This window comes from Rhododendron vialii, chromosome 4a, assembly GCF_030253575.1.
Source record: "Rhododendron vialii isolate Sample 1 chromosome 4a, ASM3025357v1".
NCBI lineage: Eukaryota > Viridiplantae > Streptophyta > Magnoliopsida > Ericales > Ericaceae > Rhododendron > Rhododendron vialii.
Window position 1 is genome coordinate 16,187,030 of NC_080560.1, and position 71,080 is coordinate 16,258,109.

Below are 71,080 nucleotides of genomic sequence, written 5' to 3' on the forward strand. Positions count from 1 at the left end.
ACCCCTTCTGAAAGTACTTCTTAATTATAAAAAAGAAATTGACGTTCTACCCTTCAAACAGAAAACTACAGTTTCAGAATGTCACTTGTTTTGAACTTGGTTGGGCCAAAGTAACCATTGGATTTGGTTACACAATGTCACTCTTTGCGACCCTTTTAAAAACAAACTTTCTTAATTGAACTAAAATATTCAAAATAGACGTGATTGCAGATGTGTCTTACGAGCCAATTCTGAGCTTCGTGGGTTCAATCAGCTTTCAAGTTTTCATAATTTAGAGCATCCGCAATGGGAATAATCAAAACCAATAACCAAAATGTGTCACTGTCCGCATTTGATTATCCATTTAATTCATAATCAAACTTAACAACCTCTACCTCCACATTGGTTATTTTTGCATCCCTAACCAAAAAAAATCCCCACAATACACAATGCATATATGTCCAATCGCAAACGAGTTCCAATCATGCCAAACCCCCACTATACCTCCATACCACCTGAGATTAGGCCGGCGGAAAGAAACACTCAGTAAGTGCAACTTTAACTACATACATACACACATCTGTATTTAACTGTGCTTCCTAATGAATCATTGCATAACGCAAACCAACTGCTCGACAGAATTACACAACTTCAACTGGTGTTGGATTAAAAAACATCCTGCCCTCCTTAGTACCAAAAAATGGGAGTTGTATTTACATGTGTGAATTCAGTTTAGGTATGCTTCTGTTCGCTCCGATGATAATAATAATGCGGAATAATATCCCAAGCGTAGGGTTTAACACGTCATTTGAAGCATAATAAACCGGAAATCCGGGATCGTACCCAAGGGAATAATTATATGGCTTGCTCGGATTTATAGATGGAAGTACGGGCTTTCGGCTTTTAGACAGCCAACTTTGTTTTACTTTAACGGTGGAAATAAAAGGGGCTAAATTAAAAAGGAATTAACTAGAGAAAAGATAGGCTAGGTCTAGGAATTATTAACACCCAAGACTCGAGCTAGATCACACTTTTCACCCAACTACACAATTTAAGATACTCGGTTAAAGTTCTCAAATCGGAAAATAAAATGATTTGAGAACCAAGCTAGCTCTAGAATTCATTTGGCAAATACCTCGTGCGAAAGAGCTCTAAGCATCATGTGTGGTGGGTAGGCGAAGCTCCCACCTACACATGATCAAAGAGGTTAACACCTCGGTGATTTGACAAACAAATCCGAACCCCACATCAATTTTCAAATCAAAGTTTAAAGCTTTATTGGGTGCAAAATGCAATTTTCGCCCGAGCCATGAGGTGCTAATCACACCATAACCTAACCCTTGAAACTACTCACTCATATCTAGAGAGATAAAAGCAAGCAAAAATCTACTTGACATAATTGAAATAACAAGACTAGAAGAAAATTAGAGATTAAGATAGATCGGGAGAAGATAAACAACTTTAATTAAGGCGACAATAACAAAAAGTAACAACTAAGGGCAGAAAATTAAAAGATAAGTGCTGGAAAAATGAAGAACAACAAGAACACTCAAGAACAATTTGAATCTAGATCTAGATCTAAAATTAGGTAAGCAAATCTAATTCTACCCTCTATCTATTCTACTTTTTTTTGTACAAAACAATGAAATAAGCTTTTATACTTCTAAGCTCCGCGCCTGGAATATTCCCTAGATGCTCCGAAAATCCCCTCCTAAGCCCCTCGGCATCGATGGCAACGGCCTTAGAGAGCTCTGCTATGGGGCTCGGCATCGATGTAAAGCATTTCATCCCATCGATGCCGAGCTGAATAAGAGACTGGACCACTAAGGGGCTCGGCATCGATGTAACAAATGGAATCCCATCGATGCCGAGCTCAATAGCTCAAAGTTCTGCCTTGGCTGCCTTCCTTTTGCTCGGGCAATGAGAGATCTGCTCGGGCAATGATGCTTCTGCTCGGGCAATGATGCTTCTGCTCGAGCAAATCAGCTTCTGCTCGGGCAATGATGCTTCTGCTCGAGCTGTTTCCACCTTGACATGCCTTAGGCCTCAAAGATTCCTTTATTTGGCGATTTATCTACAAAACATAACCAACGCACTATACGAGCAAACACGTTAATAATAACTAATAAGTAATTAAATTAGACTGAAAACTAGATACTAGCGCACCCTACATTACATTCTCGGGTGCTTATCACACCCCCCAACTTAAGGTTTGCTAGTCCCTAGCGAACGAAATGCAGAAACTTAGAATATTAGCAACTATGCAATCCTTCCGAATTCACAACTTTGAACATGCTCAATTCTGTAACCTAGCAAGAGTTCAACAATCCAGCTTTTTATTTCATTTCTACAACTCACATTTTCAGCATTCAATTAAACAGGCTAAGTATCAAGCAAGTCTAAGAGCAAGCTAAAAATGGTCTGTGTCCTCGAACAATGGTAGGATACGGGACACAGAACCTGCGAATTCAGGCTAAACCATATCCACCAAAGATGTGCTCAACAACAGGCAATAGCGAACAAGAAATACTACGCCTCAAATAACTAAAGCACTTTTATTCAACAGAATTGAAAACTAGCAGATGATATTTGGATAACGAAAGGAAAGCATGCCATTAACTAGTTATGCAACTATCAGACAGTCAATCAAAATGGAATTCAGGCGCACGAAAGATCAACTAAGGTCTTTTAAGCTTGTAATGACCTTGGTTACAAAGAACAGGTTAGCAAAAATGGGCGACGGTCTATTTCTAGCTTGGTTAACTACCCGAGTGACCGCCGCCAACATAAGAAATAAACCAAGTCAAGGCCAAACCGGCCAAACCAATAAACCAACTACTAACTAACAATGTGCAAAGCTATACTACGAAATGAAAATGCAACAAAACAAAACAAAAGGATAGGATAGTTGGCATGTCAACCAACCAAGACCCCGACCAAGTAAAGGGAATTTCTAGAGCCACCGACTCTCTATCAAAACATCACCATGACACCACCTCAACTAGTCATCCTCTCAATCTCCCAACTCCTCACTCTCATACCCAGCAAAGTCATCACTCACTTCTCCCTCCTCAACCGGCTCGGGGACATACTTTACCCCATGCTGCTGCTCCAGAATAGATGTCTGCCAGGCTATCTCTCTCCTTTGTGCTTCCTGTTCCCTCATCATCTTTCTTCTTTCAACCTTCTCCTTTCTTTGAGAGTTGATAATTGAAACCCCTTGACAAAATAGCTTCTTGAGCCAAGACCCTTGTTTCTCCTTTCTTGAGGGCATTGTGGTCAAATAATCCCCCTTTCTCGCTTGCTTACCCTTTGCAGTGTGAATCTGGGATGAGCTCTTCACCTCAAATGTGTCATCTATAGGCCCCGGAGAAAGTTCTTCCAATTGCTCATCGGCTGCCCCCCTAACTCCTTTGCTCTTGCACAAGCTAGTAATCATACATGGAAATGGCATATTGGCAGTAATCAAAGTATTGGCCCTAAAATCACGCAGCTGAGTAAATATGAACATGGCCCAGTCAACTATCAAATCATTAGCTGTAAAAGCAAACAAAATTTCTCCACTTTTCCTGGTTGGCCTACTCTCTGAACCTCGGGGATAAAGATTGTAATGTATCACTTTGTTCAGGAATCTAGAGCTGCCTTTGAAATTTTCGGGCACATGGGGCAATGAAGCCAAAACGGGATCATAATACAACGTCTCATTTACTACTTGCAAATCAATCAATTCATCCTTTCTAGGGTAATTTACAGATTCGGGAGGAGGCCTTTGAATTTTCAAATATGCAGCAATATCATCAGGAGTAATCACTATATCTATTCCCCCTACTTTCGAAAAAATTCTAACAGCCGGGTCACTTTCCCAATCACCTTCTGGAATAATCATAAACTTGTAAAATTCAATAACGGCATTCTTATTATAACCCAATAATGGCTCAGTCCAGAAATTCAAACCTTTCCTTAGGATGTATCGAAGTCCCGTGTGATCATCGGACAATGCCGTAGCATCCACTTGCCTCTCATTTTTGAACTTTCTGCCCACAAAACTATCCTCCCACACTCTCCTCTTATCCGCTGCAATTTGACCCGGAGTCCGTCTCCTCCGCTTACTCCTTGATCCCGAAGCCTCCGCGGGCTGAATTTCTTCCTCACTCTCAGCCATAAAATCATCCTCCTCTTCATTTTCTGCTTGAGAAGGCGGAGCACGATGTGCGGTTTGTTTGATTCTCGGTATTGTAGGTTGAAAAAGGCTAGGGTTTGATTTTTTTGGATTTTCGGATTTAGGCTAGGGTTTATGGGGTTTTTCAGTTTTTGAATGGAATGGGTGAATGTAGGGTCAGAATATGGTGGGGGTGGATATATGAGTGAAGAATAGGAAGAAATTTCGAATTTTTAGGGGTAAAAGATGAAAATTTCGGATTTGAGATGTGGGAAATGGGTTTACCTTGATTTTTGGTTTAGAACTTGAAATTGATGGAAGAAACCTTGAGTATTCTTGAGGGAGATGGAGGATTGGGGTGTTTTGTGGGTAAAGGTGGAAGATTTAGTGGGTGTTTGAAGGTTTGGGGCTAGGGTTTATGGGGTTTTTGGAGGAAAGAAGGGGGAAGAAAACGGGTTCAGAAGGTTGAGAAAAGGAGTTGCTGAGTTTCTGACGAGATCACACTGTTCTGTTGCCAATCGCCTGCTAATGACCTTCGGCAGCGATGTAAAGCCCTTTGTTCCATCGATGCCGAGATGGTTAACCGCCTAGTGAGATAAGCTTCTCGGCAGCGATGTAAAATATTCTCATCCATCGATGCCAAAGCTGCTATCGGCTTGCTTAGTTCCCTCGGCAGCGATGTAAAGGAATTTACTCCATCGATGCCGACCCCCTTAATCCAAAATGTTTTGCTTTGCTTCAATTTGGTCCCCAGAACTTCCAACAACTGATTCAACAGCCCCAAAAAGACCTTTGCATATTTGAACACCATACCAACAATCCTTCCAAACAACCGGTCGCCTAGGTTAAGCAAAGAATGGGAGAAAAATAGGATGCAAAATAGGACAAGGTAACTCATATGTGGTGTAATCATGCAAAGAATGCCTTGTATCCTTTCCTAAGTGTGCTTTGGATTCCAAAATGATTGAAAATCGACATTTAAACACAACTAGGCATGGACATGCGATTATTCACCTAACTACAAGTATGTTTATTGAAAGATGGGGATATGGGCCAAAACTTGCTCAAAAACTTGCTTCAACACTTAAACCATTCAATTGTCAACTAAGCATGCAAGTTAAGAAGCACAAAATTCTTAGGATTGCTACGAATTCTTGCTAGCTAACAACGATTGAGCATGTAACAAGTCATGAACAAAACTAAAAACTATGACAAAAGGAAGAAATTGCAAGTAAAAACCTTTTATTTATTTTTGAAATTTTCAATTTTTCTCTTTTTTTTTTTTTTTTTTTGGTCTTTTAATTTCTATTGTTTTTGAAATTTAAATTTTTTTTCACAAAATGCAAATAGCACATAAGCTAACCCCTCCCCCCAACTTAAAGCGATGCTATGTCCTCATAGCATTAAGAACAAGATGAAGAGAGAAAGAGTGTGCGAATGTACCGTCCAAGGGGAATGTCAACCCCTAAATACCTCGACCAAGTTGGAGGATTTTATGTCAATGTTTTGCTCCAGCCAGATTAAATGCTTCCAGGGTTTACTCCTTCGGTTCTACCAACTCGGAACCATAGCTAGTCACACAGGGCCATATCCAAAGCTTTATCGGACTAACAACCGCGGCGCTTAGCCGCACCCATGCTTAGGGCTCCTGAATGCCTCACTCACTCCGGCTTTAGACCCAATCCACCAAGGCTGGTGTGGTAGCAAATAAACCCTGCAGAAGACTTAGAAGAACGACCTTCCACAAAACAAATAACATTAGAACCACCGGCCCGGGTTATCCGGCTTCAAACCAAACAAAAACTAAAAGACAAAACATAAAGACAATGCAAAGAACAAATGAAAACATGCAAAACATAATTAAATGCACCACCCGATCATCACGCGATCACACGAGTCATACTTTTCTTCCCATTCCCTACCGGTGGGGTAAGAAATGGGTGGCTATACTAGACCGTTGAACATGTGTTATGCTAGCGCCCGTAATAAAATCTATCGCTTGACCTTGCCAAACAATGAAGTCCAGCGTCCCCTAAGATCAAAACAAAGCAAGATGCAATACAACCTAGCGTGCACTCTAGGCAATATCAAACCTCACTCACAGACCTAAGTTGCCTCCGATTAGGGGCAATCGCGGAGAGCATGGATCATTAACGATAAACTATTACCAAGAAGAACTAATAAAAGCCCTTTTTACACTAACACATTGGTGAAATCTTTTGCATGTGATGTATCTCCAAGATTTTATTCGATGCAAAACACAGAACAAAAACAAACAAAACATAACAAACAAAGCATGCATACTAAACTAAAAGAGAAACAAGGCAAGAAAGAAAGAAAAAGAGTGTTCAGCCACACGAGAACTACGAACATTTAGCATGCCATTAATAACTATTAGAAGAAACAGAGCACTCCAAGCTACACACTTTGCCAAAAATTGAACTCGACCATGCCACAAGATAAGGTACTTTGAGTAAAGCAATTGCCGAATTCGTTTTAAAAACTTAAGTTCCACCAAGTGCATAGCCCAAACAAAATCAATTTTCAATTTGTTGACCAAATCTACAATATAAAGATGATAAACCACAAGAAAATTGTCAACACCAAGAAAATCAATTGGTTCTATGATTGGTAACTTCTCAAGAATAGGCTCACATGCATCTTGCTTTTCTAACAAAGAGTGTGAAAAATCTACCTCGCCATCCATTTCTTTAGCGGTGAGAAGATCAAGGCACGGAGGATCCAAAAGGATAACTTTAAGTGTGAGGCATTTCTCCCCCGGATCATCACAAAGAGGGGAATCCACAAGAGAACTTTGGACCTCAGGTTCATCAATGGACTCATCACTCCATGCAGACTTTGAGGAGCTGTCACAATCTAAACTAATAGTTTCAACCAAGATATGCGGCTTAATTTCCTCTTTCATGGCATCCGAGTTAGAATCTTCAAAATTTTCATACAACTCATAAAATTGGAACTTTTGGGCTAATTTATCAAGGTAATCCCAACCATCTTCAGCGTTTTTATCTAAGAATTCATCATTGGACATAAAATCAACTTGACATGTTTTAGGATTTAAACCATGGCAAAAGATAGCCAAAAGACTGTCAAGCTCACAATTAAAACTTGACCAAGAGAATACAGAACATTTAAATCGCTCCCAATATTGCGAAAAAGACTCATTTTCTTGTTGATAGAAATGGGATAGTTCTTGTAAAAGCATATGAGTCTCATATGAGGGAGTGAAAGTTTTGAAAAATTGTTCTGTAATCTCTTGCCATGTCGATCCTGGACTCAAAGAATAAAACCAATCTTGAGCACTATCACGCAAAGACGCTGGGAATACTTGTAAAATAGCCCTTTCATTGTTAGCAAAAATTTTCTCAAGATCATCAACATGCGAAAATGGATTTTCTGAGGCCAAGCCATAAAATATAGGAATTGATACTGAACAATCAAATTGTTTTGCATACCCTCCATAGCACCTTGCAAAATAGGCCATAGCACCCCTTGCTACTTGAAGTAAACAGGCATACACAAAACTAATGCTACTACTAATTATCTACCAGACTAGAGGGGCTATCCCGCCACCTCAACTCAGCAAATAGAATATGCGAGGGGTTATGCCACCACCTCGGCTAAGCAATGCAATCAAATTTAAACTAACTAACTAAATTAATTACGCTAAACTAACTAAGAACAAACTCGATATTTAGCCTGGCTTCGTTACACCTCAAGTTTAGATGAACTAGGTTAGAGGTATCCACCAAACTAAATACGAACTACTAACACATAAACTACTAAATTACTACTACTAGACGAAAGCGGGATACTTACAGTGGTTTGTCGAACCTCCAAGAAAGCCATAATAAGAAATCCCCGGCAACGGCGCCAAAAATGCTTCTGTTCGCTCCGATGATAATAATAATGCGGAATAATACCCCAAGCGTAGGGTTTAACACGTCGTTTGAAGCATAATAAACCGGAAATCCGGGATCGTACCCAAGGGAATAATTATATGGCTTGCTCGGATTTATAGATGGAAGTACGGGCTTTCGGCTTTTAGACAGCCAACTTTGTTTTACTTTAACGGTGGAAATAAAAGGGGCTAAATTAAAAAGGAATTAACTAGAGAAAAGATAGGCTAGGTCTAGGAATTATTAACACCCAAGACTCGAGCTAGATCACACTTTTCACCCAACTACACAATTTAAGATACTCGGTTAAAGTTCTCAAATCGGAAAATAAAATGATTTGAGAACCAAGCTAGCTCTAGAATTCATTTGGCAAATACCTCGTGCGAAAGAGCTCTAAGCATCATGTGTGGTGGGTAGGCGAAGCTCCCACCTACACATGATCAAAGAGGTTAACACCTCGGTGATTTGACAAACAAATCCGAACCCCACATCAATTTTCAAATCAAAGTTTAAAGCTTTATTGGGTGCAAAATGCAATTTTCGCCCGAGCCATGAGGTGCTAATCACCCCATAACCTAACCCTTGAAACTACTCACTCATATCTAGAGAGATAAAAGCAAGCAAAAATCTACTTGACATAATTGAAATAACAAGACTAGAAGAAAATTAGAGATTAAGATAGATCGGGAGAAAATAAACAACTTTAATTAAGGCGACAATAACAAAAAGTAACAACTAAGGGCAGAAAATTAAAAGATAAGTGCTGGAAAAATGAAGAACAACAAGAACACTCAAGAACAATTTGAATCTAGATCTAGATCTAAAATTAGGTAAGCAAATCTAATTCTACCCTCTATCTATTCTACTTTTTTTTGTACAAAACAATGAAATAAGCTTTTATACTTCTAAGCTCCGCGCCTGGAATATTCCCTAGATGCTCCGAAAATCCCCTCCTAAGCCCCTCGGCATCGATGGCAACGGCCTTAGAGAGCTCTGCTATGGGGCTCGGCATCGATGTAAAGCATTTCATCCCATCGATGCCGAGCTGAATAAGAGACTGGACCACTAAGGGGCTCGGCATCGATGTAACAAATGGAATCCCATCGATGCCGAGCTCAATAGCTCAAAGTTCTGCCTTGGCTGCCTTCCTTTTGCTCGGGCAATGAGAGATCTGCTCGGGCAATGATGCTTCTGCTCGGGCAATGATGCTTCTGCTCGAGCAAATCAGCTTCTGCTCGGGCAATGATGCTTCTGCTCGAGCTGTTTCCACCTTGACATGCCTTAGGCCTCAAAGATTCCTTTATTTGGCGATTTATCTACAAAACATAACCAACGCACTATACGAGCAAACACGTTAATAATAACTAATAAGTAATTAAATTAGACTGAAAACTAGATACTAGCGCACCCTACATTACATTCTCGAGTGCTTATCAAGGTACGAAATCAGTTCCACTCAGTCCTGAAATTCGGCCGCCGGAAAAAATTAATTTTCTGGTATGACTATGGCCGTGAGAATGGTTTGGGGTAGTTTTCCGTGTGAATTTAATCTTCCGAACTCTGAATAATTTACTATAGCCTCTGTTTTGTGGTTTGTTATGTTTTGACCGGTCCTTTGATATGTGTTAGGATAACAAAAGGGTTTATTATTGTTGTATTCCCATGCTTACAAATGGATGTCAGCATAATGCACATCAAATGTGCAATACAATTATACAAGGAAAAATCATTTGAAGTGGCCCGGGGTTCTCATTTTGTTGTAAAGACAAACACTACAACTTACACAAAGGTAATTCCAATTGGTTCTTTGTTTCCAAATACTTGCCCTTTCAAAGTAAAACCACATGAAGTGAAGGCTGAATTCCCCAAAGAAAGACAACATGTCATACAGAAGGCTTTCCAAGCAAAGCTATATGATCTCAAACGAGAGATACACTCTGCAATTTTGATGAAAAGAATCAAAGTGGGTGAGTTCAAGAAAAAGAACTCCACAAAGCTGCATATACTACTTATCCCACATCCAATGCCAAAAAGGATAACGAAAGAGCATCACAGCAACCAACCGCCGTCAAACAAATGATACCTCATGCCCAGAATAATGCAGGACATGGTACGGTGAGTCATATGCAAGGTTCTTCAAAAAGTATCAAAATGCTTATGAAATATCTATATGGAGAACACAAAGGTATAATTTGTACTCACATTGTCAAATAGACTATTTATATTTGTAAAAAAAAGGATAAAAACCTATATTTATTTATTCATGCAAGTAACCTTGAACCAATGGACCATCAATAAAGAAGAAGAGAAAGGCAGACCCAAAAGGCAAAACCGGACTATATACAGTGGCAAAAATGTGTTCAACTTGTGGACCAATTCTACACATTTGTTTTTTTGGGTTTTTTACTCCGAGTGGTGCTATTTGCACCGACCGGAGCATACCGATGGCCGCGCACGGCCGTCTCCAGCCACCGGACGGCCGATCCGAGCCATCCAAAAATTTTATAAAAAAAATCCGAGGGGCCTCGCACGGGAATCAACGGCATCCGATGTATGTAGGGTGCTTGATCTAAACACCCTATACACGAAAAATAGGGTGTTTAGATCAAACACCCTACACACATCGGATGCCGTTGATTCCCGCATGGAGCCCCTCGGATTTTTTTTTTTAAATTTTTGGACGGCTCGGATCGGCCGTCGGTACGGTTTCCCTACATTTTTGGTCGGTACATATAGGATTTTCCTTTTACTCTTGTTCTCAAAAAATAACAATTCTACACTGATGTTTGTCCTTGTACATCAAACCATGTATTTTGATTTCATATGCTAATTAAGAATCGTTTTCTGAATGAAATATTTGTTTCACAATGTAAAAACACTAAAGATAATATGTATGCAAAAAATCACGTGCAACGCACGTGCCCAACAACTAGTTGGTAAAAGTTGTTAAATTTTGTTATGAAATGGGTGGAATTTAGTTATTTGGTAAAAGACTTGTAACTTTACTTATTACAATGTGGAGTGTTTTTTGAGTCTTCTTGTTAAATTTATTTATCTACACTTATTTGCTTATTACAATAGAGATGCTCTTAGCTTGGAAATCATCTCTACCAACACATTTCTCAAAGAGTTCGTTGTAGGATTTTTTTTTCCCTCTTTGATGGAGATTTATGGTTCATTGTTCTTTCCCCCCAGCAGATGCTTGTCCAAATGAAATATAGTCCCAACTTAAATAAGTTGTCTGTTCTACCCGTCCAATATAACCTACTCATTCTCTATCTCACTTTAAAAGGCCATGCCAAGGTAGAGAGAAAAAAATTTAAAAAAAAAAGACAATAATTTACAGGTTAATTATCAACTCTCTTGAAATAATATCAACTTAAAATGGAAAAAACTAAAAGTTAATAAACTGGATAGGAAATTGTATATATTACCACAACAAAAGGTCAGTATAATTTAAAGAAACATTCTCTTAAAGCGATCAACGGCCATAGAAATGCTTATGTTTATATGTGTAGATAAAAATCACTATGTTTTAAAATATAGATACTTCACGGTAAAATTAATTTATCAAAACTAGTGAAAATGCACGTAAGCATGATCTGAACGTACACATATGTAATAAAGAAAAATTATCAATAACAAAATTTAACTTAGGCAGACCCCTTTGGTTTTGACTTTTGACGAGAGAAAGTGAATGAATATTTTGATTCAAGTGCCAGCCAGGTGGATTACAATAGGGAAAATGACGGCCAATGACGTGTTTCAATAATTAATACCCGCTAAGAACATTTACAGCATTAACAATTGTTCTCAGCATGTCCTTGGTAGGTATTAATTATCAAAACACGTCATGGGCCGTCATTTTTCCTTTTTTTGGGAAAATTATGGCCAAGGACGTGTTTCAATAATTAATACCCGCTAAGGACATTTACAGTATTAACAATTGTTCTCAACATGTCCTTGGTATGTATTAATTATCAAAATACGTCATGGACCGTAATTTTCCCTTTTTGTTTCAAGTCTTTTGGACCCAAGAAAGAGAGATTGATGGGCTCTTCTGGTCTCGATTCAATTGCAACTTTTTTTTTTTGCCCCGCTACTTTGTATGTATTGTAATGGAAAATGACGGCTCAGGACGTGTTTTGATAATTAATACCTATCAAGGACATACTGAGAACAATTATTAATGCTGTAAATGTCCTTAGCGGATATTAAAAAAGGAAAATGACAGCCAAAATATGTTTTGATAATTAATACACCTATCAATGACATGTTGAAAATAATTGTTAATGTTGTAAAGTTGTTGAATTGAGAGCGGCCCATGAGGCGGGACGCGGGGCCTCTACTGCTGTGCCCCCTACCCAAACCCAAACGTACCGTTTTGTAGGAAAAAAAATTCTTGGACTTTTCAATTTGCAATCCTAGGAAGCAGAAACGTGATTATAAGAGTTTTAGAGATAAAATTTAATTATGTCTCTTTAGAATAATATGATCAAAATAATAAGATCTTCACACTGGTTCAAACGGATTAAAAATTGGAGCAATTAATTTTTTAACTATATTTTTAATATATAAACAGTTTAAAAAATTAAAAATTAGTTTAAAAAAATTAAAAATTAAGTGCTCTAATTTTTAATCCGAACCGTAATAATCATAAAGTGGTCTCCCACAGTTACATACTTTAGTACAGATTACACTCCAACCATAAAGTGGTCTCCCACAGTTTTGGGAGTCCCGACACTTTGGGAAGTTCCTTTCTCTAATTAATAAGAGTCCTGCTACGTACACAACAGATTGTGCACAGATTTCATTGTGGGGCTCATCACGGGTCTCACACAAATCATCCGAGCCGTTCATTAAATTTAAAACATTTTTTCAAAGGTCTCCGTAAAAAATAAGCTCAATCCAATACCAATAGATGTTTTATCCAACCATTTAACTTTTCATTCAGATTTTCGGATCATGAAAAGTTATATGGTTGGATCGAGCACCTATAGGTATCGGATTGAGCTTATTTTCTATGGGGACCTTTGAAAAAATGTTTTATATTTAATGAACGGCTCGGATGATTTGTATGGGACCCGTGGTGGGCCCCACAATAAAATTTGTGCACAATCTGTGCACAGATCTGCTGTGTGTGTAGACTTTCTGAATTAATAACCACCTTTGGAGGCAATTATTAGAATCAGTCCCGCTAATAGGTGCCGGGGCAATAGTTTAGATGCAATAAATGTACTTAGGTATATGAGTTGTGTTTATGGATACTCACAAATCATAAAGTTTCATCACTATTTTCTAAACTAGCCATAAATGTTTATATTACTTTTTTCTAATGACAGTCTTACCCTCATTAGTTGGATGAGACCTAATGAAATGTATTTCAATATCTATTCGTTCACTTCTAGTACTTCAAAGGTTTCTTAATTTATTTTCCTCTATGAAAACATGAAAATTTCAATTCTAGTGGGCAATCAATACCTCTACTAGCACTAGTCCATCCTTGTGTATCTTGAAAGAGAAAAAAAGAAACAGAACAATTTTTCATAATATATGTGGAAAATCAAACAATTGGATAGTACTACAACAAACAATAAAATTAACTCATGAGTCTCGACTTTCAAAGTCCAAAAGAGAGGGAAAAAAAATTACAGTAGCACAACAACTATACAAACATAATACCAAAAATGAAAATTGAAGGCCTCTTCTTCACTGAGAAAATATTGTCCTGGAAAAAGTTGAAAGCCATTTTTCACTAAATTGTTCCTCGTTTTGACACTGTCACCGGACTCAATATTATGGTCTTCTTGAGAAAGCTCATTCAAGTCAAAATTATTTCTTCCTTTAATTTGGTTTAACTCATGCTCTAGATATTCATCATCCATTCTTCTACCGTCCTATGTATTGAAAGATTGTTATCTATTAAACATAGTTATACAAATATATATATATATATATAATCTTCACAAATTAAACGATACTTGCCATCAAGGAAATAATCTTCATTTCCAAGATTGCTAGCAATTGACTTGGCTCTGTGATGCCTGATCTGTGCTCTGGTAGGCTTGGAACACGGCCAGGGGCATTCATCTTCAATGAGTTCAATAGGTGCGCAAATCCTACTGAATGGCCAATACCAGGAGAGATACATGACGTGTTGGCTCTGATACCATGAGGGAAGGAGGGATACAGTGAAGAACATGGGTTTATCAGAGTAACAGGTGTGTCGGTGAAGGAGAGGGAGTAAAAATACAGTTATAGCAATGATTATAAATAGTAAAAGTATGAACAGTACAAGTATGAACAATAGTTGAATAGTAAAATTCGTGAATGAATAGTAAATGAATAGTAACTTCGTGGATGAATAGTATTATGAATAGTAAATGCAGTTTACTGGTAAATTTAATACAAAAGTATTGAATAGTAAGCTGAACAAGCTCAGACTTACAGTGAATACAGAAGTAGTACTTCAACTTGACTAAGTATGGGTAAGCAATTTCTGAAAACCCAAACTTTTTTTACTCTCTCTCTCTAACTCTATTTTTACTATCTTGAATAGCCTATTTCAACCTATTTCTAACTGACTTCTCGGATCCTTTTATAGAATAAGGACCTGAGTTTTACAAGTGCTGAATGACTCAGCCATGTGACTAAAGTAGGTGACTGTTCCTGCTTTCGGTGTTGGTAGGGCCAAAAGCAGAAATGATTGCTGACTGTTTCCACTTTCGGTGCAGATGGGGCCGAAAGGTGAAATGATGGCTGACTGGGAGGTGATTTGCTTTTGGTGCTGGTGGGACCAAAAGCAGGAATGATTACCTCTTTTGACTAAATTTCCATCATGTTGTCCAGATTCTGCAACTCTTCATTTGTCAGTTTATCCCAATAAACTTGCCCATTGTCATCATTGTTGATCTCTGGGTTGGATTCTTGGTCTTCTTTGTCTTCAGTTTGATGACTCAAATTGTCCCAATAATTCTGGTATTATTTGACTAGGTTTTGGAATTTCGTATAGAAGATAAATGGAACTTCTTGAATAGGATCAGTGGATTTGATTTTTTGGATAGAATCTTCACAAATTAAACGATACTTGCCATCAAGGAAATGATGATAATCATCATTTCCAAGATTGCTAGCAATTGACTTGGCTCTATGATGCCTGATCTGTGCTCTGGTAGGCTTGGAACACGGCCAGGGGCATTCATCTTCAATGAGTTCAATAGGTGCACAAATCCTACTGAATGGCCAATACCAGGAGAGATACATGACGTGTTGTGCCAGGATCACATTTCCTGTGTTTGTCCATTCTGGCATTTTACTTGTAATTAGAACTTGACATTTCATTGATCTATGTTTAGCAAAGATATTGTTAACACACACTGCTAATTTTCTGGTGACTCGGTCGGTTTGTTCTGGGTCAGTAAAGATGATTTGCCTAAGAAATCCATGATCTAGTAGGGTCATTGGGCTGACTTGAATAATTTGTCCTTTGTATGAAAGAACAAGGTCTTGAAAGTGCTGCATATTGATGCAGGCTTTGGGAACACTAAATATTAATTGGCATGGGCAATCATATCTTTCTAATGGTGTTTCTAGACATAATGGATTAGTTTTTCAGCAGGTGACTCGGTCTTGGTCTTCATTATAGTGGGTTTCCCAAGTGATTGATAATCCTGGGGTTGGTTGACTGGCTAATTTAGCAAGAGTTTCAAATAGAAATTCCTGGAAATGGTGACCGTCTTGTCGGGTCAAATGTTGAATGTGGTTGACTATATCTAATGGTAGTGACTTAGGAATAAAGATTGTGGTAAAGTTAGGATTCTGAAAGCTTTTTCTCGGATTGTGGTAAAGCCCTTTTAAATTTTTAATACCCATTGAATCGGAATAATCTTATTATAGTGCCATTATCTTGGTACACGTGAGGCATCAAATAGTTTATCTATCCTAGGGGGGGGGGAATTCAATGTTCTCCTCACTTGGATGCAAGTATATTCAATTTCTCCTTTTCTCCATTTTATAAAAAATACAGTCAACGAATAGCACAAGTGAATTCTAGAAAAATAATCTAACCACAATGTTAAGGAAAATATAATCCCGCGTATTGCTTGGGAGTAGAGTGGGTGATGATCACTTAATAACATTTGAGACCTCTTCACTCATTGTCAATTGATTTTGAGTTGAAAATTAAGTTTTCATATGGTATGAGAGCGGGGCTCATTCCATTCCACATTTTAAAATTTCACAATTTACACTGGCACACCCATGATGACAGACAAGCAAAAAAGTTCTTTGCTCCTATTGGAGCTGCCCAGAGGAGCTATCTCTTCGATATATCAGGGCTCGCGCCCCTTCTAACCTTCATGATGCTCTCGCGAGGCTGCATCCTTTGCGAGTGCCACGTTGGCCTCCTACGTGGCATGGGTCTGCCTCGCTTTTACTGTCATGCCATGTGTCACGGCCTTAGTGTGCCATCTGTCGTGCGAATTGGCCTCCACGTGTCGGGTTCTAATTGGAGGGTCAACCGATCAGTTTGGTCAACTTCTTCTTAGACCCTGACCTCCCCCACACAAATCGTTTCGATCCCATCCTCCATAGGAAGTTAGGAACTGGTTCTTTCTCTTGGTGCGGCAGAGAACAACAGTGGGGCTCAGTGGCTAGCAACTCATTGTTTGCAATGGATCCAGCTGCATTCTTCTCCCACTGAAAGTTCTCTGATAAGTCTAGATCTTAGTCACATAATCCTTCAATAGAGTCTATTGATCTTGCAAAATTTAATACTTTGGGATTTTTGTTAAAAGAGGCTTTAACGTTTGTGCACGCTCCTACTCCTACTCACGCTCGCACGCACACACACAAATTAGGAGACTTTGGGGGTCTAGACACTCTTCTTAGCAGATAGAAGGTTTCCTAGGAGCCTTTCCCTTTTCTTGTTGTATTTATCCCCTTCAAATAAAAAAAGAAGAAGGGCTATGTTTGAGCTACGGATGAAAAGGAAAAGGTAAAAATCAGAAACCAGGACCGCAGGTGGAAAACTAAGGAGAAACTACACACGGTTCGAGCAACTCTTTTTTTTTTTTTTGAAATGGGTTCGAATAATTCATGATGATTAGATTTTGATTTCATCAATAAGTTGGCCCAGAAGTAATTGGGGGTTAATAGGATCCTATATCTTTTTCTCGAGCTTTTTATGCGCTTGGTCAATAAATATAGTGATTTCCTTATCTCCAAATTGGACGGAAAAAAAATTATAGTTTAGTTAGAAATTCCTTGTTTATAAAATAACATCTAGTCTTTTTTATCTCTTTCATCTGACTAAATTGCCAAAAGAGAGAGCCAAGGGACATGGGATCAACCCTTGATTTGGGGAAATTGATGCTTGGTAGAAATCCGAAACTGTTTTGGAGAAAATTTGGTATCTCACTTGGATCACTCCAGAAAACAATCATGAACTCTCCCGTCACAAAGCACTAAACAAAACACCAAAAACAGAATCTACTCACTCAAGTTGCTGTTATTTAAAAAGGCTTTCTTAATTTTATTCCCCGTAAATAGGCCTGTCAATTGGTCGGATTCAATCCGATAAGACTCGAATCCGATAGTGGTAATTCGGATTCGAAAATCCGGATCCGATCCGAAAACTTTTGTACTTCAAAAATTTTAGCAAAAAAATACAATTTTTCTTTAAAAAAAAATGTATTTTCCAAAAAAAATTTAAAATAAAAATACAACTTCTTACACATTTTTTTTTCAAAATAAAAAATTTGCTTTTTTTTAAAAAAAATTTAAAAAAATAAAGTTCGGAATCGGATTGATAACGGATTTAATCCGATCCGATCCATATTTGGATTACCGGATTTGAATTATCAGATTATCGGATCGGCGTTATTGGATTCGGATCGAATTTTTCGGATCGGACCCGGTCCATTGACAGGCCTACCCATAAATATACTCACCAAAGACTCTTCTCCCACATCGTCACCACACACAAGACATACATCTATATAGATGACGCAGCGGAATTCACAAAGAGACTAGTTGCGTACTAATCTAAACGAGATAAATGTTGGAGTCCACGAACAAGTTCTTGAATCCACAAGAAGAAAAACAAAAGTCTAAATATTATTGATGGAAAAACTAATAATTGAATAGGTTATAGTCTTTTTTATAAAACCCTAGCCCTAGAAATCCTACTGGAAAAAAAATTCTAAATAATGCCAAAACAAGTGACATTAAAGAAAAAGATATTTTCTAATTAATTAAAATAAAATCTTAATTCTTGTAGACCAAAAATCCTAATAAAGGTAGAAATCAAAATCAAACCGAATATGAAAAACTAATAATTCTTGCCTATACAGAAATATTTCTGGTAAAAATCTTATTCTAAAATAATAACAATAAAATATAAAAACTCCGTGTTTTTTCCTATCTCAACAGATCTCTTGGCATCACAGTAATCTCAGATGTTCTACTCTTGAAGCATTTCAGCTAAAACAAAGATCACACAAATCAAACAACTTTCTGGAATTAAGAAAGATGAGGAGATGGAAAAGAATGCAGCTGTATTTGGTATTTTATGATACGGCCAGATGGAATTCTAGCCTTTACCGGGAGAGGGGAAGACGGTGAAATATGTCTGAATAAAGCTCAAGAAAAGAACAACCACTGCGTAGAAGACAGCGATGGTGGTCCAGGGGTTCCTAAAATAGTCGTGCTTCACTTCACTAACCCAAGTTGCTATCTGGTTCCTCCTGACGCGTCTATGGTATTTTTCAATACCAGACTCAACTTGCAGATAAGCATGAGGGCTAGGAGCCAATTTAATACTTGTATCTTGGAAAAGATCCGCTACGTCCTTGTCACTCCCGAGGTAGTTCATGACTATACCCTTAGACCGCAACTCCTTCACGTCCTCATCTTGATCGATGATCGAATCCCTGAGGCATATGTAAGATGTCACCCCGAGGTCATTGGCATAATCGGGGCATGCCTCATAGGCCGCCAAGTTCGAGAGCATAGACTTTGTTGTGTCGTCGACGATTATTCTTGGAAGAGTCAGAATCCCTAAAGTGCATTTAGACTTGAACTCTATATCTGTGAACTGATAAGTCCTGCTAGGCTTGCTGTGGATCCCAACAGTCTTGAAGTCCTTTGCTGAGCGACGAGAGTACCAATTACTGCTTATGACACACCCAATTCCAAAATCTTTTGGAACTATGAATTGCCTTCGAACAAGTTCAAGAAGGTGAACGGGTTCATCATCATCTTTATCCTTCCCGTCTTGCGTTTGAACCTCGGGGTGGCTTTGCAATCCCCAAGTATGATGTCGAATGAAGTATTTTATTTATTCCATCAGCGCAACTGCTTTTGGTGGCTCTCCTCTTATGCGCTTAATGAAAGCGGTGATCATCTCTTCCCCTTGAGCAATTCCAAAACTCGCTCTCATTAAAACTCTGAGGGCTAGGAAAGGAAGTTGATTCTCTAGTAACAACAAGTCTCGACGCACCAAGGCTATTTGCTGGATTTTGTTCAAATCTTCTTCGTTCCCTTCCACAATGCTGCAAATATAGTTAAGGGTGAAGCAACCATCAAGGTACATCATACTAGTGAATTCCTCGTCATTCAACTTTTCTGTTAAGCCCTCAGCGTAGCACTTCCTCACATCACTGGCCACCTTGACCACCTTTTCATACAATTCATCAATATTCAATTTCCTTTTTGCAATATACTCTCGTACCATTGTCATTTTGGGCCTCTCAAGAGGTTGGAGCTTTGGTTTGCCATGGTGGTAGGGACCAATGGAAACCACCTCAGGAGCATATGATTCCTTGTTGGTTGAACGAGAAAACAAGGTAAAAGAAATGAAAGACCCCCGTTATGGGTACTCTATACATTAGTCTATATATAGTTGATTACATGAGCTAATTACAAGGAATGAATATCACTAATTGGTACAAATTGTGGAGCAAATCATGGGATTATGATTGGGGGAATCATGGGACTATGATTGAGGGAATCATAGGATTATGATTGACTTCCTTTACGCCCCCTCAAGCGAGATGGAACAGAGTGGAGGTTGAGCTTGCTGGCAAGGGACACAAAACGTTCGCAAGGGAGTCTTTTGGTAAAGATATCTGCTAGTTGCAATTCAGAAGGCACATACTGAATGCGTAAAGCCCCACGAGCACGTAATTCCCGTGTAAAGTGATAATCAATTTCAATATGACGGGTGCAAGCATGGAAGATGGGATTAGCAACCATGTGAACAGCGGAAATGCTATCACAAAAAACACAAGGTGGGGACCGCAGTGGGAGGCCAAGTTCACGGAAGAGATAACCAAGCCAGCGTAGTTCAGCAGTGGTGGCGGCTAGAGCTCGATACTCCGCTTCGGTACTTGATCGAGAGACAGTGGATTGTTTCTTTGCGGTCCATGTGAGTAGATTCGGACCAAGAAAAATACATGCACCTGTGGTAGAGCGTCGATCATCGAGAGACCCGGCCCAATCAGCGTCGGAAAAAGCTCGAAGGGTATTATCAGAAGAATAATGAAAGGAGAGGCCATGTTCAATGGTTCCTTTAATATAGCGATAGATCCGTTTGACGACTTGAAGGTGGGAGGTCGTAGGATGTTGCATAAACTGACATACCGCAAAGGCAATATCTGGTCGAGAAAGAGTAAAATATTGCAGACCACCGACCATACTACGATAAATAGTGGGATCATCCAGAAGGTCACCATCATGTTGCGATAACTTCGAGTTGGAGGGAAGCGGTGTAAAGCAAGGTTTGCAAGACACCATATTAAATTTAGATAGGAGGTCAGTGGCATATCGAGATTGTGAGAGATAGAGTATGTTATTGGTGCGATTGATTTCCATGCCAAGAAAGAAACCAAGTTCACTCAACCGGCGGCTATCAAAAACTGAACATAAGACTTCAATGAAGTCATTTACAGCAGTCTTATCGCTGCCAGTCACAATCAAATCATCAACATATACCAATACAAAAAGGGAATGAGTTGATGAGTGTCGAATGAAGAGAGAAGCATCTGATTGGCTATTAAAGAAGCCATTATCGAGCAAGAAGGAGTGCAGGCGATGAAACCATGCGCGAGGGGCTTGTTTAAGCCCATAAAGAGCCCGGTGAAGTTTACAAACAAAGTGAGGGCGAAAAGGATCAGTGAAACCTGGGGGTTGTTTCATGTAAACTTCTTCTTGGAGAATCCCATTGAGAAATGCATTACGAACATCAAGTTGTTGTAGAGTCCATCTACGCGAGACAGCCATGGCAAGAATAGTGCGAATCGTGGATGGTTTCACAACGGGGCTAAATGTCTCATCATAATCTAAACCTTCCTATTGATTATATCCTTTGGCCACCAGACGTGCTTTATGCCGTTCAATAGATCCATCAGCATTGCGCTTGATTTTAAAAACCCATCGACAACCCACTATATTCATTGAAGAAGTAGCAGGGACAAGAGACCATGTGTGGTTGCAGAGGAGAGCATTGTATTCTTCTTGCATGGCATGTCGCCAATGAGGAAATTTAGAGGCTTGAGTATAAGAGGTGGGTTCAAGAGTTAAAGGATTTTTAAGGTCAACGGTTAAAGCATGGGGCAAAGGATGTGGAGATGAGCCATAGACAAGTGTGTTAATACTTTTAAAATTCTTTAGTGGAGGAGAGGAGTTGGGAGTGATTGATTGGGATGGGGTAGATGGGCTAGACGACAAAGGAGTCGTTGGTATTTGAGGAGTGGGCGAGGTGGGATTTCCATTAGGAGAAGGGGTGGTATGAGGAGAGAGCGGCTGATTAGAAGTAGGAACCTGCTGTGGGGATGAGTCTAATGGTGGAGTATCAGGCGGAGGGTGTGGGAGGGTGGAGTCAAGAGACGAAAAGACTGGTTGTAAGAAGACTGGTCGGGGAGGTTTTGGTGGTGGAGACACTGAAAAACATCGAGTGTCCATGCACGGAAAATTAGATTCATCAAAAATAACATTCCGCGAGACATAGACACGTCCTGTTGCAAGGTCCATGCACCTGTATCCTTTGTGATTGCTTTCGTAGCCAAAAAAAACACATTTGGCAAACTTGGGTAATAATTTGTGTTTATTATAAGGTACCAAATGGGGAAAAAATGCACAACCAAATACTTTAAGAAAACGGTAGTCGGGTGGCCGTTGCAGCAACTTTTCATATGGCGAGAGATACTGAAGTTGTGCCATGGGTAGCCGATTTATAAGAAACACGGCAGTCGAGAATGCCTCCAACTAAAAACTAGACGGTAAATGAGACTGAGAAAGTAAACAAAGACCCATTTCGACAATGTGCCGATGCTTGCGTTCGACCACGCCATTTTGTTGTGGTGTGTGGGGGCAAGAAATCTGGTGGGCAATGCCATGTTGACAAAGATATAAGGTGAAGGGCTTGCTGGTGAATTCACCACCTCCGTCAGTTCGAACCCTTTTAATGCTGTGAACTGGAAAGAGCATCAGATTTTCCACCATTTTCTTGAACATGGTGAAAGTGGAAAGAGCATCAGATTTCCGTACAAGAGGATAAATCCATACATAGCGAGTACAATCATCCACAATAGAGAGATAATAACGATAACCAGAATGTGAAATGATCGGAGCAGGACCCCATAAATCCATATGTAAGAGATCAAGTGGGTTTTTAGCATTAAAATTCCGAGCCAAAAATGGTTGTCTACATGACTTGCCCAATGGGCAGATGTGACAAACTTTATTAGGATTAATCTTGCCAACAACAGGTAATTTAAATTTTTGATGTAGCACACGAAAAACTCCATGAGAGGTATGACCAAGACGAGCATGCCACACATCTTGATTCGTCTTTTCACCATAAAAGACTAAACGACCAGAAATAGATGGATTGGCATGGATATGATATAAGCCGGCGGAGCTACTGCCACGAAGAAGAATCTGCCCAGTCTTGTCCTTCACACGAAAACCATTACAATCCATCTCAAAATAACAGTTATTATCGTGAGAAAAACGTCGAATGGATAAGAGATTTTTTCTAATGGCAGGTACACACAAAACTCCATTTAGCGACAAAGATTTGGCAGGAGTACGTAGAACAGCTTGCCCAATATGAGAAATAGGCAATTGTGATCCATTACCAATTACAATAGAATCAGTACCTGAATATGGTTCAGCATTTGAGAGATTAGAAGTGGATGAGGTCATGTGATGTGTTGCTCCAGAATCCAAGCACCAATTTGGATTAGAAAGATCAGAAGCCGACAAGGTTCCACTTGTTGTAGACTCGGCCGCGTAAGCAAAGTTCCCACGGTCGGGGCAAACTTTTGCAATATGACCTTGCTGGTTACAGATTTGGCAAAGTGGAGAGAAATGGAATGGAGTAGGTAGAAGTGGAGGACGATTATCAGGTGCGAGAGGTGTAGAAGGTGGATGCCGATTATCTCCAGAGTGATACCTGTTGCCCCCTTTTCCACTACGCCCCCCACGACCTCAGTTATTATTATGGTGGAAATTTTGGTGCGGCTGGTTATTGTTGTGGTGGAAATTTTGGTGCAGCTGGTTATTGTTATGACGGGAATTTTGGACCAGCTTATGGGTAGAAGATGGTTGATTTTGGGGAAGGCGAGTAGCAGCAAGGGCGGCTCCAGTGGATAAAGATAGAGATGTCATCCTTTTAAGAAGGTGTTCCTCTTGAAGAAGAAGATCATAGAAGTCGTCAAAGGTATTTGTGGGGCGAAGATGGAGAGACGTGATGAACTCCTTGTATTCACCACCAAGAGCATCAATGATATAGTCAATAAGTTCAGAATCTGAGATGGGTGATCCTGCCGCAACAAGAGAGTCAGCGATAGATTTGGCTTGTAGTAGGAAATCTCCAATAGGTTTCTCCGCATCCATCTTTAAATTGCGGATTTGATCACGGAGAGTACGGATATGAATTTTGGATAGAGGAGAAAGCCTCTTTTCCAGAAGGGTCCATGCTTCATAAGCCGTTGAGCAAGAGAGGAGCAGCGTTTGAATCGAGGGTGAAGACGTGGCTTTGATCCAACTAAGAACGAGTTTGTCCTTAGAGTATGCTGGATTTACAGAACCATCTTCAAGTCTCTTGAGAGGAGCAGTTGTTTGGCTAGAAACAACATCCTTGAGATCGTGTAAATCCAATATATCCTCAAACTGTGAACGCCAGCACAAATAGTTATTTCGGTCCATTTGAGTGTTGAAGTGATGAGATATGTTGAAGGAGATAGGGAGAGAGAGGTTATTAGAGGAGGAGGCAGGAGATGATTTGGAAGCTGGAGTTAACTCGCTAGTCATGATTGATCGTCACGAGCTTTGATACCATGAACGAGAAAACAAGGTAAAAGAAATGAAAGACCCCCGTTATGGGTACTCTATACATTAGTCCATATATAGTTGATTACATGAGCTAATTACAAGGAATGAATATCACTAATTGGTACAAATTGTGGAGCAAATCATGGGATTATGATTGGGGGAATCATGGGACTATGATTGAGGGAATCATAGGATTATGATTGACTTCCTTTAGGTTTCAACCTCCCGAAGATATGGTTGAACTGGTTGTATCTTAGGCTTCAGCAAACCGGAGAGCGGATACTTGGTTCCCTCATCCATAATGGACTTTAGCCACTTCTTGGATCTGTGTTCTTCGATCTCAGTGGTTACTGATCCATCCATAGAAACAGCAACAGCAGGAAGTTGACTGCTGCTGCTCCCCTCCATAGCTTATTCTCTGGGCAGCTTTGTTGGTATAAACCAAACGACTGCAACTATCTGCCTATGTGCCTAATACGTACTATGCTATGGAAACTCTTTTGGATTAAAAGATAGCTTGGTGGTTGGAAAAAAAGTATCTTCTTTTCTTATTTTTCAATCCAAGTGTTGGATGCATTTTTCTAACAAATTCTGTGAGAATAATAGGTAGAATAAAGCATTTTGCAAGTTTCAAACGCATATACTTCAGTGCAGATTACACTCCAACCACATATTCTTGTTTGGACCTTTATAAGGTTGGTGATTTTTTCTCCAGTTTCCGTATTCCGGTGAAAGAATGTATTTTTTACATATTCAGTAACATGAGTTGCTGACGGGAATGCTTGAGGATTCTTTACTGCCTTCCTAAGCAAGGTCTAAAACAAAGACAGGATTCAGCTCCAATTTCCATTCCCAGCTATTACAAAACATACTAAGAAGGAGACGTTGGTTGCTAAAATGGTTCTCTCCCTTCTTATGTATGGAGATCCCTTCAGTTATTAATATATATAAGACAAGAATACATTGTGTTATGCTTTACAAGGAAAATAGCAAAAATCAAGAGAACTATACAAGGAAAATACAGTAGAGCAAATCACTAAGTTAATGCTAGAAATCAGCAATCTGTCAAGGCAAATCTTCGAGATCTTCTCTGAAATCTTTCCATGTTTAATACTCCCCCTCAAGGTGGAGCGTGTATGTGAGTCACGCCCAGCTTGCTAGTGAGACGACTGAAAGGGTCCTTTCCCAACGGTTTGGTAAATAAGTCAGCAATTTGGTCAGTTGATCGGATATAACAAGGAGAGATCAACTTTCATTGTACTTACAAAGTGGCAATCGAGCTCGATATGCTTCGTACGCTCATGAAATACGGGGTTCTCAGCAATGTGAATGGCGGCTCGATTGTCACAATAGAGATTGATAGGCGATGAGTGCGGAATCCCAAGATCATTCATGAGATAAGTTAACCATTGAAGTTCGGAGGTGAGGGTTGCCATGGCACGATATTCAGCTTCAGCGGAAGAGCGCGAAATAGTAGTTTGCTTCTTGGTTTTCCATGAGATTGGACTTGAGCCTAGAAGAATGCAAAAACCTGTCGTAGAGCGACGAGTTGTGGGACAACCAGCCCAATCAGAATCACAAAAACCGCTGATATTGAGTGAGCTAGTTGAAGATAATAGAATTCCTTTTCCGGGAGAACCTTTGAGGTAACGAAGAACACGAGTAGCAGCATCCATGTGTGAGGTGCGAGGGTCTTGCATAAATTGACTGAGATCATGGACTGAATATGCAATGTCTGGCCTAGTGACTGTAAGATAGATGAGACGTCCAACAAGGCGACGATAGGTGGACGGATCAGATAAGGGAACACCGTCAATTGGCGTTAAACGAAGATGTTGTTCCATAGGAAAATCAGAAGGTTTGGCACCTAGTAAACCTGCATCTTGGAGAATATCTAGCGTGTATTTGCGCTGAGATAAGAATAATCCTTTTTGTGATTGGGCTACCTCAATCCCAAGGAAGTACTTGAGTCGGCCAAGGTCTTTGATGAATAAATTCTTCGCTAAATAATCTTTGAGGTGCTGAATCGCTGTGAGATCATTGCCTATGACTATAATATCATCAACGTATACCAAAACAAAGGTGGAAGACTGTCCACTAATACGAGTAAACAAGGAATAATCTGCTCGTGATTGGGAAAAACCAGCTTGTTGAATAATTTGAGAGAACTTGGCGAACCACTGGCGAGAAGCCTGTTTCAAACCATATAAAGACCTATGTAACTTGCAAACTTAAGTCTCCCCCTGTTGAGCAAACCCAGGTGGAAGGGTCATATACACTTCTTCATTTAGATCACCATGAAGAAATGCATTGTTAACGTCAAGTTGATGAAGCAACCAATGTTTTATAGAAGCAATTGATAAGAGAGCACGAACAGTAACAAGTTTTGCTACAGGCGCAAAGGTATCGTGGTAATCAAGACCTTGAACTTGTGTAAATCCCTTCGCAACTAGGCGAGCTTTGTAGCGGTCAATGGTGCCATCAGATTGAAACTTGACCTTATAAACCCATTTACACCCGATAGGTTTTTTGTTGGGTGGTAAATGAGTCAGACTTCAGGTATGGTTCTTTTCGAGTGCATCGATTTCTGCAGCCATGGCTTCACGCCATTATGGAAGTTTAACTGCTTGGGAGAAGGACTTTGGCTCTTCAGTGGAGGTAAGGGAAGATAGAAAGGCTCGATGATTAGTAGAAAAATTGTGTGTAAGAAATGTATTGTTCAAGAGGATAGAGAATACCTGGCCGTTGCGAAGACGTAGGAGTTGGGAGTGTAACATTAGCAACTGTAGAACAATGGAAATCCTTGAGATAAGATGGTTTTCGTCGCTCACGAGGAGGACGATTGGTATGACTGGTGTCACGGGAATTGTCAATGCTCAAGGAATTATCAGCAACATGAGGCATGGTGGTAGGTTCAGTTGTGGCTGCTGGAACTGAGGGAGATGGATGAGTCTGGACCTCAATAGGTTCATTTTGGATAGGTTGGTGGCGGCGTTGGTAAATTTGGGTGATGGGTGGTCTGCCCGGGCGAATCAGATTTGGTTCTAGTAAAGAGATGGGCTGAGTTGGTGCATAATCAAATTGTGGATGATCCTCGATGGGTAAAGGAATGACCACTGGTGAAGTGTAGTCTGATGAAATATCTTTGAAGGGAAAAATTGTTTCATGAAATGCAACATCTCTTGACACATATATGCTTTTTGTTTTGATATCAAAAATCCGGTAACCTTTTTGGGCATAAGGATATCCAACAAAAACTCCGGGCTTTCCACGTTGGTCAAATTTGTGTTTTATGTGAGCATTGTGAGCAAAAACCAGACAACCAAATACACGAAGATGTGAATAGGAAGCGGGGGTGCAAAATAGTACTTCATAGGGTGATTTGTTCTGAAGTAAGGGTGTAGGGATTCTGTTGATTAAATAAGCTGCAGTGAGAATACATTCTCCCCAAAAATAAAGGGGCAAGTTGGCTTGAAATCATAATGCTCGAGCAACATCTAAGAGGTGACGATGTTTGCGTTCAACAACACCATTTTGTTGAGGTGTAGAGACACAACTACGCTGGTGAATAATCCCATTTTCAGAAAAAAAATGTTGCATTTCATTGGATAAAAACTCACTGCCATTGTCAGATCGAATTTGTTGAATCTCTGGGAGAAACTCCTCACCTTGACCAGAAAATATATGTTTAATTTGACAATGATATTGGGTTTTTACGGTGGAAAAAAAAGATTACAAATGATATTTCATATCAGACTTGAAACGCATAAGGTATATCCACGTGCAACGTGAAAAATCATCCACAATGGTAAGAAAGAATCGCGCACCACTCATGGATGGTTTGGAGAAACTACCCCAAATGTCAACATGGATTAATTGAAAAGGTTTATTTGTAGAAATGGAACTATGAGGAAAACATAATCTGGTTTGCTTTGCTTGTGGACAAATGTCACAAACATGCAGAGGGGAATAAGAAATAGAGGAAACATTCTTTGCTAGTTCAGACATTCGGTGATGGGAAGGGTGCCCAAGCCACCAATGCCAGATGTCAATGGTAGGTGTTCCAGTAACTAGGTTTGCGGAAGATGCTTGAAGATAGTAGAGATTGCCATGTACACTACCCAATCCAATCGTCCTCTTCGCGGACAGGTCCTGAAAAATACATCGATCACGCAAGAAAACAACTGAGTACTGATGGGAATTGGTGAGCTGACTCACAGATAATAGATTGAATTTAAAAGATGGAATATAGAAAACATTATCAAGTTGCAAATCTGGTGAAAGAACCACAGTTCCAATGTGGGTGATTTTTGCATCAGAGCCATCAGGCAATTGAACAAAAGATGGATTAGGGCAAGGTTTATAAGATGAGAATAGTGATAGGGAAGAACACATGTGGTTGCTAGCACCTGTATCGATAATCCAAGCAGAAAATGATGGAGCAGAAAGAGCTATACCTGCTAAGTTAGCATTGAAATCTGTGCTACCTGATGAGAGCATGGCCAAAATTTTGTTGTACTGTTCTTGTGTAACCATAGGAGCAGTGACCATTGCTCGATCATTAGCCCGAGAAGGTCCTGAAGAAAGAGAGTTCGAATGGCCCTGATTTCTGCGAGAATTCCTTGGTTTATCAGTTGGATAACCATGCAGTTTATAGCAGGTGTCTATATTATGATTGTCCAAATCACAGTAATCACAATGCATTCGTGATTTTCCTGTCCGATGATTGTCTGCACCGCTATTGCGCTGATTGGAATATGCATTTTGACGGTTCGATGGATGGTTTTGATGAGGAGCCCTGTTATTGCTGCTAAAATTAGCACGGTTTTGGATAGGCACATACTTATTTTCTGCACTATTTGTAACAGCTGAGTTCACTGCAAGAGCAGCAGCTTCTGGAGTAGTGATGGATGGTCTTGAAGAATGTATCTCTTGTTGCTTCTCCTCTTGTAGCACTAAGGCATATATCTTGGTGGCATTTGGAAATGGATCCATTAGTAGGATCTGACTTCGAAGACCGGAATAACGCCCATGAAGGCCTTGAAGAAATTCCATCCCACGATCTTGCTGTTGGAGGGCTGCATTAGCTTTCCCATGGCCACAAGTGCAAGGCATCAAAGTAGAAAGGGAATTGAGTTCATCCCATAACGCTTTCATCTTTGTAAAATATGTGGAGATTGACGAGTCTTCTTGTGTGGTGTTAGCAATAGATTGCTTCAGTTGATAGATTTTCGACGCGTTAGTCTGGGTGAATCGATCACGTAGATCGATCCATATTTCCCTTGCAGTTTGTGCGTATAGAATACTAACACGGATCTCACTTTCTGTGGAGTTGAGGATCCATGAACTGACAAGGTCATTACAGCACTCCCATTGACGTAGTTGGGTGGTTTCCTTGGGCTCTTCGATTGAACCGTCGACAAAGCCAAGTTTATTTTTAGCGCGAAGCGCCATGGTCATTGCACGAAGCCATGTTCCGTAGTTATCTCCAGAAAGAAGTGGAGAAACTAAAACGGCAGTAGGGTTGTCTGAATGGTGTATGAAGTATGGGTCATCAGATCCTAGTACATCAACCGAACTAGGATCCTTATCTTTCTCTTTGTCTGCCATGGCTATAGAGTCAAGATCTTTCACTGCTTTGATACCATATTACAAAACATACTAAGAAGGAGACATTGGTTGCTAAAATGGTTCTCTCCCTTCTTATGTATGGAGATCCCTTCAGTTATTAATATATATAAGACAATAATACATTGTGTTATGCTTTACAAGGAAAATAGCATAAATCAAGAGAACTATACAAGGAAAATACAGTAGAGCAAATCACTAAGTTAATGCTAGAAATCAGCAATCTGTCAAGGCAAATCTTCGAGATCTTCTCTGAGATCTTTCCATGTTTAATACCAGCTTACAATACAACAAAGCTTCTTCAATCCTCCCTCTTATAAATCCTGAAAAGGTACTCATTCCCCCGCACTTTGGGGAGTTCATAAACCAGGCTTAAATTACAAATCGTAGGGAAGCATCAAGAAATTTTAATTTGAATTCTCACACTCATTTCGATTCTGTCTGTATCATATTCCGAAGTAAATACCAATGTTGTTATCCTACTCTGTCCAATGCGTTGCTCAAGAGAATACTTGAGGATTCTTCACTGCCTTGTTAAGACAGGTCTAAAACAAAGATTACATTCAACTTAATTTGCCATACCTAACTTAAAGCACAACAAAGATAATTCAACAGAGCTGAAACATGGAAAGGAAATGGGTCTTCCACACTCTGGGGAGTTCTTTTGTTAAATTAACAGCCTTTGGAGGCAATATATTAGTAGTATAGATGAACAAATAAGAGAAGTATGCAAACTGTTAACTGTATTTTAAGAATGCTTTCAAGCGATAATCTATTACGAGTCCAAAAATTGCTCCATTAACTTTATAGGAGTAACTACTATCAATTAAAAAGGAAAACAAAACAACCCACTATACTAGGTTGACAAGAAAAAGAAAAGGCAATCCTTAGTTATATATTAATGGAACAATCTGGAGATATCGGCAACTTGGACAATCTGGTCTTTCTCTTGGTGCGGCAGAGAGTAACAGAGTGGCTCATCGGCTAGCAACTCGTTGGAAGCCGCATTCGTCTGCCATTGCAAGTTCTCTTGTGAGTCTAGATCTTAGTAATATAATCCTCCACTAGAGCCTGCCGATCTTGCGAATTTTATTACTTTGGTATATCTGCAATATTTAGAGAAAGTTAAAGCTGTCCCATCATTCTTTTCTTTTCTTTTCTTTTTTGTTGGAGTTTGTCTTGATTGTGAAGTATCTTTTCTCCTTTGTACGAAAGTGAGAAGCATGTTTCACACACCTAACTTGTAAACAACCAAAAATTGAACTGTAGACACATAAATCACATGAGAATCTTCTTTTTTGGTTAGGGGAGGAAGGGAAAAGAAATGGAAATAAAGATCAGTTTAAGACCCTTCATTTTCCCTGTAGAAGTTTTGCACTTTATTCTCGACTCTTACTATTGTTTGTAAGGTAAAGTGTCCCTGTGGAGGCTTCGGTAATCGTCTCGGTAATATAACCGGACCACCATCAACCGAGGCCTCATATTGACATGGGCCTGTGTATATCTTTCTATTTACTCGCTCGGAGTCAAGTCTCCTGTTTACACTTCGGCTAGTTACCGAGGTGTACATTCCGCTTGGGACTTTTGGCAGAATGCAGCATAGCAGGAGGGGACCATGAGCGATACGTGGCGAAAAGGATCATCTGCCCATGTGCTTCGTAACCGTCTTATCCCGTGGCGTCATCTATGATGTCACCAAGGGCGGTTACCTAAGCGTGACCTCCACGCACTGGCTTGGAGCCCAAGTTAACCTAGGTCTATAAATACAAAGGGATATTCATCTTTGAGAGGTATGCCATCTTTCCTAACCCTAGACCTAAAAGCAACTCTCCTTACATTTAACTTGATCGTCGGAGGGTCACTAGGCTATTCCAGCCTTAGTGACTTGTTGCAGGTTCAGCGGCGGAGGAACAGAGCAGCGGAAGAGAAGTACTAGTTCAGGCCAAGGTCCCTCCTCCTAAATCGAACCCCTACAGTCCCAACCATCATCCTTGGTTGGGGAGGCTATGACAATGTCGTAACAGAGAAAGAACCAAAGAAGGTGTCCTAAAAATTGCTAGTCGGGTGGCAAGGAGTGCCAAGCGCCTAGGCCTGCTAGAATCGCCACCTAGAGATTCGTCGGTTTTCCATATTTTCAAAGTATATTTCTTTTCTTCTCCCAAGTACTTAATTTAATTTGGTTTGAACTTTGCTCATTGAACTTTAAGACATATAATAAAAGTAAAACATAGACATAATCCCAATTCACATTTAAAGGAGCCTTATTTTTCATGACATTCATTCACAAATATTCCAAAAGAACTAGTAAAATACTTATCAAAAAAAAAAAAAGAACAAGTAAAATAAAACACACAGCATTTAAGGAAAAAAAAAATTTCTAGAAGCCAGTACATCATAAATCACATATGTCAATTCCACACAATAAAACACAACTCTTTATTTATCAAACTCACACAATTACAGTACAAAATTACAATTCACTCTCATCTCACTCTCTCTCTCTCTCTCTCTCTCTCTCTCTCTCTCCCCCCCCCCCCCCCCCCCCCCCCCCCCACACTTTGCATAAATCATACACCCATATATTTAAACACACCAAGAAACCCCACACACATGTACCAGCTAGCACTCTCACTTCGTCCCTTTCTCTTGCACACTCACGCATCACCAATAATAATTAAGTTTTTTATTCCAACAGTATCTCTAAGTCTAAATAACAAAGGATCAGTTGGACGACCCAGTGCCCGACGAGTGTTGTGTCGCCTTCTCAGAAGTGTCCTTGCTTCTTAGACCATATCTTTACCATTTGAGGGACCATCACCTAAAAAAACCACCCTTTAATCCTTTGGGGGATGGGCTGTTAGGTAAGTCTGATATGCAGCCAGAACAGTCTGAGCGACACCCAAGGTGATGGCCAAAGTTGCAGCAGCAACTGCAATACAAGTCCAAGGGCTCCTAAAGTAACTATGATGCCACTCTGCTATCCAACTTTTCCAACTGATCCGATGGTGCTTCTCAATACCACTCTTAACTTGCAGATAAGCATGAGGGCTAGGAGCCAATTCAGTAGCTATATCATTGAAAAGATCCGCCACTTGCGTGTCACTCCCGAGGAAGTTCATGACTATGCCCTTAGACCGCAACTCCTTCACGTCCTCATCTTGATCGATGATTGAATCCATGAAGCATATGTAAGAGGTCACCCCCAGGTCATTGGCATTATCGGGGCATACTTCATAGGCCGCTAAGTTCAAAAGCATAGACTTTGTTGTGTCATCGATGATTATCTTTGGAAGAGTCAGAATCCCATAACTGAATTTAGGGTTGAACTCTATATCTGTGAACAGATGAGTCCTGCTAGGCTTGCAGTGGATCCCAACATTCTTGAAGTCCTTTGCTGAGCGACGAGAGTACCAACTACTGCTTATGACACACCCAATTCCAAAAGCTTTTGGATCTATGAATTGCCTTCGAACAAGTTCAAGAAGGTGAACTGGTTCGTCATCATCTTTGTCCTTCCTGTCTTGTATTTGAACCTCGGAGTGGCTTTTCAATCCCAAACTATGCTGTCGAATGAAGTATTTTATTTGTTCCAGCAGCGCAACTGCTTTTGAGGGCTCTCCCCTTATGCGCTTAATGAAAGCGGTGATCATCTTTTCCCCTTCAGCAATTCCAAAACTCGGTCTCATTAAAACTCTGAGGACTAGGAATGGTAGTTGATTCTCTAGTAACAACAAGTCTCTACGCACCAAGGCTATTTGCGGGATTTTCTTCAATTCTTCATGGTTCCCTTCTACAATGCTGCAAATGTAGTGAAGGATGAAGCAACCATCAAGGAACATCATGTGAGTGAATTCCTCGTCATTGAACCTTTCTGTTAAGCCCTCAGCATAGCACTTCCTCGCATCACTGGCCACCTTGACCACCTCTTCATAGAGTTCATGAATCTTTACTTGCCTTTTTTCGACATACAGTAGTACCATTGGTTTTTTGAGCCTCTCAATAGGTTGGAGCTCTGGTTTTCCATGATGGCAGGGACCAATGGAAACCACCTTGGGATCATATGATTTCTTGTTGGTTTCAACCTCACGAAGAAACGGTTGAACCGCTTGTATCTTAGGCTTCTGCAAACCGGAGTGCAGATACTTGTTTCCCTCCTCCATAATGGACTCCAGCCACTTATTGGAGCTATGTGAACAGCATGAGCTCTCACCAACCTCTTTGATCTCAATGCTTACTGAATCACAGTTATTATCAACAGCAGGACGTTGATTGCTGTTGCTCCTCTCAATAGCTTCTCTCGGACACATTCTCTGAGCAGCCATTGTTGGTATGTACGGAAAGACTGTGATTATCTGCCAATGTACATAATACTATACTCTGGATACTCTTGTGGATTAAAATGTAGCTTGGTGGTTGGAACAAAGTATCTTCTTTTCTTATTTCTGAAACCAAGTATTGGAAGCATTTTTCCAACCAAGTTTGTAAGAATAATAGGTAGAATAAAGCACTTTGCATCTTCACCATGCATATACTTGAGTAAGATTACACTCCAACCACAAATTCCTGTCTGGACCTTTACAAGGTTTGTGATTGTTTCTCCAGTTTCCATTTTCCAGTGAAGGGATATATAGTGGTTCTGCGGATAACCAATTAAACACCTAAAAAAACACCCCAAATTTCAATCTCATAGTTCCTGATCAAATTTTTATGATCCGAATCGTTCAATGTGTGCAGAATGTGATTTTAAAGGTGCCCACGATAAATTAGCAAATAATATGACCGGAAAATGTTTGTTTTGAGCAGTTTTTAATTGAACCGTTCATCAAATCTAAGCTAAAAACTGCTCAAATCAAGCCTTTTCCGGTCTTTTTTTTTTCGCTCATTTCAAGCGAGTACCCTTAAAATCACGTTCTGATCACATTGAGCGGCTTGGATCATTAAAATTTGATCAGGAACTATGAGGTGTTTTTTTAAGTGTCTAATTAGTTGTCCCCGAAACCGCCCTGATATATATATATATATTACATTTACTCATGAGTTGCTGACGGCACTGCTTGAGGATTATTCTTTACTCCCATCCTACGCAAAGTCTAGAACAAAGATGGATTCAGCTCCAATTTCCATTCCCAGCTTACAATACAACAAAGCTTCTTCTACCTCTTCTTTCGCTCTATGCTTTCGCTCCAATACTAATTATGCGGTCGCGTTCTCAATCCTTACCCTTGCGAATTTTAGAAGTTGGAGATATTTTTCAAAGACGCTTTCACACTCGCGCACGCGAATTGCGCTACTTAGATAAGAACCACCTTCGGCTACAAAGTGTTTTTCGATAACCCAATGTGTTTGACCAGCTTATGTACCGCATCGTCCACTGCAATTTTCGCCCATATTTATAATGTATTTGTATACCCAATGCATTAAGTTTGGGAAAAAAAATGTGTGAAACAATGGATTGCAACTCATTTGACACAATTATCGGAAATGTAATATATATATATATTACATTTGAGGGCTTTGGGTATGAACAAAGAGGATTATTTATCACAATTTTGAGGGCTTTGGGTATGAAAGGGAAAAATATTCTCAAAAAAAGTGACGTCCCGAGAGATAAAAAAAGTGTTTGTGTCGAGGTTAAAAAGGCGGTATCCACTGTGGCGGGGAGGATATCCCAAAAACACACAAGGGACGCCGCGGGGTTGAAATTTGTCACGGTTGACACGGGATGTCTGGGCATAGCAAAGACATCCAAAAACACGCAAGAATTTATAATTGGGGGTGCGACGAAAAAGACATTCATACGGGGAGGCATTTTTCAATGTTTGTGAGGGAGTGCGATTAATGAGATAAACTGCTGTTAAAATGCACTCACCCCAAAATTTGATGGGAAGGTGGGCTTGGAAGCGTAAGCAACGGGCCACATTTAAGATGTGACGATGTTTACGTTCAGCAACCCCATTTTGTTGAGGGGTATCAACACATGTTAACTCTTGTAAAATGCCATGGTCATGAAATAATTTTTGAACAGGACGGGATAAAAATTCAGAACCATTATCTGAACGAAAAAATTTAACTTTTGTGTTGAATTGTGTTTGGACCATGTTGATAAAAAATTGAATTTTGGAAAGGGCATCCGATTTGTAACGCAATAAATACACCCAAGTAGTACGCGTGCAATCATCAACTATAGTTAGAAAATAACGAGCCCCACAAGTAGAAGGAGTATGATAGCCACCCCAAATGTCAACAAAAATACGAGAAAAAGGGACGACACTTTTATTGAAATTTAATTGAAAAGGTAGTCTAGTATGTTTGCCACGCAAACAAGCATCACAAGGGGAATTTTTATTAGGGGAACGACAATGTAAAAAGGAAGGTAAGCTAGCAGAGGCTGGATGGCCTAATCTTTGGTGCCATAGGGTAGGGTCATCGGTTGGGGATGTGAGGGCAGCAGAGGAAGAAGTGCGGAGGTAGTATAAGCCATTGCGTGCCTCACCCGCTCCAATCACAGTCTTCGATTTGAGGTCCTGAAAGAGACAGAATTTAGGAAAGAAAAAAACAACACACTTAAGATCATGGCATAACTTTTGTACAGATAACAAATTAAAACGAAAACTAGGAACATGCGAGACATCAAAGAGGGTGATAGACGGGGTGACTATTATTTTTCCGATATGAGAGATGGCATGAGTGGATCCAGAAGCAGAACGAACTGGCAAAATATTATTAGTAGCTGTATAAGAAGTAAAAAGTGATAAGTGAGGCGTCACGTGAGAGGACGCACCGCTATCAATAATCCAATCATTTGAAAATAAATGGGTGTTACCAGTGAAAAAAGCAGATGGATTATCGTAAAAGCCATAGGCTTGGGACGCCTCGGCGGGGCTCAAGCGTGGAGTGAAATCCATGTCCGGTGTTTGCGCTGCATAATTGGACTGGGCAGAGGATTGGTTGGGGAGGCGATTGAAGAACCATTCTGGATACCCAATAAGTTTAAAACAGCCCGACTTATAATGACCTGCACGGTTGCAATGAGTGCAGTGAGCGTTCGGGTCTTTGTTGGGTCGGGATGAAGTATCAGGCTGAGCATGGTGCAGTTGGCGTGGTGGATTGGCAGGCGAAGGGAATTGTTGTGGTTGCCGTCGGGATGGAGACTGCTGTGGTGGCGGAAAAAAACGTGGCCCTGGTGGATTTCGGTGTTGTCCACTGTTGATTTTGGGTTGATTGTGTTGAATTTGGAACCTGTGACTCACCATGGCCGAGTCTTCTTGAATGGGCTGAGTGGTGATGATAGGTTGTGGATTTTTGGTGTGTTCTTCCGCGATTAACAAGCCATGAACCTTTCCAAGGTCGGGAAGCGGATCCATGGCGAGAATCTGAGTACGAAGAACATGATACGGTTCGTTGACTCCCATCAAAAGCTGGTATACACGCTTATTCGACACCCTTTTTTGCCAAGCTGTGGCGGTACCACATGTGCATTCCGGAAGTGGATCAATCCCATCGAGTTGATTCCAAAGCGTTTTGAAGGCATTATAATAATTGGTAATATCAAGATTACCTTGTTGAAGATGAGTGGTCTCTCTTTGAATTTTAAAAACGGTAGCATTATTCCCTTGAGTGAATCTGGATTCAAGATCACGCCATAGTTCATACGGCGTGCGGCAACTGGTTAGGCTTGGAGTAATTGTGTTGCTGATGCTGTTCAACAACCATGAGAGAACCATCGTGGAAACTCGTTTCCACAGGGGTTGAATATCGGGATCTGTGGGGCAAGGTAGGGTGTTATCAATGAAACCCAGTTTATTTTTGGCACAAAGGGCCATTGTGATAGAACGGCTCTAGGACCCATAGTTGGTATGGGTTAGAGCAATATCAACAAGGGGGGTACGGGGGTGGTCGGCTGAATGAAGAAAATAAGGGGAAGAGAGATCAGAAATAAGTTTCTGAACCTTTTCTTGAGCCTCAACCATGTCTGTAAAGATGGATTGAAGGTTGAAACTGCTGTATTCTTCCAGTGTGTCGTCTTATGCGAAGGAGAAAGAGCAAGAACATGAACCCTGCTCTGATACCATGATAAGAGGTGCTTTGTGATAAATATGATTGATTCTCATTGATTAATTAGTGGAACACAGCCACACATATATAGGAAAAGAATACAACCAACTAGGAAACAATAATTATGGAAACAGAATAATAATCCTAGAATTATGGGAAGAGATTGCTCCTATAATTATTCTGACGGATCTCAATTGATTCGGTCCGCTAATAATAAATGCATTTTGATATCATATTAAACGATATCCGATCAACGAAATTTTTGGCGGAGTCAATGTTCTCGACGAGCTTTAAAACGTGAATGGTTCCGATCATTGTTGTGGGCCTGGAAAGGGCCCACAAATGATCCAAACTCGACCGAAGTGGTTGGAATGGGACTGGACAGGACCCTTGCCCGTACAGGCCTATACTTGTCGATACCAATCTTGTATCAGAATCTCGGCCATACAAAAAAAATTACCTATTTTTTTCCTTGAAAAATACTCGTAATTTTTAAGATAATCAACAAAACTTAGAATCTATAATATGCTAATCATCTTAATTTGTTATTAAGACCAATTTTAAGGTATATCAAAAGTGTTAGAATTTATTTTATTTCTCTACTTTGAGTGTTTTGGTTTTCAAAATTTAAAAAATTTAAAAAAAACAAAGAAGAAAGAAGAAAAGCGGTCAATCGAGAACGGTACCAAGATATAAAAGGATACCCGTGCCTACCGTCCCAATAAGGAAAAACAGTTTGCTCGCCAGGCCGGTCCAAGCCGTTGGCGGCAACCAAGTTTTTATGACACCTTCTTCAGCCACTCTCTCTCTCCGGTCACCTCCCGCCGGGAATCCTTCCTCCCCATTTGTACATAAACACAAGTCATTTCTTTGTCAAATTGGAGAGAATTTACATTCAAGAATTTTCCCATGTTTACATGTAGTCTACGACAGTCGATGACCATCGTACAGTTCAAAACTCTCGCTTCACTCCGTTGACGCTCTCTCTCAAAACCCAACTCAAAAATGGTAGCACGTTTCAGGCTCTCCATCGCTTTAAGACGACGCAGAGATTTTACCATAAACCCCCTTTTGAGATCTTTTCGAACCCCTGCACCCACGTCATGCAATCTCAATCTTCAATCCTGCCAATATCACTCAACGAATAAACCCACAAATGCCAAATCATCGATACCTCGAATAAGCGATGCAGGGTACCAAAACATGGCAATGTCGAATCGGATGATTGCAAAACTAAGCAGAGAGGGTCGAATCGCAGAAGCACGCCGGCTGCTCGATAAAATGCCCGACCCAGATGTGATCGCGTGGACGAGTGTCATCTCGGCGCATATAAATCGGGGAATGGTTAGGGAAGCAAGGGAGTTGTTTGATAGGGTGGATGCTAAGAAAAATGTGGTCACTTGGACTGCCATGATAAATGGGTACTTACGACGAACGAATGACGTTTCCGAAGCAGAGAAGCTGTTTAATGAGATGGCTTACAAGAATGAGGTTTCTTGGAACACCATGATTGATGGGTACGTGAGAAACGGTCTGATCGATTCTGCTTTGAGTCTATTTGAGAAAATGCCCGTTAAGAATGTGGTTTCTTGGAATACGATTATAAACACGTTGGGCCAATGTGGGAGGATTGAGGAGGCTAGGAAGCTTTTTGATTGTATGCCTAAAAGGGATGTGATTTCCTGGACCTCGATGATTTCGACTTTGTCGAAGAATGGGAGGATTGACGAAGCTCGGGTGGTTTTTGACTCGATGCCTGAAAGAAATGTGGTTTCGTGGAATGCTATGATTACGGGTTACGCCCAGAATTTAAGGTTGGCAGAGGGATTTGATTTGTTTGAGAGGATGCCAGAGAGAGATGTTCCTTCATGGAATGCGATAATCACAGGGTTTGTCCAAAACGGAGACTTAGAGCGGGCACAGAAGTTGTTCAACGACATGCCACAAAAGAATGTGATCTCTTGGACAAGCATGATTACAGGGTATGTCCAAGATGGTCAAAGTGAAGAGGCATTGAGAAAATTTTCAAGAATGCAGGCTGCCGATGGCGTAAAGCCTAATCAAGGAACTTTTGTGAGCGTTCTTGGTGCTTGCAGTGATTTGGCGGGTCTCAGCGAGGGACGTCAAATTCACCAAGTAATTTGCAAGACAGTACATCAAAACGATGCATTTGTGGTATCAGCACTTATAAATATGTACTCAAAGTGTGGGGAGTTGGGTACTGCTGGGAAAATGTTCAATGATGGGTTTTCAAGCCAGAGAGATTTGGTCTCCTGGAATGGAATGATTGCGGCCTATGCTCACCACGGATGTGGTGATGAGGCAATCGGTTTATTCAAAGAAATGCGCAACCTTGATATACAACCGAACGATGTTACATATGTTGGGTTACTTGCAGCATGCAGCCATGCTGGTTTGGTTGATGATGGGTTAAAGTACTTTGATGAGCTCACAAGAGACAATGCCATACAAATTAGACAAGAACACTATGCATGCTTGGTTGATCTCTGTGGTAGAGCAGGGAAGCTCAAGGAGGCTTTTGAATTCATTCAAAAGCTTCCAACTGAGCCTTCTGCAAATGTTTGGCGGGCTCTACTTGCCGGATGTAATGTTCATGGCAACACAGATATAGGGAAGCTTGCCTCTATGAAAATTTTGGACGTGGAGCCAGAAAACGCATGTACGTATATGTCACTGTCTAGCATATATGCTTCAACTGGGAGATGGAGAGAAGCTGCAAAACTTAGGATGGAAATGAAAGACAAGGGATTGAAGAAGCAACCGGGTTGTAGCTGGATTGATGTCGGAAATAAGGTTCATGTGTTTGTAGTTGGTGACGAATCCTATAGTGAGTCTAGTTTTATTTTTCCATTACTTAACGATCTTCATGCAAAAATGGAGGCTGGACATGTAATAAAAGTCGATCAGTTAATGGAAGAGGATTTTTCGGTAGGGTAATTATTTGACACACACGCTTGATTGTCTACAAACCGAGTGATACATGGAATTGACCATTTAGCATGACGGCTATGTGGTGATTCTTAGTATTTGTTCGTACACAATTCGAATTGTAATATACCCCTAACAGATGGGACAAGGTCTTCCAGTTATCTCCTTCGCTTTTCTTTGAGGCAAGGTGCAATACAACAATCTGGCAACTTGATAGCTTATCTCCATAATTGGAGTATCGGACACAATTCGTTTGGACGTTATACGTTATACTCCGTTTATTGCCGAGTGAATATGCGTGGGCTTTTCGGTCTAGAATTTCCGATGCAAATAAAGCGAAAAGAGAAAATCATTATGGAAAAGCTAAAGAGAATATCATTATCCCAGGAGGGAGAGTTGCACCAATCATCGCCTTTGCAACAAAGCTTATCCACAGCTAAATAACATGATTTGAAATGAAAATGGCTCATCTATATTTATTGACCGAGTACACCAAAATCTACAGAATCAGACCAACTGATAGGGAATTCCTACTCCTACGATTATTCAATCCAAAAAAAAAAAAAAAATTCACAAAAAAGGAAGGGAAAAGCAAAAAAGGATGTAACCGGAGGAAATTATGGCAGTACTATGTTACTCGTAATCAACCTTTTCGAGCCAAAGCTGCAGCAATCCCACCAACTATAAGTCCTACAGCAGTAGCAGTAATCCCAATTCCAATAACACCATCTGCAGAACAAAAAAAATTTGTATTCAGTTGCTTCTGTTTGGTATATTTAGGCTGTGTTTGGATTCGGATTGTGGAGGACAAGAAAATGGAAGGGTAAAACAAAGAGATTTTCTAGTTGTTTGAGCAGCTTTCTCGTACAATTCTTTCCCATTCCACAAATCTCAACATAAATTCAAGTAGTTACCTTTGGCAATTCGATCTTCAACAGTCTTCTTGAGCGTCAAAGCCTGCCTCCAATCAGGTGCAATCTGCAATGAATGATACGTAACTCGTAATTCAATTCAAGATGCATGCAAAACTTGCCACAATTATCGAATGGTAAACTAAAAGAGAAAACTATTTTCTGCACCACACTATTCAAGAAAGTCAAATTGTATGTATATTGCCCAAGTAATTGTAGTAAAAAAATCGAATTAAAGTCATTGGAGTTTTTTGTTTTATCGGAATTAAGTCATTAGAGTGGGAGAAGGGCATTTAAAATAACTGGGGGTGAGAAAATAAATATTACCTCACATCAGATGGAGTATCATGTACTGTGGCATGAATGAGAAGATGAGGAATTATGCTCGAATTGAAAAACAAAAGAATTTTGAGAGAGAGAGAGAGAGATAATGCAGTATCGCTGTATGAAAGTACCCGATTACAGGAAGATACTGATGGATGCATTCAGGGAATACCAACTATAGTAATTATCTGGAAGTACTAAAGAACTAGAAGGAAAAACAAACCTCCAAACATTGTTCTGCAAGCTGCCTGCTCCTTGGATATTCACTGCTTCGGTAATATCCAACAGCCAAAAGATAAAGTTTTTCCCTCTTTTGCAATGGACCGCTACTGTTGGCTAGTGAGGCTGCCAAAGACAAATTGTTGAGTTCTCCGTAATGGCTTAAATCCCCTTTAAACCGCAAGCGGAAACCAATAACTTTTTTCCGTGAAAGGCAACCAAAAATAACATGAAAAAAGCTGATCATGATAGATAATGATGGTGGTAACTTGAAGCCAAATGTTCTCGTATTTTTGGAGTATAAAAGCACAGTTTTCATTGACTAACTAGAGGCAATTTGAATTCAAGGTATCACAAACTTTATGAATTAACGGTACCACAGACTTTATGAATGACCAGAATTGCAGGGTTTTATGGAGCAGTATTGTTCGTAACAAGAAGCTCAATGATCAAATAACGAAGATTAGGCTACTGAAATGAATTTGTTTAAACTTCGAATACATTGAGGTCACAAAGATACGACATACTACAAATAAACGAGCAAGACAGTTGAAAGCACAAAAACTGGGCAAGGAAGACCAACAACTCCAACAGTAAAAGTGAGAGGGTAGGGAATACAAGGTTTTTATGCAGGTAAGACATTAAGTGCATGAATCCTAATATAATGGATCATGGATAACAGGCGATGTAAGCAACAAGGATGAACTCTTGCATCAAAAAGAAAATTTTAGTTGGTATTGACCAATTGGTTCTAACCTTCAAGCATAGCTATCCCACGCTGCACATCTTCTGGTTGTCTGGAATGAACGAGGGCCCAGGATAACCGCATAATGCATTCACTCTTGAGTTCATCTGAGACACCGTTCACAGCCTCTGCAACTTCCCTCTCACAGCCCTACATATACAATAGTCCTCAGAACATAGACAAATTGGTGGAAAAAGCAGGAAGAGAATCCCACGTATGTGAAAACAGCCATGTGAATGGAAGAAAAGTAAACAATGAAGCATTTTGATTTCTTCTTAAAAATTATTGAGCAAAACTCTACACGTAAAGCTATGCCGATACCATGAATTGTTACTTACCGGATAGAAATTTCCGTGGCCTATTTAGAACACTTCCAATATCTTCTACATGAAAGGCTCACATACGATGTAAACTACTAGATGCCAAAGAAGGGCTCACAGGTTCAGTGGTCAAAACGTGCATAATACCTTGAGGTTGTGGGTTCGAACGTGAGGGCAACGACTTCGTGCAAATAACGCCTAAGTTAATGTATTTTACCCAATCCACCACTCGACCTCAAAGCATCATCAATAGCAGTATTTTGTAGGATCATTTGTCCAGAGCATATATAATCAACTCCACCAAATCGTTGCATTCAAACGCCAGAAAAATGCGCCTCAACTGATTTTTTTAATAGCCATTCCTATCTAATCCGGCCAATAAAATTGGAATGCATCCCCTAAGTCCCAATGGTCGCTAACAAAGTTTTTTGTATTCTTTTTCATGCCCCACGTTTTTTTGCATTTTGATAACCAGGTGTTGGGCGCCTCGTCTAATCTGGGGACCATAAAATAAAGACAGAACATGCGGAAAAAAATACCACACACACTAAAAAGAGAAGTGGTGAAAAATGGAGAAGCTTACAGAGATGGTATCGCGATCGGACCAGGGGATGTGGTCTCCGCCGCCGAAGAAGGCAGTGACTGAGTCGAAGAAGTTGCCGATCTTGGCTTCCATTGCCTCTTCTCCTCTCTTCTCTTATGCTTCGTTACAGATTGTGATGGCGGGATGGCGGGGGGCGGTGGCGTTTGTGGTGGTGGAAACGACGGAGGAGAAGGCACAAATGAAATGCGAGGACACACTCAAAAGGGGTGAGATTTGAATTTGAACGGAAGTATATACTATTTTATTATTTTATAATGATTGTGTACGCGGCTGCCGTAAGTGGTTAGGAGGAAACTAGAAAGTTTGGAAGTTTAAATCAAATGAAACTTCATGGTTAAGCATTCCTGTGTCTTTCTGGCCAGGAATTTTTTTGGTAATTGTATTAAAAACATTAAAAAAACTCACAATTCAACGGCCGAAAAATCTCTCAATGAAAATAGGATTCACTGTGCCAAAAATATGTCTCTCTGCTCAGAGATTTTCTAGTAGTTGTATTTAAAACAATAAAAGAACTCACAATTCAACAGCCAAAAAATTCTCTAAATGGAGGCAAGATTCATTGAGCCGAAAATTCTTGTGCCTCTCTGCCCAAAAATTTTCTGGTTTAAAACATTAAAGAAACTCACAATTCACGGCCGAAAAATCTCTCAATGGAGGCAAGATCCATTGTGCCGAAAATTCATGTGCCTCGCTGCTCAGAAATTTTCTGGTAGTTGTATTTAAAACATTAAAGAAACTCACAATTCAACGGTCGAAACATCTCTCAACAAGTTAACACGGTAGGATAAATAAATTAAACTCAAATTATATGTACGAACCACACAACACTATATTGATACACTAAAGATATTTCTTCGGATTGAAAATGTAGCAGGTCTAATTAATTTTATAAACGAATAATAAAAAGTGATCGAGTTTAGCTTATATTTTATTTGAATGAATTTAAAGAAACTAAAAACCAAGCAAGCTTAACCGACCTCAAGTTCTTTGGTTCATAAGATTGGTCCTGTGTAGGCGGGTCCGGACACATAATAGTACATCAACAAAACAAAGGAATAAGGGTAAATTTCACTGACCTCCCCTAAGATTTCTGACAAATGCAGGTACCTCCCTTGAGGTTTTTGAAATATCACTAACCTCTCTAATTTTACCTGACAATGTTCAAATACCCCCTTCTGTTAAATCACCCCAAATGGTGTTAAATCTACAACTGAAATGGCAAATATACCCTCAAATTAAAAATAATATTCCTATTATAAAACTGTTGAGGACACCTTTTTAACCCTTTCTTTCCCTCACCAAGGCCACCATTGTCAACTTCACATAACCCAAAGCTCTTCTCTTCTCTCTACCTCATACGAAGTTAGAGAGAGAATTTGTAATCGTGCGGAATAGCGGCAACGTCGGCATCAGGAAAGAGGCAACGAGGGGAACAGTATCACCACCTCATCAACTCCGCCCTCAAACCTTCTTCTTCTTCTTCATCCGATCAGATTCTGTTTTGCTCAATTTTTGGCTCCATCAATTTGGGTGTTGAGTTAGGGGTAAAATTTTGTGTACGATTTGAGAGACATGAATTGGGGTTTGGGCTATTATGAACCCTCTTATATTGGTTCTGTAGAGTGTATTTACTGAATTTGACAAATACTAGCTTTCAAATAGGAATATTATGGTCATTGTTATACACTTGTGCTATTAATTGACTGTCTTTTTAAAAATTAAAAAAAGAGAGGAGAAATTGAAAGTACTTACATCCAAGTTAGAAGAACATAGAATCCCCTAACAATAGGTTTGGGTCTTCAAGCCCCACGCTCAGTCCTCGCAAGAGTATATAGTTGGTGCTCGAACTAAGGTGAACTCTCACGTGTAACTCTATAATGAGATTGTTGCAATCGAATGAGTATCAAAAGGGCTCCATTTTCTATCTACCAAAGCTTAGGATAAAAAGATTGCAATAGCTCGATATTGTTGGCCTGAATCATCAATTTAAAAAGAATTAATATAGCAAGCATTTCCAACCTTGGCTTCAAAAATAGTAGGGATGTCAAATTTTATTGGAGGCTTACGTGGTATTTTGACATGTTGGAATTTGACATCTCTACAATGTCCATTATAACCAATATGCCTAATTATTTATTTAGGAACTCATAATAGATTATGCCTTGAACCATTCTTAATCTACACTCAGTTTGTATACTTCTCTTTTTCATTCATCCATGCTACTAATATAAGGGAAAATGACGGCCAATGACGTGTTTGATAATTAATACCCTCTAAGGACATTTTCAGCATTAACAAATGTACTCAAATGTTCTCAGCATGTCCTTGGCGGGTATTAATTATCAAAACACGTTCTGGGCCGTCATTTTCCCTAATATAACGCCTCCAACGGTAGTTACTTTTGGGAAAAGAACTTCTCAAAGTGTGGGAGACCTGTTTCCTTCCCTTGCTTCAAGGCAGTTAAAGAGTCCTCAAGTATTAAGCTGGGATTGGACGTTGGAGCTGAATCCATCTTTGTTATAGACCAGCTTAGGAAGGCAGTGAAGAATCCTCGAGCATTCCTGTTGGGAACCTCGAGCATTCCTGAAGACGTAATCTTTCTCCAGAAAATGGAAGCCGTGGGAGAAATCACAACCGTTGTAAAGGTTCAAACAATGATTAGAGAAAAAGAGGTTAATCGAGGAAGCATACTCGCTCAAAATTATTGTCGTTTAAACAGACGCACGTAGCAGCAAACAATTTTAAAGATAAGAAGACAAACAACTGATATCAGTACATATGTGGCACAAAAACAAAAAGCCTCGCCATTTAGAACAATGTCACATCCTCAATTTTTAACATACATATTAATGATTATCCAGAAATAAAATTCTCACAATTATTAAGAAAAATACCCCAAAAGAATTTATCCTGTTCATTTCATAGAATTTCAGTTTCAACACCAAGTGTTCCAAAATATTACATTCATGGCACAACGGCCCCAAATTATCATTAGTACGAAGTAAGGAAAAGAGTTAAGTGTTTACATATATCCTTGGTCAAAAGAATTATAATGAAAGTTAAATTACATCTCCAAAATAAGATTTACAAAAGATGTCAAGTAATTTCTTCGTGTCAGCTTTCAAAAGGGTTTTCCAAGTCAATGCACTCCAAGCATACCATGTTATTTTCCCGTGGTCAATGCACTCCAAGCAGTCTCGGGAGGACAGACCGATGTAATGGGTGGTCGAGGAGCAATCTCGGAAAGACAAGATGACAGACCAAGATCAGCCAACATGGGTGGCTGTAACCATGCACCTGCTGGGGAATAATATGGGACGGTCTCAAAGAATGTCACGTCAGCACTTACAAAGTGCTTACGTAGCAAGGGACTATAACACCTGTATCCTTTATGTGTCCAAGTGTCACACCCCAAAATGGGAAGTGACCAGCCATGAACCGCAAGATTAAAACTCGTAGAACATGCAGCCTAAAAAGAAATTTGATTAAAAACCAAGGCAATGAACTAATAAACGGTCAACCATTTTTTTTATTAAGAACAACTCCTACCAATTAAGTTCAACAAAAAGTATGGGTTACAAACATCCCATAAACCAACCAATATCCAGTGATCTAACAATAATAAAAAGGAGTCATTATCTGACAATTGTTTCCAATGCGGAAGTGATTTATTAAAATAAAATTAGAATGAGACACCCTAAGGAGGTCAACAAAAAAAACCCCCGAGATGCGGCCAGAGTCCTTGCCTAACTCCCCAACTTGCCTGAAAGAGAAGTTGGATAAAAATCCGTCAACTAACGAGCTCAGTGATAGCAAATATGTATATTAAATGAAGTTGAAAGCGGGGATGAAAATAATTTACCGTTAAACATAATTTGGCATACGATGTGTCCAACAAAATAATAAATAAAACCAATGAAGCATATAACCATTAATCATTCTTGGTGGTGATCACAACATTATATCCATCAACAGTGGGGAACCACAATCAAATAGTACCATGGCCAAAATAATATCTCATCAAAATTGGATCCAATATCGAACTTAGAGTCACCAGGGTTGGCAGCCCGTGATACTTTTCCCTAAGATGATCCGGTGAAAGAAAGTCGTTGAACATTAGAGTCACTGGCCTAACACGGTCTTTTTCCCAATGGCCAGGGTCATCAACACGAAGAGGAATAATTTCCTGGACTTGCGAAATAAATGTTCCTATTAATATCCACCAAGTTCTCACCAAAAAGAATATTAACAATTGATCTCAGAAAATTCATCGCATGCCAATTTATAGAACAACTTATAAACAGGTCTCCGAATAACATTCTTATAAATTTCTGAAGGAAATACTTTTAAAGGATACAGGGAACTTTTGAAAATACGTAACATACTTAACTACTCACCTGGATCCAAAAGTAATGCAACTCGAGTACGTAAAAAGATGCTAACATGAACAAAAAGAATTGTATACAATCACCAACAATTCCAAATATAATTCTACCTAGACTAATTTAAGACTACCCTAAAAATAATTAACTAAAACCTTAAAACTAAAACAACTCAACTTTCCAGTCAACTACAAAACCTAAACACCAATCTCCGAGACCTCCAAACAATCTGACCCACATACATAAACCACTTCCAATGTGTCAAAACCTCTAGTTCTTATTCAAGGCATTCAACACATATAACCCTAACTAGAATATTAATTACTGGATTCCAATTACACTAGAAATCAAATTTGCACATCTCACCACAACACATACCCTCTTGTCTCGTGCTCTCTTCTCTCTTTGTCAACCACTCACGCCAAAGTCATCATTCACATCACACAAACTCCACCACTACTCCATATTTCATCAAAAAGAAAGCAAATCAATCGGTGGCAGTAAATTAACTTTTACAAAACCCATCTAACCTCTCGACAAGAAAATAAAAGAGAAGCGAGAATATTGAAGGGAACAAGAATCGCTTACCCCAATGATCACCAATCTGCTGAAACCTAGACTACGGCTTCTCTCTTGTCCGCACTAAGTTCTCTCTTTGTCAACCACTCACACCAAAGTCATCATTCACATCACACAAGCTCCTCCACTACTCCATATTTCATCAACAATAAAACAAATCAATCGGTGGCAGTAAATTAACTTTTACAAAACCCATCTAACCTCTCAGCATGGAAATAAAAGAGAAGTGAGAATATTGAGGGGAACAAGAATCGCTTACCCCAATGATCACCAATCTGCTGAAACCTAGACTACAGCTTCTCTCTTGTCCGCACTAAGTTCTCTCAACCATTTATCTCAATTGCTCTGCCTAAATAAAACCCTACACTGTGAAAATATCTTCTAACTTTGTAAAACTACCCACTACTCCCTACATTATAGCTAAATAGTTAATTAGAATTAGATAGTATGTAACACAATTTATAAAATTACCATTCGGTACCACTATTTTACCCAAAAATCAATCTCATACCCAAATATTACAATCGTGTTAACAATATCCATAGCGCGCACAAAATAATTACTTGGGACCCAACCACAACTCCAATTAATAAACGGCCAATATAATTAATTAAATAAATAAAAATGCTAAGCCGTAACACCGAGAGTAACCAAGAAATATACATTTATAAGCACGAGGATCAAGCTTATCACGACATGGAGAGAAATTATGTACGAATGAAACACAACCAAAAAGTTATGGGGGAAGAAAAAAAGATCCTTGTCAGGAAAGAAAACCTAGTAAAGAGTTTTGCCGTTCAAAGCCCGAGATGGCGTTCTATTTATAAGATAATTAGCTGTAAGAATTGCATACCCCCAAAAATATTTTAGAACATACATGTGAAGCCTAAGAGCTTGGGCAACTGCTAAAATCGGTCCATATTTTCGCTCAGCAACCCCATTTTGTTGAGGGGTGGTTACACAAGCAGTTTGATGAATAATGTCATCAGTTTCAATAAAATGAGTAAATTGATGAGAAATATATTCTTGGGCATTATCAGTCTGCAAAATACGTAATTTGACATTAAATTGAGTGACAATTTCAGCATAAAAATTAGAAAACATAGAAAATAATTTAGACCGATCTTTGAGAAGATATACCCAAGTTAAACGAGAAAAATCATCAATAAACGTAATAAAATAGCGAGCACCACATAAACTCGTGGTACAAGATGGTCCCCAAATATCCGAATGAACTAAAGCAAACAGTTCTAAACTAGGTGACTCAACTCGTAAAGGAAAAGAAACCCTACGATGTTTACTGAGTTCACAGGTGTCACAATTAAAAGGAGAAAAATTAGATAAATCAGGGACTATCTTGCAAAGATTGGCAGAAGATGGGTATGCAAAACGACAGTGCCACTGGTAAGGTGTGGTAGTAGAGTGGAAGGCAGATAACTTGGAAGGATTGGATGGCTGAAGGTAGTACAGACCATTCTTCTTCTCATACCCCCCACCAATCATCCTCTGCGTCTTGAGATCCTGAAATTTACAATGAGTGGGATAGAAGAGTACAAAACAATTGTGAGTTTGGGAAAGTTTATGAATGGAAAGTGGATTAAAAGGAAATTGTGGTAAGTATAAGACAGAAGTAAAAATAAGGCCAAAAGCACGATAAGTACCAATGCCATGTACACGAAATTTAGTACCATTCGCAATAGTAACATAAGAAGGAATGGAAGGTGTAACGACATCAATAAGAAGAGACAAATCACCTGTCATATGATCAGATGCACCATAATTGAGAATCCATGGAGCACTGCCAATACGAGAAGATGAGTGAAGGTAAGTATTACCTGATGAGACATGAGTCGCAATGGAAGTCAAAGATGCATGAACCTTGTGAAACATGGAATCATACTCAGACCTAGAGATAGTAATCTGATCCGAAAGAGTCAGCCCAGACGGCTCCCCCTCAAATGTAGCCTGATTAGCCCAAGCCGGCTTGCCATGAAGCTTCCAACATAACTCAACAGTATGATTGGTTGCATTGCAATGTGTACACTTTTTGGTGCCACGACCACCACGGCCGCCACGTCGACCACCACGTTCATAAGAACTACTACAACTGTGGGGGGATTAGAGTGGCTAAAATTCCCAAAAGATGGAATAGGACCAGTAGCAGGAGCAGCTAGGGCAGATGGAGTTGGATGCTCTAAAACCGAAGACTGAGGAGCAACCCTTCAAACATGAGCAAAAGACTCATCAACGGTAGGAACTTCCTTGCTAGAAAGAATTTGGGAACTGAGAAGAGCAAGTTCTGAATTCAGCCCAGACAAGAATTTGGTAACTCGAAATTCATCTATGTACATCTGTTGAACCTTTAATCTGTGGTTAAAGGTTGATAGACATTTAACTCATCCCACATCCCTTTTAAGGTGGAAAAGTACCCATCAACCAATCGATCTCCTTGTTGGAAAAAGAAAATATTCTGATAAATCTGATAAATGCGAGAGAGATTATGTTCAAATGAATATAACTCATGTAAAGTATCCCATACTTCTTTGGATGTGTCAAGGCATGCAACATTATTAAAAATATCAAGTTCAAGACTATTCCAAAGCAAAGTCATAATATATGAATCGTTTTAAATCCAAACATAATCTTCAGACAGGGCATCAGTGATATAGGAAGTCTCACCACTTGCTCGCAAAAAAACAGTCATAGTACGTGACCATGGCAAATAATTGGCCCCATTTAATTTAAATGAGGTGAGAGAACGACGATGAAATGGATCTCTAACAGTGTCCTTAGAGCCTGATGTTTCGGTTTGTTTATCCTTATCACCCATAATACGAGAGAAAACCAAAAAATAGGAATAAACCAAATATTATCAGAGATCTTGAGCACTGCCCAGTTGATATCAAGCCCTGAAAAAAAAGATTACCAGATCTAGTGGTCGTTGGAGATGCAACAGAGATACCTGGAGTTGATATGGTTTAGGCGAGGTTGCCGGAGTCCGACTGAGTGGGCGACGGAGTCTGTAGAAGGTCGGAGAAGGCAGTCTCAGTGTTGCTAAGGACCGAGAGTACTTCGTCGGAGAGCGAGGATCATTGAAGATGACTGGAATGACGTCGCCAATGGTCGGCGATGCAGAGGAGGGCCGGCGAGTGGTCAGAGAGGGCCGAAAAAGGGTCGGCAAAGTTGGGTTTCTCAGATTGGTCTGAGAATCTGAAAAACAAAGATCGTTCGAGAGAAAATAAAGACATGCTCCCTGGCTCTGGAAAAAAAATAAAAAGGATAAAGACGATATTTGGTCGAGAGACCAAGAAAAGAAGAGAAAGGAGAATTCAGGTTCTTGGAACCCGCTCTGATACCATGTCGAAATACTCGATTGATATATCTTATTCTTCTCACAATGAGGTACAATATATAGACTGGATACAAGGTAAAATAAGAAAAGAGAATAAAATCAAATCAAATCCCTAATTGATTCTACCTAATTGAGTATCAAATCCCTAATTGATTCTACCTAGTTGAGTATCTTCCTAATTGCATTCAATACATTAAATACAGTCAACATAAATATTGGAAATTCAACTTATAACACAGTCGCTTATTAATTTTTTTCCCTCTTCAAGTTTAGCAATTTTGCTTTTCTGAATTTCTTTAACTATCTTATGTGTTTGGTTTATGTAATTGAAGGTCTTGTTGCACTATACGAGCAAAATGACGAACCTTCTTCTGCTATCGAGTACGTTCAGTTTACGTACTGGGCATGTTTTTAATGGAATATATCTCAAATTACTTTGGGTCAATAGAAGTTCTAGATTTGGGCATAGCAGAAACTATATATGACAACCAAGCAGATTATTTCCTATGGACCAAACTAAACATCCAGAATAACAGCACATAGAGAAGCTAATTCAAAGATTGGCTTTGAAAGCTAATAGCAAGCATTTTACAAGCTGAAGTTGGACGGATAGGCAGCATATGTATCGGGACCTCTTAGTGGAGCGTGTCCTGACATGAAAAACAGTAATGAAGAGAACGAATAGGATACTCCAAGAAGAAAAAGAAGCTAAGTTGAGTTTTAAAAGAGAGAGAAATTTTGAAGACCCTGCAACTGCTGGAAAAAGAAGCTAAACTACCATATGCACAATTGTTTCTTGAATGTGGTTGGAAGGATAGGCAGCATGTGTATCGGGACCTCTTAGTTGAGGCTGTCCTCATATGAAATACAGTAATGAAGAGATCGAATAGGATACTCCAAAAAGAAGCAGTTAAGTTGAGTTTTGAAAGAGAGAGATATTGAATACCCCAAAACTATAGGAAAAAGAAGCTAAACTACCATACGCACAAGTGTTTCTTAAATATGGTCCATTTTGTTTGGAATTACCTTTCGATTTCTTTAACTATAGTTTATCTATTGATTCATCTTTCTAAACCAGTCATATATTTAATTCTCTGTACTCGTGGTTTTTCTTTTAACAGGTTCATCCAACAAAAGTTAGGTAGTACAATCCAACTGTGTCGGAGTATGAAAAGCTGCAAGCTGCAATATCGGATTTGCAAATTAGATATGATGAACAACGGGTGACACACAAAGAAAAGTGCAGGAAGGTATGGATTTGTGCACTTCTCGTCGGTTCCTATATGTTTTACTCAAGAGTTAGAGCCAATCTTTGGATTAGCTTCTCTATGAGTTATATTGGTTTACGCTATGTAAACCAATATAGTCTAACCATATGCTTTCTTGTTTTGTAGCTCGAGGAATTGAAAAAAATAAATTCAGTGGCATTTTTTCGTGCTTCAAAATGTCATGCAGAAACGAAAGAAACCCATCTCTCATAACCTAATGATTTTCATGTCAAACTCAACGAAGCTCGGAGAAAAACAGTTCAAAGTACCTGGAAGAGCTAAAGCATTTGAAGGACCAAATCCTTGTTAGGCTTGATCTTGACTACCTGACTTGGCATGAGTCAGAGGCTGACTGCTTGTGCTCTTTATCCCTCCATACTCGGCATTAAACTTAACAAACCAAAATGCACTTAATCTTAGACACCACAATATAATAAAAGCACCCCAATAACAGGTGAAGGGAAGATTAAAAACCTTTCTCTTCCATTGTTTAGTTTGGGAAGAGAGAGCAGAGAAAACAGCAAAACAAGGTATTAGGCACGGCGAAACAACAAAACTTTTTTCTTCCATTTTGTATGGTAAAAGGTGAAGGGAAGAGGCAAAAACAAGTCTCTCTCTCTCTTTCTAAAATCATTTCAGTTCCTCTTCTCTCTGTAAACCCTAAGTTTGGCCACCAGCGGGGGGGGGGGGCTCATTCCCTCCTCCCCTCGGGCTCCCCTTTTTCTCCCTCTTCTCTTTCCCCCTTCTCCTTGTGTTTTTGCTCTGCAATTTCTCCAGTGTTTCTCTTTCCTCGTTGCTTCCGTTTCTTCTTCCGTTTGTCGATCGCCCGCCGTTTACTTTCTTGGAGTAACTGGCTTCCTAACGGGTAGGTGCGGCGGCGGTGGTGGAAGGCGGGGGTGCATGTTTACGTTCTTGACGTTTTTCGGGTGGTCCTAACGGATAGGCGGAGATCCTGTTTCGCTGCAGCTTTTCACATCTTTTTCCGGCCTCCATTTTTTCCTCCCAGCATTCCTTCCCTTGTGCTCTGTTTGGTTTGGTGGTTAGAGGCGAGCGTGCATCGCCGATTTTAGCTTTGGTGGTTGCTGATGGTGGTGGGATGTGGTGGCTTGGGCTTTTGGTCAGAGTTTGGCTGGGTTAGTTGCTGGTTTTACGGTGGCTGTGGCTGTCGAGGTAGGTTGGCGATCTGGAGTGGTGGAACAGCCACTTTGGTGTAGGGTTTGTTTTTGCAGGTGATGAGCTGGTGGAGGTGGAGGCGTGGATCATTGGATTTCATGGCGGTGGTGGTCGCAGCAGCATGGATTGGTGTAGGCAGTGGTTTTGCGGCAGCATGGATTGGTGGGGACAGCGGGTCTTGCAGCTGTTTGGGGGTTTTTTTGGGCATAGGGTTCTGAGGTGGTTGATGGTGGTTGAGGGCGGTGGATTTGGCGGATATGGCAGCAAGGAGAAACAAGGAGGCAGATTGCCTGGAACAAGGAGTCGATGGTGGTTTCTCAGGTGGCTTTTCCACGTCTCAGCAGCATGACGACAGTTTTCAGCGATGCACAGTGGTGTCAACAGGTCGACTAGCAACGAAAGGATTTCTTTGCAACTTCAGGTCAGCAACAGGGGCTTGTTCCCCGAGTTCCGGTAGCGGTGACGAAGCTTTTTCATTGTTAGCAGCTGTTTTGAGTGCAATCGGCAGTTAGGGTGTTGTTTAGGTTTTGAGGTTTGGGCTTGGCCTAGTTTTGTTGGTCTCTTGGTAACGCTTGGGTCTCGGGTAGCTTTAGGTTAGTAATTTTTCCTTTTAGGTGTCCTTGTCCTTTTAATTTTTGTAATCTTTTAGAGATTAATACTTCTTTTGTTGAGAAAAAAAAAAAGAGCAGGTGAAGGGAAGACCTTTCTCTTCCATAGTTTGGGAAGAGAGAGTGAAGAAAACAGCAAAACAAGGTATTAGGCACGAAGCGGATAAAAAAAAAAAAGGTATTAGACACGGCGAAACAACAAGACCTTTCTCTTCCATTTTGTATGTTATGCTTACCGAATCACACTAAGAAAACAGGTGCAGCATAGCGAAAGTAAATCGTAGATTTTGAATGGCATTTCGAAGTTGCCGAGAGAGAGAGAGAGAAATGGACAAAACCAACAACAGGCATTATAACAGGATTAAAATAAAAGCAATTAGTATTTTGCAAATACATTCCGTAATATGGCATTTAAGGCTCTATTGATTGCACAAAACCATTTGGTAAAGATGGATTATCCATACGTGTGTGTCTGTGTGTGTGTCTTTCTCATTTTGTTGAACATGTAGAATGCATATTTTTATGAAATCCAAAATCAGCAACAGTGAAGTTAGATCATTGAAGAATAGGTACTTGCAAGCCACCAAATTGAAAAAACCAAACATGCAACACAAATGAAAAAGGGGAAAAACATCAAAAAACTCAACCTTATATCCCAATCAATTGGGGTTGGCTAAATATAAACCATCACAAAATTTATTATTTCATCACAAATCAATCAGATATCCTAAAAAAAATAAACCAAAAAAGAAATCAAAAGAATTCAAAATGCAACTCCGGCTTGCCACACCGACAATAAATCAAACCGTTCATCGACAACCTAATACGGACAATTATAAATGTCATCCATCTAGCTATTGCTTTTTGCCTCTTAATTGTGGTTGTCCTTGTTCAAAACAAAGGCACCGGTACTGGAATAAGTAGCCTACTATGTTCGGCCACGTTGTCCCTACTATGTTAGGCCCTGTAACTCTTAGTCGTAAATTAGTATGATGCTTAAACATGTCAATAGTTTGTTCTTTGGTACACAATAGCAATATTGATTCTAGATTGGAGACAATACCTCCAAGAGAAATACCACAACTAAAAGCTAAGCTCTGATATCAATTAAAAGAAATCAAACTGAAGTAAGCCACAAGCTATTCTTGCTAGAGAATGGTGTTTCGTATTCTGTACCTGGGATTGGTAAATGAGAGGCAAGTGGTTCCCAACACTATTGATTGTCATCGAGCGTCAGGCCCAAAAATGTCATCTGCATCGAACACCCAAAACTTGATAGCGAATGCTAAAAGAGTCTCCAACTTTATATACCTAAAACAGAAGATAAAATAGCAATAAACTGTAAGAAAATGAGTGAGAATAGCTCAAATCTAGCCAAATCAAACAAAGAAATTGCTTGCCTATTTGATCAATTTTCTAGGCAAATGTTCTTCACTGCCAGTTGGCATGTCTTTTATTTGTTGTTTTCGAGATCATCGTTTGTTAACATGTTATGCAGCTAAGAATTCACGAATGCAGATGTCGACAAACTAAAATTACTACCAATGAATTTGAGAAAAGATTCAAAAGAAAAAGCAAAAATTGGATTACATAGAGTAGTTGATTCACTCAAATTGACAACGACAAAAACCAACTGAGTCACTTACAAGTACATACGGATAAACTTATCTAATGTACCATGTTTAAATCACAAATCACCCAGTAAGGACCTTCCTCCCTAATCTTTCGTTGTCCTAGCAATAACAGATATATGAAATCAGGAATCATTTTCAAGCAAAGTTGCAAAAGAAAAAAAAAATAACTCATACCAAATGCATCAATAAGGAATAGTCTAATTCTTGATAATAGAAGAGAAATTATTTTAGTTTTCCCACAAGGGAAAAAATACTTTAGTGAGTGAGTCTCAACATCTAATGAAATTAGCAACTTGATGTTAAGAATACATTTTTTTGAGAAATTGATTAGGAGATTTATGTGGACCAACCTTCCGGATTCCAAACCAAACCAAACCGAGCCTTAAGTCTCAATCAATTGAGGTCGGCTACATGCATCCTTTTTTTTTTATTGAACTCTGTCAAGTGCCATTTATTCACTCAAACTCATTAGACTCATATTTTTGCACATAATAGTATCTAATATCAATTTAGGTCTTTCCCTCCCTGTAGCGTTGCCACCCAAAGCTATCATATCCGCTCTCTTAACTACTGCATCTCCAGGTCTACGGTAGACATGTCCAAACCACCTTAGCCTATTTTCCCTCAACTTCTCCTCTATAGGTGCTACACCTACCATCTCACGAACCGTTTCATTTATAAACCTATCTCGTCTAGTCTTACCACACATCCACCTCAACATTCTCATTTTCACTACACTCATCTTGCTCACTTGTTGTTTCTTAATAGGCCAACATTCTGTCCTGTAAAGTATTACTGGTCTTATGACAGTTCTATAAAAAAAATTCCCTTCAATTTTGTGGGTACCCAGCGCTTCTCCACTTGAGCCACTCAACTTGGATCTTATGAGTCATATCATCAGCAATCTCTCCATCCTTACTAATAATTGAGCCAAAATACTAGGGCTGCACAAAAAATCCGGTGAACCATGAAACCAGTCCGGACATAATTGATCCGCATCGTTTGGATTTTGTTCATGAATTAATGGTCCGGACACAGATTCAAAAATTAAAAAAACGTGAAATACAAATTAGGATTGGATTTTCATTTGAAAACCGTAAATTATCCGAACCGAACTGTTAAAAAATAAATAATATATAATACATAATACTCGTATATGTAACACATACTAGTAAATAATTATAATTTTACACATATTTTGATAAATTACTTGTAACTATCAATATAAATGGTTAAACCTACGAGGGTAAACTGAAATTTTAATAGTCGGGGGAAAAGTCGTATACTCATTTGAGCCTTTTCTTTCCTTTCAATACATGCTTTTTTTTATAGTACTTTGCTAGAACTTGGAATTGGAAGTGGAATTCTTTGATAGTTGATGACTTGATGTAATGTGTTTTAGAACTTGAAATATTTGCTAAGTGCTTACTGTAATCATCTTTTTACATTTTCGGAGTATAGAATCATGTATTTACAAGTGATGAATTATTTGGTTGATGCAATCCGTGGACAAAACCAGGACCAAACCGTGACTCACTGTTCGAATTGAAACCAAACCATAAGACTTTTGGTCCGGACACGAAATTTATTTTAAAAAAACCGTGACTCGCAGATTAGGATTGGATTCATAGAAATCCGATCCGGATCGTATGTAGCCCTACTGAATACCTAAAATGGTCATTTTTTGGTATCTCCTGGTCTTGGTACCACTAAACTTGCACACCATATACTTAGTTTTGCTCCTACTTATCTAAAAATCCTTTGACTCTAAAGCTTCCCTTCAAATTTCTAATTTCGTATCAACACCTCTAGCGGTTTCATTTATGAGGACAATATTATCTGCAAACATCATATACCATGGGATATCCTCCTTAAACTGTCTAAGTCAATTCATCCATAACTAAGGCAAAGAGGTACAAGCTTAAGGCTGACCCTTGATGCAATCCTACCGTTATTGGAAATTCACATGTGTCCCCTATTGATGATCTAATGGTAGTGACGGCACCTTCATACATGTCTATAATCACCTCGACATACCCTTTGGTCACTCCCTTTCTCTCCAGAACCCACCATATGATGTCTTCAGATTTTGTTTAAATGTTGAAGAAAGCTCTCTACTGGCTTAAGCAGGCACCGCAAGCTTGGTATGGAAAAATTGAGAAGCCAGAATTTTTCATAAGTCCACTATAGCACTTTTCAAACTCATCTAGTCCACTTCTAAGTTTTATAACCCACTAAGTCCACTAATAATTTTAATGGCAAAAATATCCCACCTAAGAAACAATGGCCTTGTTTGGCTAACATGAAAATATATATTTTTTCATTTTTTTTCGTTTTTGTTGCAATCACGCCGCCACCGCCGCCGCCACTGCTGCCTCTGCCACCACCACCACCGTCGCCACTGCCATCACACTACATATAACGTTATATGTGTAACAAAAAACGTATTCTTCATTTTTCTCGATATTTTTTATTGAACCCGTTACACTTAACATTTAACGTTATATATGTGACAAATTTCTCTTTTTATTTTTTTGCTATTTTTCTTGTATTGATTTTTTAACGTTATATGAGTGATAAAAATTTTCTAACATACAACATTATATGTGTCGCAAAAATTTTCTAACATGCAACATTTCTTTTTGGTTTTCCTTGATTTTAGTCTTTAACGTTATATGCTGGTTCATACATAACATATAACATTATATGTGAATTTTTGAATATCTAAATATCGCAAAAAAAAAAAACTCAAAACATATAACATTATATTTGAACTTTTGCAACTGTGAATCTCACAAAAAAAATAGAACAAAACATATAACATTATATGTGAGTTTATGTAGTTCTAAATCTCACAAAAAAAATAAAATATATAACATTATATTTGAGCTTCTGTAGCTCTAAGTCTCACAAAACATAACATATAAAATTATATGTTCTCAAAACAACATCATATCTTTTCAACAATATTATATATTTCAAAAAATAACATTATATGTTCACATATCATGCCACCATTATCCTTGTTTTTAGTCACGCCTTGAATCCCAAGTTGAATATTGATGAGGCCATAGGGGGTCGAGCTTCATTTTTTCACCGTTTCTTCATCAAAACCTTCATCAAATCCTTTAAAATTTGTGATTTTCTGCCTCCGAATAGCATTCCTATAACCTTTATATCTACATATATACATATTCAAAACAACATAAACAAAATTAATATATCTCAAAAACGAGATATAATATTATATGTCTAATCCTAGGAAAAACACATATTACACATAACAGAAGTTTACATATAACGTTATATGCTCCGTTGTCCATCAATTATTGAATTGGTTCGCGCAGGAGGCTCTTCGACTTGCTTCTGATAATATATGGATATATTCATATGTGTTTTTGAGAGACTGTTGCGAGAACCTATTCAATAAAAGAACATAAAACGTTATTAGTTCCTCTTTTTTTTTTTTTTACAAGACAAAATCTCATATACAACGTTATGTGTTCTCTATGCAAAATTAAAATATTTTTTTTATGTGAATACAATCTCATATGTATATAACGTTATAATCATATATATGTATATATACACGCACACATATGGTCACAAATATTCTCATATAACCATATATAATTATATATGGACATATCCATATGTGTTTTTGAGAGACCGCTGCGCGAACCAATTTAATAAGATAATATGTAACATTATTAGTTCCTTTGTTTTGGAGTTTTACAGGACAAAATTAGATACCAAGGGCAAATTGTCACATATTTTTAATCTAAAATGTTATATATAACAATATAACATTATATAACATTATATATTATTATATCTCTCTCTAACTAAGAATGTTTTAAAAAAATGATATTAAATAACAACAAAAACACACAAAAATATATTTATGACACAAAAAACACACATATAACCTTATATATTTTTTCATAATGCAATAGTACATCATTTTATAACTAGTTTTCATAAATAATAATTTCAGCGTGATTTGTAAAAGGTAAAGCAAACAAGTGGTCATCTGGTAGATAATAGCCTGTGGTTAGACTTTGCAGCTTTTTAGGTTACAGAAGTAAGCATAGATGTACGTCTCTTCTTTCTTTACCTTTTTCTGTCATACCCTTTGCTTTCTCTCCGGCCAAAAGCGAGCGGTACCAGACGGAACGATCCGGTATGACCGAAAAAGAGCACGATACTCCGAAACAAGGAGAGATCGGCCGGAAAAACAGCCGGAAGCGAACATGCAGTTTGCAATACCACTTTTGGACAAAAACGGGCCGTACCGGGCGGTACGAATCGGTAATGATAGACTACCAGTCGCCGACAGCCTGGAACTCCAGCGGGAAGGTGAGTTCGCGGCGGAGGAGGGATGAGGAGAGGGAGAGAGAAGATGGGTTGTTGTTGACGCAATCACCGCCGCTGACTATGCTGTCCCGGTATAGCAGAGAGGTGGAGATGTCGGCGATGGTGTCAGCGCTGGCCCATGTGGTAGCCGGAAAGGGGGCGGAGGGGATTAGGATGAAGATGAGGCAGAGAGAGAGAGAGACGAGGCTGTGCTGTAGATTTGTTTGTGCTCTAGGGTTTTTCTATATGACATCTTATATAGGAGGATATTTTTGTCTTGGTTTAATTTCTTTTTTAAAAGAAATGGACTTAAAGCCTTACTAAACTATATTAGTGGACTAGAGGGGTTACAAACATTAGAAGTGAACTAACTGGGTTACAAGTTTTTTATAGTGGACCCTAGACTAATTTTTTATTAAATCTATACCATTGAAAGCTAAGCTGTGCAATTATTTTTTATCAGCATTAGACTGTGTCCTTTCGATAGAATGATTGAATGGCTAGAGATCATTTTCATAACTTAGATAAATTAAATTATATGGTGTAACAATTAAAGATAACTCTTGTCTATATGTTTTTCTACAAAGACGGACCAATGGGCAAATATGTGCTCCGCCATTATATAGTAGAAATAGACTAGATGAGAGTGGTGGAGGTTTAAAAGGGGCCAACCAAAGTTGGAGCATGTGATAGAGAGCTATAAACCTCGCCCTCTAAACCACAAGGTTAGTTTGGCTAATTGGTGGGTTTGTTCCCTACAAGCCTACACAATTGATTAGGGGCCGATTCTTGAGGTCGGGACATAAGAAAATAATTTTCTATGAATTCTCTAGTCACGGTATGGATGACCTCTCTTTGATCGAATGGGAAAGGAAATTAGTCGAGGTAGGTATAACATGGCCTAAACACACCCTGAACGTATGAAAGAAAAAAAAAAATTGCCCTAATAAGTCACACTAATCCAACTACCAACAATTCGATGGCCTAAACACCCCCTGAAAGTCTGAAAGGAAAAAAAAAAAAAACATTGCCCTAATAAGTCACACTAATCCAACTACCAACAATTCCATTCCCAAATAATTACTACTTTTTTCCATTATTGTGATGTCATAGATTTTACTAACAAACGAGTGGTTCGAATCACGAGACCTGAGGTGGGGTCTAAAAAAATCACGAATGCAACATTTTTTTTTTTTAAAGAATATGGAAAAACCGACTAATTTTTACTCTTCAATTAGCTAGCCTAGGCCCTAGGCAGTCCTCTTCCGCATGAGACAATGTTTGCTATTTTCTTGAGCTACATTTAGACATATTTCCCCGTACCCCACTGCCGATAAGCTCTAGAATTCCATCTGACCGTATCTTAATTACCGGATATAGATGCACTTTCTAAAAGGAATGTATGATACGCTTATGCAATTTATTCCTTGGGCAAAAAGATAGGCATCCCCCATTATACTGTAACTCGTATTCATCTTTTCATTATAGTGAAATCCCAGCACTCCATGAAGTACAATTAAGCAAATTGCTTAAATTGGAACCACATATATCGCATGTCTTGTTCTTTCAATAGCTTTTTTTTTTTCCGCTTGTGCGTGTTATCTTGCCCCCAACAATTTCTTGTCGCTTGAAATAACCAAATTTGTCTTCAACAAATAAAAAAACAAGCAGTAAGTGCATAACCCCAAGGGATTTGCACTAATCAGATTTGGTGATCTACATACAAAGATCTTTCAAAGTGAACAATCAGAAGAGTCCAAGATCAAACCATAAGAAAAACAAGTATTTACACTTGACCATTACAACCGCAACCTCAATCCTCCTACAACCCTCCTTTGCATCAGCATACCATCACTTGTCATCAACATTGGTAGAAGTTTGTGAATCAGAAGGATCGATGAACTGCCAAAAGAAACCCAAACTACTACCCATAATGTTCATAATCACAGCAGACATGGCAGCGGGTAATGCAACCATCGATGAGGTGAAATGGGCAGTCGCCAAAACCACACCTAGTGAAGAATTTTGCATGCCAACCTGCAACGGAGTAAAGCAACAAATATAGGACAAGCGTTTCAAAAATGTCCTGCATTTGAATCTTTGGGAATTGTGTTGGAAAAGAAAAGCAAAACGAGAAAGAAATGAAAAAAAAAATGTCTTTATTCCTTCTCTTTAAGTGTGCTAGGAAAATGAATAGATGTTTGCATAAGAAAAAAGAGTTAATTGCCCGAAAAAAGTGAGGATGTACGGGCAACATTTCTCTTTTAGTTTCCCAGTACAAACAAGGTTTTGTTTGTTGCCATAAAGACAAGTTTTGAAAAAGTGCTCATTCCATATGATTAGTAGTACCTCAATTGAAATTGCCCGTCGTTGTGGCTCCTTAAATCCAACAATAGCTGCCGATATGTACCTGCAAAAAAAGACTCCTTAGATCAACATAAGATTTCTGTTACAAAATTGCTAAAGGGTGACAAGAAAGTTATTTCTGTTAACTCAAACACCACCAAACGATTTGAGCACAATATTGAGGTAGGTCCTGAATCATGTGTCCTGTGTGACAGCTATTGCAAGGTAAAATTCCCAAAAAACTTAGAAATTTAGCTGTCATGAAATGGAGAACAAAGAAACGCTTAAAGCCCAAAACGAATGGTAATATACAGCCAAAAGATAGAAAGGACAATAAACCTTATTATTGTCACAAACATACGTTCAGATATCGATGCACAACGCAGGGATTTGATATTAAAGTAGCTAAAGAAAACAAAGCACAAAAGTCTTACCCGACAAAGAATCCTGCAAAGTGCAATAAAAGCACGGAAAGTATAATGACCCCAAGTTCACCAGAAAGAATTTCTTGAGCACGAAGAAGAGGTGATGCTTCAGATGATAATGATGAAGCAAGCATAGAGGATTTCAGGCGAACAACAGTCTCTGAGAATACACTGACAGATAACCAGAAGAAGACATATTAAAGAGAAGAGAGAGAGCACCACTGAACAACGAAATATGATGTATCGAAACCAAACCTGCACGCAAGCAGCGATGAAGTTAGAACAGCAAGTAGTGGAGCAAAAGGTGTTACAACTTTCACAACTGCAGGAAATGTACTCTGTGCATAAGAACCTAGTAGAATCGGAGCAACAACCACCTAGAAATTAAAGAAAGAAATAAAATTCTCTGAATGAATATTGGATAAAAACTACAAATTTGAAAGGTTCAATTCCACTAACCTGAAGGGTGCTGATGGAAAGCTTAACAGCATCAACAGGTACGTATGTGCCAGCCAGGATTTTAGTCAAAAGAGGAGTAAGAAGCACTGCTCCAAGCGTGGTACAAACAGTCATTACAATTGATAATGGAACATCGCCTTGAGCAATCAAGGTCACCTGTAACACAAATTCACAGAAACTGAACTGAGCAGCAAATTTCCACAATAATTGACGATTGTGTTTTAACTTTTAAGTACTTGTGTTAGTATGAAACAGTTTTACAGACCCATTTGAACTTGAACAAAACATCCTTGTCCATCTCTACATATGGAAGAACTCAAAATTTTCTTGTTCAGATTGGTGTTTAGTTTCTCTCGTATATGGGCTACATTGCCAAAGCAAGTGAATGGGGTACTAGTTGTACAACACACTTATGCCGGTGCAGCAAAACCTAACAAAAGTAGGGTAAGGATACGGCTAGAATATGTCTCGGAATTTAAGTTTCTACAAAGACCACTTAAAGGATGTCTAAAAAATAAGAACAAAGAAAAATAGGATTGGCAATTTTTTGATAGGTTCCGCAAATTATAAAGACAGGATAGGAATTGCTTCTAAGCCTTACCACATTGGATGCAGTACCTCCAGGGCAACATGAAAGCAATATTAAACCAACTGAAACAGAGGGAGGAAGCCCCAAGGATTTGCTAATTATCAATCCAAGAGTTGGCATAATTGTATACTGAGCAGCACACCCAAAAAGTATCTGCTCAAAGTGGAAAACAAGAAACTGTAAGCAATGAAACCCCAATACAACTAAAGCATTCCTTAAAGAATACTGAAGCCCTAATTCTGTCAAACACTTCATTAGTCCAAGGAAAACCAATACAAGTTTTTTAATATGAGTAAAACCCTATCGAGTGAATCGTGGAGCTCAACTCCAAGTGTGTTGCCACCTCTATTTTCCCTTATCCTTGAAATGCCATATTGTGTAGTGTTCAATAACTAGCATGAACAAGCATATTGTCAGTTTGTCACTAAGTCAAACTAGTACTCCAGCTAAAATGTTGGTAGGATGCCAAATTTAACTAGTACTAGCATGAACAAGTATATTGTCACTAAGTCAAACTAGTACTCCTGCTAAAATGTTGGTAGAATGCCAAATTTAACTAGTACTCCTGCTAAAATGTTGGTAGGATGCCAGATTTAACAAGTATAATGTCACTAAGTCAAACTAGTACTCCCGCTAAAATGTTGGTAGGATGTCAAACTAGTACTACCGGTCTATTTGACATGGCATAAATTGGCATTTACACCAACTTCAACGAAGATGTCACTTGCCCATGTGTCATTTGACATCTCCTCTCTCATGTCAAATTTGACATGTGATGTAAATCTTTTCTTTAATTACTATAATGTCAAGTACTTAATAAAACAAAAGATCAAAACAAGACTAAAGTGAAAACATACCAAAACCAAAAAGAAATTCACATACTGGTTGGAGTGGGCACTTTTACATTAGTGATGTCAAATTCTAACATGTCCAGTTACCACATAAGCCTTCCAAAGAATTTGACATCCCAAATTCGACGCCAAATTTGGAGATGCCCTAAATGAACTTCCGAAAAAAAACTTTCCCAAATTCCCCCACAATTGCACCTAAAAATCCTATAGGCTACATGATCCACATTACGAAGAAAACCTCCTCCATTTTCCTAAAATGACACTCAAACAATCGAATTACATAGCAATACAGCATGACTTCTATCAAAAACCAACAACAATAACAATTTCGGAACTATATTTACAAACTCACAGAAAGAGGCCTTTGCATGAACAAGCTGAAGAAGTCCTTGAGCTCCAAAGTCAGACCCATAGCCAACATTATAAACCCGAGCGACAAGCTATACGACGTCGGTCCTCTCTCCACGAACCACGAAAAAGTGGAGGGTCTCAAACAAGCAACAACCCCTCCAACGGTCACATAGGCCGGGTACAGGCTCGCTGCGGCGGAGAGCACGTTTTCCCATCTGGGTTTTGCTACAGAAACAGGTGGGTGGACGGAATTTCTGACGACGGATCTGACGGGGCGCGGCTTTGAGAGATCTTGGGGAGCGGAAACGGTGGGGGGTTTGATGGGTCTGAAGAGGGGAATGCGGTGGAAAGTTTGTGGGGGTGTAGTGAAGGGACTGATGAGGCAAATTGAGGGTGACATTTTTTATTTGAAGAGTGAAATATTGCTGTGGATTGCTGTGGAAGAGTGAAATATTGGTTGAGATTTTTCTTTCAACGTTTCTCTTCCTACAAACGGGAATTGGATACAGGAGAAATCAAAAAGTTCAATCCACAACCCAATAGACACCAGCACCACTAATTTAGGGCTCCAAATTAAAACTCTGTAAAACAGAACTAATCAGCCATCTTTGTAGAGGAGATGAGAATGAAGGAGGGAGGAGAGAGGTTCTTAGGAGATGGTGGAGACGGCAGAGCCGCGGAGGAGAACTGAGAAGTCGGCGTCGAAAAGAGAGTTTTTGGCCGAAATGGGAATAATCTGTAATCAAATTTGAAGAATACGCATCTTCCTAAACGTTTTGTAAAATATAGGTCATCGCTCTTCTCTTTTAAAAGGCGTTATAGTGGTTAGATTCGCCGCCACGTAGGTAGCACCTTTTTAAGAGAAGCGATAATTTTAACCCTAATAGCTTTTTTTGAAAATGAGCTATATTTCTAATTCTAATAACTCTTTCTGAAAATGAGCTATATTTCTAATTCTAAAAACACATTCTTAAAATACGTTATGTTATTCCAATTTTTTTTAACAAAATGTAATATGCCAAAAGATATTAAATAGACTGGCCATAAAGATATTAAAAAATTTTAAAATTGTGTTAAAAAAAATTAGAATTACTATTAATTTGAAAAAGATTGGATATAAAAGAGTTGATTGATATGATATAGAAATTTCCAAATTAACTTCCCCAAGAAACTAGAGAGGAAAAGCCCGAATTGGTGATTTGAATGTGGTACATAGTTAGAGGGAGGAGTGGTTGATTATTAGTTGTTTGTTGATTATGTAATTTGTTCACAAATATGTATGGTGGAATGTACTAGCTAGTCTGAGAGAGAAACCCCAAAGAGAGGGAGAAGAGTTAGAGAGGGAAACCCACTACATGGGTTTGTTCTACAAGAGGGACATTTTGTTGTAGTATAATTGTTCGTGAGTACTATTAATTCTCTCTCCCACGATTACTAAGTGAATGAATTTGTTTTCTTTTAAACTTCACCTAAGTACTTAACTTACTAAACAAATTCAACTAGTGAAACACGTCCGGATAAATAATTGATTAACATAAAAGACTTGTTGAGTACAAACTTTTTTAACACAATCGTGAAATTTTTTAATATCTTTATGACCAGTCTATTTAAATATCTTTTGGAATTACATAGTGTTAAAAAAAATTGGGAACATAACATTTTAAGAATATGTTTTTAGGGTTAGAAATATAGCTCCTTTTCAAAAGGAGCTATTAGGGTTTTTTAGGGTTAGAAATATAGCTCCTTTTTAGAAGGAGCTATTACGGTTAGAAATATAGCTCCTTTTCAAAAGGAGCTATTAGGGTAAGTAGTGCTAGCTGCACCGACGGTTTCCGTAGGGAAACCGTACCGACCACCGCGCGCGGTCGTCTCCGGCCACCGGACGGCCGATCCGAGCCGTTCAAAAATTTTAAAAAAAAAAACCGAGGGGCCCTAAATATACATATATACACGAAAAAAGGGTGCTCGGATCAAGCACCTTACACACCTCGGATGCCGTTGATTCCCGCGTAGGGCCCCCCGGTTTTTTTTTAAAAAAATTTTGGACGGCTCGGATCGGCCGTCCGGTGGCCGGAGACGGCCGCGCGCAGCGGTCGGTACGGTTTCCCTACACTTTGGCATAGGATTTTTGGTTAAAATTATAACTCCTTTTAAAAAGGCGCTACCTACGTGGCGGCCACATGGCACCTTACCTCTAACGACCCTGAATTTTGGTCAATAAAAATTTCGTTCAATATTTGAATTTTATTTAAATTACTTATTTTCTCTTGGGTGGCTATATGATTCTTGTTATTTTCCGTCGTAGTTAGATTTCGGTCGTTGATTAAACTCTCGACTAGAAATCCAACGTGACCAATTTAGTTAGTTTCCAACCGACTACTTGGAGGAACCGAGCAACCGAACTCACCTAGTTACTCGATGAACCTTTTGGACCTTTTAAAACTTTTGAACATTTTGCCATTACCCATTGATCCATAATGGTTAGGGTAATCTTTGTCCATTGGACAATAGGCCTCCTATTAAAATATTTTTGGTAAGTACAAGATATAATATGTTAATGGTTTATAAAAACATGTGCAAAGTACATTTATTCTTTGTTTATTGGAGATTCTCCCACCCCTCCATTATCCATTGGTTAATAATCACAAGGGTAATTTTTGTCCATTGGATAATAAACTTTTTATTATAAAAGTACATGTAGTCTTTTTAAAATCTTATTTTAAAATAAAAAGTACTTGTACTCTTTGTCCAATGGTTATTAACCGTAAGGAAAATTAATATCCATTGGGTAATAACCGCTAGGGAAGTTAGTAACCCTTGGGTAATGAAGTCTTTGACCAAATAAAGTACCGATGTGACTAGGGAACCTTCCAATAAAGTTGATTTGACTAGTCAACCTTTTTCAACCCTAGAAATTACTTATTTATTTCCTTTTATTAATTTGATTTTATTCTTTGTCCATTGGACAATAAAAGTTAGGGGAACTGTTATTCATTGGATAATAGAAACCCAATTCTTTATATTAAAAGGGTTTAATGAAAGATTTGAACAAAATACTATTATAGACTTTTATAAAAATTCTTTAAAGTACTTTTTGATTATTTTACTATAAAAGTTTTCTAGTAGCTATTATCCATTGGACAATAAATGCTAGGGGGTTTATTATCGATTGGGTAAAGGGTTTATTCTTTCAACAAGTACATGGGTTCATTAAAACTAATATTTTCTTAAACCCCATGTGATAATGTACCAATATTGAAAGTACCCATATTTTATTATGTAGCCTTTAAAACCTAAGATTTTCCTAAGTACCATTTTATTATTTTGTATTGGAGTTTTGTACCCAATTGGATTTGTTTAATGGGAGGTGTGATCTACCTAGATTACAAAGTACCCTAGTTTATTTATTTTCAAACATGTGCCTAATTGGATTTCTTTATTGGGTATTTGATTTTGTGAATCTTTGTACTTTGTACTTTCTTATTCTTTCTTGTTATATATATATATATATATATATATATATATGTGTGTGTGTGTGTGTGTGTGTGTGAGTGTACTAGGGAGAGAGAGAGAGAGAGAGAGAGAGAGAGAGAGATTGCCGAGAGAGAGAGGGAGAGAGACCCGAGAGAGAGAGAGAGAGAGAGAGAGAGGAAGGAGAGAGGAAGATGGGTTGTACCTTGACTTGACTTTCCTACATCTTTCAAATCCTTGGTGATATCTTTCTCCTAACCAAACATAACTCCCCATTGTATAACTTTCAATTGTTTAACCAAAGAACCTTGTACCATTGTCCCCTTTCTTCCAACAAATCTCCCAAAGATCAAATCCAAGGACTAAACCTAGCCTTGCAAGCTACCTTATTAGGCCTAAGTCTATTTTGCCTAAATGACAACCTATGATGGACCTTTATGACACAATCCTAGCCTTTCTTAGCCTTAGACCTTGACTACAAGCTAAATTTAGATTATAATTACCTAGATTCACCTAAAAAGCCTAAGATCTTAGTTGATTACATAGCCTTACACCTAAGATTTGGATTGGACAAGGTATGGCTTGACATGTGAAGTGATTTGATGACTTAATGGAGCAAATCCATGGAGGATTTAGAGAGAGAGAGGGCCGGCCATAGAGAGAGGGGGAGAGCCAAGATTTTTGCCTATAAATAGCACCCCATGTTTCTCATTCAACTCACACATTCACCTAGCAACTTCTCTCCTAGAAAAATTATGTTCTTTCTTTGTTCTTTCTTTTGTTCTTCATGTTCTTGAGTTCTTCAATAAACTCATCCTAGGCCGCCACTCGACCACCCTCTCAATCCAAAAGTAGTAGTAGTAATAGTCAAGTAGAAGTTTCGAAAGAAACCTTTCTCTTTCGAAGCTATCGGAGACCACCGTAGGAAGTTACTCCGTCCGACCACCGACGTACTTTCCGTAGCCGACTAACTTTCCGTAGCCGACCTACCGCCAAGAAGAACGGTAGATTATCCCTATCTACTACTCCTAATTATATGTAGTTCATCCTTACGTACTTATCGTTTGTTTATAAGTATTTGTATTTTG

The 71,080-nt window shown here is 39.1% G+C and overlaps 7 protein-coding genes, 1 long non-coding RNA gene and 1 pseudogene across 8 annotated transcripts; 2 read left to right on the plus strand and 7 right to left on the minus strand.

The window, feature by feature from the left end:
* Positions 1-18,558: 18,558 nt before the first annotated feature.
* On the minus strand, positions 18,559-19,838 carry LOC131323737 (UPF0481 protein At3g47200-like). Its single transcript, XM_058355582.1, has 2 exons — positions 19,395-19,838; positions 18,559-19,352 (listed from the first exon to the last, which is right to left on the minus strand). Exons 1-2 carry the CDS (start codon positions 19,793-19,795, stop codon positions 18,647-18,649), a joined length of 1,107 nt encoding a protein of 368 aa, XP_058211565.1. The 5' UTR covers positions 19,796-19,838; the 3' UTR covers positions 18,559-18,646.
* Positions 19,839-29,194: 9,356 nt separating this feature from the next.
* On the minus strand, positions 29,195-30,003 carry LOC131323739 (uncharacterized). Its single transcript, XM_058355583.1, has 2 exons — positions 29,260-30,003; positions 29,195-29,200 (listed from the first exon to the last, which is right to left on the minus strand). Exons 1-2 carry the CDS (start codon positions 30,001-30,003, stop codon positions 29,195-29,197), a joined length of 750 nt encoding a protein of 249 aa, XP_058211566.1.
* Positions 30,004-32,443: 2,440 nt separating this feature from the next.
* LOC131321808 (UPF0481 protein At3g47200-like) lies at positions 32,444-34,629 on the minus strand. The gene has a single exon (XM_058352762.1). The coding sequence runs from the start codon at positions 34,341-34,343 to the stop codon at positions 32,856-32,858; it is 1,488 nt and encodes a 495-aa protein (XP_058208745.1). The 5' UTR covers positions 34,344-34,629; the 3' UTR covers positions 32,444-32,855.
* Positions 34,630-36,218: 1,589 nt separating this feature from the next.
* On the minus strand, positions 36,219-37,692 carry LOC131321810 (uncharacterized). Its single transcript, XM_058352763.1, has 2 exons — positions 36,845-37,692; positions 36,219-36,545 (listed from the first exon to the last, which is right to left on the minus strand). Exons 1-2 carry the CDS (start codon positions 37,431-37,433, stop codon positions 36,511-36,513), a joined length of 624 nt encoding a protein of 207 aa, XP_058208746.1. The 5' UTR covers positions 37,434-37,692; the 3' UTR covers positions 36,219-36,510.
* A 1,075-nt stretch (positions 37,693-38,767) lies between these two features.
* Positions 38,768-41,066, plus strand: LOC131321806 (pentatricopeptide repeat-containing protein At2g35030, mitochondrial). Its single transcript, XM_058352760.1, has one exon. The coding sequence runs from the start codon at positions 39,082-39,084 to the stop codon at positions 41,032-41,034; it is 1,953 nt and encodes a 650-aa protein (XP_058208743.1). The 5' UTR covers positions 38,768-39,081; the 3' UTR covers positions 41,035-41,066.
* A 314-nt stretch (positions 41,067-41,380) lies between these two features.
* On the minus strand, positions 41,381-44,428 carry LOC131321811 (mitochondrial fission 1 protein A-like). Its single transcript, XM_058352764.1, has 5 exons — positions 44,128-44,428; positions 43,236-43,374; positions 42,484-42,605; positions 41,940-42,003; positions 41,381-41,754 (listed from the first exon to the last, which is right to left on the minus strand). Exons 1-5 carry the CDS (start codon positions 44,218-44,220, stop codon positions 41,669-41,671), a joined length of 504 nt encoding a protein of 167 aa, XP_058208747.1. The 5' UTR covers positions 44,221-44,428; the 3' UTR covers positions 41,381-41,668.
* Positions 44,429-52,678: 8,250 nt separating this feature from the next.
* Positions 52,679-53,944, plus strand: LOC131321812 (uncharacterized; annotated as a pseudogene).
* On the minus strand, positions 52,702-56,709 carry LOC131321813 (uncharacterized). The gene is made up of 3 exons (XR_009198636.1): positions 56,687-56,709; positions 53,944-54,119; positions 52,702-53,530 (listed from the first exon to the last, which is right to left on the minus strand). It is a non-coding gene; the product is annotated as an uncharacterized LOC131321813 (long non-coding RNA).
* Positions 56,710-63,116: 6,407 nt separating this feature from the next.
* LOC131323263 (probable sodium/metabolite cotransporter BASS2, chloroplastic) lies at positions 63,117-67,301 on the minus strand. Its single transcript, XM_058354967.1, has 7 exons — positions 66,523-67,301; positions 65,332-65,472; positions 64,731-64,886; positions 64,527-64,648; positions 64,281-64,442; positions 63,850-63,910; positions 63,117-63,537 (listed from the first exon to the last, which is right to left on the minus strand). Exons 1-7 carry the CDS (start codon positions 66,919-66,921, stop codon positions 63,352-63,354), a joined length of 1,227 nt encoding a protein of 408 aa, XP_058210950.1. The 5' UTR covers positions 66,922-67,301; the 3' UTR covers positions 63,117-63,351.
* Positions 67,302-71,080: the final 3,779 nt, after the last annotated feature.

Bases quoted from the DNA above. Each gene is read 5' to 3' on its own strand.
- LOC131321811 (XM_058352764.1), bottom strand. From the start codon at position 44,220: ATGGAAGCCAAGATCGGCAACTTCTTCGACTCAGTCACTGCCTTCTTC. The intron at 42,606-43,235 runs GTTAGAACCAAT...TGTCTTTGGCAG, and splicing joins TGGGATAGCTATGCTTGAAG to CCTCACTAGCCAACAGTAGC. The intron at 42,004-42,483 runs GTTTGTTTTTCC...CATTCATTGCAG, and splicing joins TTGCAGAACAATGTTTGGAG to ATTGCACCTGATTGGAGGCA.
- LOC131321806 (XM_058352760.1), top strand. From the start codon at position 39,082: ATGGTAGCACGTTTCAGGCTCTCCATCGCTTTAAGACGACGCAGAGAT.
- LOC131323263 (XM_058354967.1), bottom strand. From the start codon at position 66,921: ATGTCACCCTCAATTTGCCTCATCAGTCCCTTCACTACACCCCCACAA. The intron at 64,649-64,730 runs GTTAGTGGAATT...TTTAATTTCTAG, and splicing joins TTTCCATCAGCACCCTTCAG to GTGGTTGTTGCTCCGATTCT. The intron at 63,911-64,280 runs GTAAGACTTTTG...CTTTTTTTGCAG, and splicing joins TTTGCAGGATTCTTTGTCGG to GTACATATCGGCAGCTATTG.
- LOC131323739 (XM_058355583.1), bottom strand. From the start codon at position 30,003: ATGGCAGACAAAGAGAAAGATAAGGATCCTAGTTCGGTTGATGTACTA.
- LOC131321808 (XM_058352762.1), bottom strand. From the start codon at position 34,343: ATGGCTGCTCAGAGAATGTGTCCGAGAGAAGCTATTGAGAGGAGCAAC.
- LOC131323737 (XM_058355582.1), bottom strand. From the start codon at position 19,795: ATGACAATGGTACGAGAGTATATTGCAAAAAGGAAATTGAATATTGAT. The intron at 19,353-19,394 runs AATAAAATACTT...GGGATTGCAAAG, and splicing joins GCAGTTGCGCTGATGGAATA to CCACCCCGAGGTTCAAACGC.
- LOC131321810 (XM_058352763.1), bottom strand. From the start codon at position 37,433: ATGGGAGTCAACGAACCGTATCATGTTCTTCGTACTCAGATTCTCGCC. The intron at 36,546-36,844 runs GTAACACCCATT...TGTCTCTTTCAG, and splicing joins TCCATCTGCTTTTTTCACTG to GACCTCAAATCGAAGACTGT.